Source organism: Acinonyx jubatus, chromosome B4 (genome assembly GCF_027475565.1).
Source record: "Acinonyx jubatus isolate Ajub_Pintada_27869175 chromosome B4, VMU_Ajub_asm_v1.0, whole genome shotgun sequence".
Taxonomy (NCBI): domain Eukaryota; kingdom Metazoa; phylum Chordata; class Mammalia; order Carnivora; family Felidae; genus Acinonyx; species Acinonyx jubatus.
Window position 1 is genome coordinate 106,208,780 of NC_069387.1, and position 72,089 is coordinate 106,280,868.

At 35.5% G+C, this 72,089-nt stretch overlaps 1 protein-coding gene across 1 annotated transcript; it reads right to left on the reverse strand.

Moving 5' to 3' along the window:
• Positions 1-28,309: 28,309 nt before the first annotated feature.
• Positions 28,310-56,748, reverse strand: RASSF9 (Ras association domain family member 9). The gene is made up of 2 exons (XM_015073933.3): positions 56,284-56,748; positions 28,310-29,935 (listed from the first exon to the last, which is right to left on the reverse strand). The coding sequence occupies exons 1-2, from the start codon at positions 56,328-56,330 to the stop codon at positions 28,675-28,677; spliced, it is 1,308 nt and encodes a 435-aa protein (XP_014929419.1). The 5' UTR covers positions 56,331-56,748; the 3' UTR covers positions 28,310-28,674.
• Positions 56,749-72,089: the final 15,341 nt, after the last annotated feature.

Below are 72,089 nucleotides of genomic sequence, written 5' to 3' on the forward strand. Positions count from 1 at the left end.
TACTTGACTCTTTAGAAGTTAGCCTATTGGTGTTTATTTTGTTTCTATTGTCTTCTTCATAGAACTTCCATTCCAGAGTGCAAAAATGCTAAATGTCTGATAATATTTTCCATTTACCTATGAACCTTTCCAACAGCTTACAGTAAAATGCATGTAACTTTTACCTTCTTGTCTAAATCTGATATTCTTGTTTGGCATAAAGTCATTCTAAAACCCCAAAGGCCAAGTATAGATTTTAAAATGAAGAGAAAAATCTAGCTTTACAAAAAAGGAAACCAACTTTCTAAAGGGAAATTTTAAAAGACTGTGAAAAAAATAATAGTCATAAATTATGAGGCTGAGGATAAACTAATCGTAGCAAAATGTGGCAGGAGAAAACGTCTCAGGTTCCTGACATGATCTCTTAAAATAGTAGCAGTCTATGTAACTTACCTTATCAAACACGTTGAATACAATGCTACACATGGAAACTAAAAAATAATCGGTGTGAAATATTGGTTTGGAATCTGATAAACTTATTTTTCAAAATCTCCTCAAAATGTTCTTGTATTTAAAAGATACTCTTTTGGGGCGCCTGGGTGGCTCAGTCGGTTAGGTGTCTGACTTCGGCTCAAGTCATGATCTCATGGTTTGTGGGTTCGAGCCCCACGTTGGGCTCTGTGCTGACAACTCAGAGCCTGCAGCCTGCTTCAGATTCTATGTCTCCCTCTCTCTCTGCCCCTCCCCTGCTTGTGCTCTGACTCTTTCTCTCTCTCAAAAATAAATAAACATTAAAAAAATAATAAAAGCTACCCTCTTTAGTTTTTCTGATACAACTTGAAATGAACACAACTGCAGAGAGGGCAGCTGAAGGAACTCAAAGAAATTGATGAGATAAATACTTCCAACATGGTGGCATGGACCCACCCAAACCTTTATTTGGGAAAAGACTTATGCCAGCACAAAGGCTAAATGGTGTGTCAAACACAGGTTCAGGGGGAAAAAAAAAATATATATATATATAAATATAAATATTTATATTTTTATATATAATATAAATATTGATTTATTTGAAAAATAAATAGGCTAACTTCTAAAGAGTCAAGTAAACAAAATTGGGTTATCTTGACACATCCATTCGACATACATATGTTGACACTAAGTAATGTTTATTACTTTCCACTAAATTCGATCCTTTGCTATGATTGTCTCTATTGTTTTGGTGTTGCAATAGTGCCTGTATCGCGATTTTGTTTGTCAGACCTATACACAGTAGCTAAAACAAATAGAATTTTTTTTTTCAAGTAACAAGAGTCAGGAAGTAGGGAGTTGAGGTCGTGCAACTGCTTAAGGAAATCATCAAAGACAAGACTCACACTGGCTTCCTGATCTGCCATCCTTAGTGTGTAATTTTGGACATTGCTCCTCTTCTGGAAACATTTTATGCCGAAAAAAGAGCAAAAGATAAGGCAGTTCATTCTTTCCTACCAAGGGACCTTTACTTATAACTTTGTCTAGAACACAGCAACCCCCAGTGAAACTATTTTTAGCTGTGTGCTTTCACCAAATAAAAGCAGGGATCTCTTAATAAGAATATAACATAGCCACCATCATATTGCTTCTTGACAAAAATTAGTTACAACAGGGGCACCTGGGTGGCTCCATTGGTTAGGTGTCCAGCTTTGGCTCTACTGATGATCTCGTGGTTCATGGGTTTGAGCCCAGTGTTGGGCTGTGTTCTGACAGCCAGGAGCCTGGAGCCTGCCTCAGATTCTGTGCTTCCCTCTCTCTCTCTCGGCCCCTTCCCCAGTTATCCACTCTCTCTCTTTCTCTCTCTCTCTCTCTCAAAAATAAATAAATAAACATTTAAAAAAATAGGTTAGAACACATTATAATGTTGTAAGGGTTTTCAAAATTCAGAATGCTCAAGATTTATCTAGAAAGTTTATTGAAGATGTAGCAGTCAAGTTCTCAAAAAGAGAGACTCTTATTCAGTAAGATAGAGCAGGGTCCAGAATTTTACATTTTAAATTATCATCACAATCCATTCTGATACAGATCGTTCATGGATTATTCTTTGAGAAATACAGATAAACTGTAGTAAAGTTCTTTGCAGATCGTGTCTATTATCATTAGCAGAGTTCAAAGATCATTGATGGTTTACTTTATTTGAACTTTATGTTTCTACTTCCCATAATTGTATTCTTTTACTCCCTCCCAATATGTTCTGTCTTGTCTCTTTCTCTTTTTTTACATTTGAGACTATCTGATTCTTGCCTTTGCAATCCTTGCCATTTCTAAAAAATAACAATAATGATTAAGTGAACTTAATAATTATTTTTCTAAGTCACAATCAGTCTAGAAACTATTACATACTTTTGGGAATACACTTGGGATCTATTACTTAAGGTAATTTTTCAGACTTTGAATATAAATTCAAAAATGGTAATGTTTTGAGTATTTTTTAAGTTTGATATTATATAAGCATCAAGTCCTCAGAATTCCTGGTGAAACAAGTGTCCTTTACTGTCTATCTCCTGTCTTAGGTTTTGGTACTGATTTCAGAAAATATCTTTCTTGGCCTTTCATTGAATAAATGCGGTCCACATTAAAGGAAGCAAAGGGGTTTAGAAGTTGTAAATTACTAAGCAGTTCCTCCCTCCTTGCTTACATTCAGTGATATGCTATAGAAGGCTCTTGTCAGGTAGTGAAGCCAATTGTTAGTGTCTATTTCTAGTTCCATGTTCAGTGACATCAAGCTGGTTGTTCGAAATTGGCCTTGGTAGGTATGTTTTATACCAGAGAAATCAGCAAATGCTACAAATTAGGCTTATGTTTTGCTTTGCTTTTACTAGAACATTACTGTCAATAAAATTACTCATCTTTCCTCACCTTCAACCCCTTAGGAGTTTGAGTCTTGCTTCACACAGCTAAGAAGGCAAGCAAAAGGGAGGAAGGGAGGAAGAGAAAAGGGGAAGGAAGGGAAGGGAATAAAGGAGAAGGGAAAGATAAGGAAAGAAGAGGAGGAAAAGAAGGGGAGGAAAGGAAAGGAAGGTGAGAGGAAGGTGGGAACGAAAGGGTAAGACTTTAGTGAAATCGGCAAAAATGTGGACCTGTCTTGTTTTCAATTTCATTCAAAATTTAAAAACAAACAACCAGAAAGGCAAACAAATTGGAGTATGAAGATCTCAAATACAATCTTTCTTACTAAAATAAATATTTTAAATATTATTTTCAGTGGAATAACAAGTTTCTACAAAAAGTTCTTGGTTACATTAAAATTGTTTTACTCATCCTTCTCCAAATAAAGAATCTAGGCATTTTTGAAGGATGGGACGAGCCATAGGAAAGGCTGGCAGCAAATTTCTCTAGAACAAAGTGAGTCATATAAATGATTTACTATGTTCTGTAAGATACAGATCATAGGTTGCTGAGATCATCACAGTGGAAAATATTGATTTGTTTATAAGAAAGTAGAAAGTCAGAACTGAGTCAACCCTCAAAGAACACTAGAGCATGATGCCCTATAAAATCCTACAAAGACAAGCTGCATTGTTATGCAGCCTCCACACAATCTGGTTTTGCAAGATGCCCTTGACTGATGCATAGAGTCAGTCATCCTCAAATCAACACTGTATATTAATAGTGAAGAAATAATTTTGTAATTACTTTTGTTTGTGTCGGTTCCATGGAATCCTCAAGGCAAATTGCATAGTGCAATTTGATGAACTACTAAAGTAGGATGAACTACTAAATTAGCACCTCAAAGATAACAGTCCATAAGCTATTGATAAGTGGCATGCAATACATGCACTGTGGTTAAAATTTTGTATTCTGTAAGTCAATCTAAATAAATATGGCACACACTACGTAACAGACTTGAAAAAAAGGATTTCAACAAGGATATGAATTTGGGGAAGACAGATATACCAAAGAGACATTGTAAAAAATAGAGTCACCATTCCTTCCAAAATAATACTATGGTATTGATTATTAAAGTGTATTCTCCTTAGGATGTCCAAATGGATTAATTGCAATATTAGTCAATAATTTAAAAATAACAGAAGGATTGAAGTAGATATTTCATAAAAAGATAAGGCAGTCATAAGAATCTATTAGCTGTGCATACATACACATTAAATGATCTTATTTAATTCTAGTTTTTTTTATGTAAATCTGTCTCAGTGTATGTCTGGTTCCATCTACTTTCATCTGAACCCACACCTATACCTCTGTCAGCTTTGTACTTGTCCTTGGTTAGTGTGAAAGCAGCCCTTTTTTAAAAATTTCTCTACTTCAGGTTAGGTTTCTGACAAGTGAATATTTGATACAAATGAGATTAGGTGTGGACCTAAGACTCACATATTATCTCTAGAACTCTTTCTACCTACTCACCCTGTTTCTCTCTGTTTTGGTCATATTCTCTTGCTCCATTTGGTAGGGAAAATGGACACTGCCAGCACTTAGTTAGCATATTTCCTGCACTGGGAATTCAAAAGCAAAGGAGTAATATTTAGCCATCCTAGCAAAGAAAGAATGTCCCAGCCTACTTTAAATCATATGCCCATCTTTGAAAACAATCACTGTGAACAGGACAAGAGTTAGTCTACAGGCCTAAATGAGGGCCTAATCAGGCTCCTCTTACATCTAGGAGTGGTTTGGATGATATGATTGACAGCCTCACATTATCATGAGAAATGGAAATTTAAATATTCCCCAAAGAGGGATGTGTAGGGGGCAGACCAAATCAGGAAATGTTCACTATTGCATGTAGCAAAATAGGCAGATTTGATTTCTGGTAATTTTTGGCTTCCCCACAAAAGTAAGGAGAATTTTAAAAGTTTTCTCCTATTCACTCAGGAATAGCTGAGCGTATATAACATTTCCAGCTTGCAAAGTGTTCAAAGATATCATCATATTTGTTTCAGGCAGTTTAAGGTTTTTGTCACTTATAGTGGAGAGACAGAATTCACAAGGGTGTAGTGGACATAATTTTTCACATTTAATTCAATTAAGTGTAATTATAATTATTCCAAATGAAATATCTGGGATTTAGAGATGTTTGCCCAGTACGCAAGGTGAATAAGAATTCTCTTTCAGAATTTGAGATCAAAATTTATGTTTTTCTTTTCTTTGTTTTTAAATCTTGATGTAAATCTTTTAAATCTTTGAAGCAGGTCCAATTGTGATTTCACTGCCCTGTTTATTAATTTATATTTATTTTAATTCCTATATTATCATTAGCCTGTCTTTTGAGAGCAATCGTGCCCCAAGGCAGGTAAGAATCCGAGTGTTGTATTTATTTCAAGGAATAGTTATAAACTACCTTTTTAGGAATTAGAGACAGTGACTCCATTTGCACTATAAGACTTCCTTGTTCTTTTTCTTTTTTAAGTCTATTTATTTTGAGAAAGAGAAAGAGAGGGAGGGAGAGGCAAAGAGAGAGGGTGAGAGTGAATCCAAGTAAGCTCCGTGCTGTCAGCGCAGAGCCTGGCATGGGGATGGATCTCACAAAACCTGAGATCATGACCTGAGTCAAAATCAAAAGTCCAAGGCTTACCCGACTGAGCCACCCAGGCATCCAGCCCTGTAATTTACTTGTTCTTGATTAATTTTCTAATTTGATTCAAAAGAAATAGAAAGTCACAACACTGTTAGGTGAACATATTGCTCAATTTTCTGTTCATTTTTTGGAAGAAAATCAGAATGCCATTAGCCCAAGACTTTATTCAACAAAGCTAGGAATAAGAATGCTCAGTAGGAGCTTAGAGTCCTGAAGAAGGAAAGAGGAATTTTACAGAACTTTAGTAAGAGGGGTTATACAAAATTGAGCTAATCTGGGGAATAGTTGATCAAAATCAGTTCTGGAATAGGGCAAAACTTTTCTGCAGATTAGCAGTTATTTGTTGGTCAGTTAAAATTTATCAAGTATGATGACGAGGCAGATTAGGGGCTAAGGCCATGCATAAATAGGTTGAGGGGAAACAGCTTTGGCAACAAGGACAAATGCCACTGTGGAAACGTATCAGTCTTTCAAGGTCCCTTACAATTCTTTTCTAGTTTATGGAAGTATGGACTTCTCTCCACATACTTGTGTTTGGGTAACATTGTCTAGATTGCATATGAATAAAATTCTATTAATGCAGATCCTTATTTATTAACAAGAAGCTCTAGCTTTTAGGATTCTTTTTAAAAAAAAAATAAGTTATTGCACTTAATCTGATCAAAGTCTAAAACCTAACCAAACCAAAGCAAAGAATTAAAAACCTTTTTTTTAATTCTTTGTCATTTAAAAATAATTAAATATGCACTTGATAACTTTGATCTGTGTTCTAATGTAACCTACAACTGGATAATAAATGAGTGTGTAGAGCTTGCTTAATATATGAATGTAATATAATATATAATGTAATTTGATAGTTAAAAGGATGAATTAATATCATAATTTGTTGCTAATTCATCTGAAACCTATGTTGCCTTTCAAATACATTATTTGGAAACTAGTATCAATAATTCCATTCAGTGGACATGGTATAATAGGGATCCAGAAAATATATGATAGTTGAATAACGTTCGCTTTGGAAATTCATTTTCTAATAATATATCGCTGCAGTCCTGTCCATAGTACAATATGCTCAACTGATTTATAGTGTGCTTTCTTGTATAATAGGATCAGGGTAATACACAGATGATATTTCATTGCATGAGCCTAATTTGAAACTACGGATTGCTTTATTTAACAATTTAATGAAAATATGCCCAATCTGTTAGATATTTAAGTGTATTAACATGGTGACAAAACAGGTTTAACCAATATTTAAAGGTTCTCAGTCATCACCACAAAACAACATGGAAGGAATAGCAAAGAAACTAAGAGATATCCATCTATGCAGTGTATACATTAGACCAACTTATCTTTGGGTCAGACTGGTTTTGAAAGCAGAGTGTTTGTATGAATAATAAGTACAGTCACCACAACAGAGAACCTCTCTGTTATGAGAATAACAAAAAATTAAAATATGTCAGTTATCTCATTTTTCCCACATTGGACTGAGAAGCATAAATATTTTACCTTGTTAATATTTCATTGCCAACGCATACTTTAAACACCTTTTTTAGACAGACATTAATATAATACTTAGTACCATTGCACCTACAATGCATAGAAAGCCATTTCTGTAATTCCAGTAATTAAGGTTTACTCAAACACAACTGTCTGCCATTGGATTAAATTTAAAAATCTACAGTAAAATTATCTGAAGTAGTAAGCTTTGGACCAAATAGTCAATTCCTCCTATGAGTGAATTTAAATGTTTCTTCTTTTCTGGCTGAGAGCCTCCCAGGAATAAATGCAGCAGATGAGTAACATTAATTGTAATATGTGTCAAAGCCACAGGATACCCTAGCACACAGCCTTTCCTGTCCTGCAGAAACCCAGTGGCATTAACCTCTTGCCTGTCCATAGGTAGAATTCCACAGTGGTTATCCATACAGATTCTAGAAATAGCTACCTGGATTCAAACACCGACTCTGACACTCCCTGCCTTGAAGACTTTAGACAAATCTCTTGAAGTATCTACCTTAGTGTACTTACCTTCCAAAAGACAGAAATGAGAGGGGAAAAAAACCTACCTCATAGCATTACTGAAATGGTTAAATGGTGGCATATATGCAAAACTGTCTAAAACAGTACCTGGTTCATATTATGAACGGTGTTGTGTTCATATTGCTTATCCCTATCCTAGGTGCCCAGAGCATCTTTCTTTGAAGGGAGTCTTTTAAATAAAGTTTAAGGCATCAGCCTAAATCAGAGACAAAAAATGTGGGTGACTAATGACTAACTTGACAATCTCAAAGAAGTAGACTTAGCAAGTGTAGTGATTCCCATCAAAACCCAACCTTCCAGGAGCTCGCAAGGAGACAACAATTAAGGACCAGACTTTTATTTTCTTGCTCTTTTTCCTCTATCCCAACTATTTTTAGAGTATTCTACGGGTCCACTTTCAATGTCTAGTATCAGACCTTAGTCTGCTCCAAGCAAACACAGCTGACTCTTGACCAATGTGGGGATTAGGTGTTCTGACCCCCCTTGCAGTTGAAAATCCACATACAACTTTTCACTCCCTCTGAAGCTAAACTACTAGTAGCCTATGGTTGGCCAGAAGCTTTAGTGATAACATAAACAGCCAACTAACACATATTTTATTTGTTATATGTATTATATACTGTATTCTTACAATAAAGTAAACTAAACAAAACGGTATTAAGAAAATCATAAGAGAAAATACATTTACAGCACTGTGCTATGTTTTTTTTTTAAATCATGTGTAAGTGCCCTATGAAGTCCAAACCTGTGTTGTTTAAGGGTCAACTGTACTCAGAAAGTATTTAAATCTTGAAAGTAATTTTAGTTATCACTCTACAGATAAAATAACTCAATTTAAAATGATTAATGGGTTTTGAGTCATATAATTAATCATAATAGTTAATCCCATATTAGAATCAACTAGTCTTCTGATACCATTTCATACCCTCTTCCCTGTTCTAAGGTTTTGAGTAGTAAAACTCAGAGATTGAAATATTTCCATTTGGAATCCTACTATATCAAACCAGTCAAGGATACATTCAGTAAAAAATAGTGAAATGTGTGAGCTATAGAATATGAAAGAAATTACTACTAGAAACTACCATACTTTCCAAGTTGAAAGCAGAGGGTAAGACTTCTAACCTAAATGCCTAAGAATAATTCATATTCTGAAGTAATCAGAACATGTTTTACTAAGTAAATTATGTTTGCTCCTTTGATGTTCTCTCAGTGTCAATGGTACCATCCTCTCAATGTGAATGGCAATCTGGGGCTTTATTCTAGATTTTACCTTCTCTCTTGTCCCTATAACTTTGCAAGAAGCCCAATGATTATACTTCAGACTCCCTCTCCATCTCCTCCTTACTCCCTTCCTTCCAAAATCTCTGCATTACCTCAAGCTGTCACCAGCTTTGTGTGGATTGTCTCCTGGCCTCCCTTCTCAATCATCTTGTGTCAAAGTCAGGGAATTCCAAATAGAATGAAATATAAAGGTCTTATATATGTGACCCAATACACATATCCACCCGTATTTCTTTCTTTTTTTAAAGTGTATGTGTTTATTTTGAGAGAGAAAGAGAGAGAGCATATGTGCACGAGAAGGGGAGGAGCAGAGAGAAAGGGACAGAAAGAGAAACCCAAGCAGGCTCCACACTGTCAGCATGGAGCCCACTGTGGGACTCAAACTCACGAACCATGAGATCATGACCTGAGCCAAAACCAAGAGCTGGACACAACTGACTGAGCCACCCAGGCCGCCCTCTTTTTTTTTTTTTTTTCATTTTATTTATTTGAGAGAAAGAGTGTGTAGGGGAGAGGAGTAGAGGGAGAGAGAGAGAGAATCTTAGTCTCCACATTCAGTATGGAGCTCAGCACGGGGCTGGATCCCATGACCCTGGGATCATGACCTGAGCCAAAACTGAGTCAGATGCTCAACCAACTGAGCCACCCAGGTGTCCCTCCACCCCTATTTCTTACTATTTGTCACCAGCACCCTGCCTTCTTCACTGTAGCCCTTTACAACTTCTTGTTGTACTCTGGCAGTGCTAACATTCTCTCATGTTTCCATACCCTTTTCTTTCTCTTCCTCTTCATTCCTTAAGATTCAAATATTTTCTCCTCTGAAATTGCATATTCTGCGTTAGCCACTGGGATAATTATTGTTTTATTCTTGTTTTCTGCTCAGATCCCTTTCTTTACTTCTCACAAGAAAGAGAAAGACGGATGGCCCCAAGTTGGCCAGTCACAATACCCCACTTGACCAGCAATGGTTATTGGTCTAGAATGAATTTAGCTTGTCCAATCAGAGTCCCTTTCTGCTGACATTTTTCTTTTGTATTAACAAGGAAACTATTTTTTCTGGCACATATGACAGGAACCATGTGAACCTAGGTCAGACAGTGCCCATATTCTTCATCACATGAAAAAGCCTGTCCGTAGGGTATAGAATGATGTCAAGTAGAAAGAAAACACAGATAGAAAGATAGTATTGGCAGAGTTGAATTCCTCTCTAAACCCTGAGGTGCCCAGAGATATCAGGGTTGCTATAGAACTTCCATTGTGAGAGCTTCTCCTTTAACTTCCCAACATAGTTACTTTTTTTTTTTCTACAAGCAAGTGAGTTGCATTTCTGTCCTTGCAACCAGAGTCCTAATAACACTGCCCACCTTGGACCACATGCTATCAGAGCACTTTTGTTTTCTGTTTTATTGTATTTGCTTATTTTATTCCCCAAAAAAGACTGAAAACTGTGGGGGAGGAGGAAGGGAGACAATGGTGCCTCATATCTGATTCTACAAAATATTAACACAATAAGTAATACATAATAATTGAATAAATATTTCAACAGATGACTTAGAAAAGCTTTTAAAAGAAAGCAATTTAAACATTACATATAATTATAAATTTTGAAATAATAAATTTCTGTAAATATTTAACTTTTTCCTCATAATAAAATTATGAATTATAGTATTTGCAGTGCATAAAGCCCAGTGTAATCATTTTGGAAATGGAGTATATAGGTCCCAAATGATGAAATTTTACCAAGATCACATGGTACCTGACCATCTTCTCAACCTTACACTGGCAAGAGGACCAAAAAAAAAAAAAAAAAAAGAAAGAAAAGGACTATCCAAGTAAAAGTAATTCAAGAAATTGCATAAAATTACTTCATCATCTTTATTAATGTCATTGCTTCCATTTATTCATAGATTCTATTATTTATATTTATTGTTTCTGCTTTTAACAATGCTTCTGCTTTTAGCAATGATCCCAGGAATTAAAATTCTAACCACTATAAAAAATAGATATCTTTCCTTTTATACACTTACGTTTGTCCCACATAAAGTAAATCAAGTGATGAAGAGAGTGAGTCCTTCAATATGACACTCCAGGATACATAAATGATTCTTTAGTTTTTGACATTTACCCTAGTTATATACTATGAGCACCATCCATTGAAACGTTTTAAAGATTTTTTTCCTTTATTAGAAATAAACAGTGAACATTGATGTGAATCAGCCTTGCAATATTTTCTATGAGCAGTTCACAGAGTACTTAGTGAAAAATGAAATCGTTCAAAAATACGTGTAAATACTTTATAAAGAATTCTAAATCATATGAAGAGTACGTGAAATTTAAAAAGGTAACATTCAGGGGTTTTTTGAGTAAAAATATTTTTTATTAAAAAACATCTAGTTTAAGCTGTTTTTATGAAAATTCCATCAGCAAAATTAAGTATTAATTTCATCTACTGTATTTAGCATCTGCAAAAAACAATAGCAACAACAAAAAAATCCCCTCTTTATTTAACTCATATACCACGTATAATTTTTCAATAAAAAGTTCACGATAACATCAAAGCATATCCTGTTTGATTAGTCCTTATTTCCTCCATTTCTATCACCTACAGTTAACCATCATTTCTCAGCTGAATTATTTCTTAACTAGTCACTGTGTTTTACTGTCTGATATACCCCACCTCCAGCTTTCTGTTATACATACAGTATCATAGGGATCCTATAAAAAGTAGCTTAGATTTCGTTCCTCCTATGTCTTCTTGGCTTAAAGAAACTGTAGCCTGTATGATGACCTATCATGTCTGCACAATCTAGCAGTTACCTCTCAGATTCCCATGATGCTCTTCACCATCTTCCAACTACCCACTCTTCCTGACTGTTCTGTGAACACATCCGGCATGCCCATAATTCAGGGGATGTACTCTCTCTTCTCTCCAAAATGCTCTGTGACCTGTAATATATCCACCTTGCTTATTTACTTCCGTCAAATCCTTACGCAAATGTCGCATGTTCAAAGACCTTGACTGACCACCATATATATTAGCCACACTCTTGTAACATGCTCTACTAGCTCATGGCAAGTATCACCAGCTAATATGTTGAAACTTTATGTGTTGATTTTCTATCTCCATTTGCTACAATATAAGCTGCATGAGGGCAGGGACATTGTTTTGTTCACTGCCATATCCCCAGAAACAAATGAGGGCTCAAAACTATCTACTGAATGAAATAATAAATAAATGAAATAATAAATGAATGGAATAGTAACATCTATACTCTATACTGAAACATTTAAGAATATCTGTAAGTGTTTCTATCTATTGCCATTACTTCAGTCATTCTCATTTCAAAGTTTGCTGTTTTTATTCTAAATAATTTCGACGAATTGTACCATTGGAGTCAGATGTGTGACTTTAAAGTAAATATGACACATATTTGTATTTTTTCCATTACCAAGTAATAGAAAGTGTATCCTTTCCAAGTTGAACTATCAGCCGAGACCACTTTATTTATAGCCTTGTGAGAGCTTCTGAGGGAGGGGATCTAGCTCACCAGGTTGATGACCCACAGAAACGGTGAAGTAATAAACTTGTATTGTTTTTAGGCTGTTAAGTTTTGAGACAATTTGTTCTCCTGCAATCAATAATTAATCAGATGAAGTAAATTTTGCATGAATTTATTTGTGCACAGAACTTGAAAGATACATTTTTTCCTAGTGTTTCCTAAACACTATTTATTTATTTATTTACTTATTTATTTATTAAGTTTTTCAGTGCAGGAATTTATCATTAACAAAAGACAGTTTCTTCCAAAATAAATTTTTCTTAACCTCATAGCCATCATCACTCAGATCTAAGAATAATCAAAGCTTTTTGAAAACATTTTTCTTTTTTTCAGTAGAGGAGATGTTAGATAAATCATTCCATCACATATTACATGTAAAGGTTACATATTCCTTTGAGTTATTTTCTGTGGTCAGTTGGTTTTCCACATAATCTATTTCATTGTTTCTAAAAGAAATTGCTTATCTGTGGAACTTTCCATTTCCTATTTCTTCTAGAGCATTTTTGATTGTTTATTTTGTTTTTGGGTTTGCCATATCATTGGGATGAGGCTTTGCCTACAGAATCTCTCATCTAAGTTTATGTTCACTTTTTTTTTCTTTCTGACTCACCATTGTTTTCCTTTGATTTACCGGAATTTTTTTTTTCTCAGAGTGATATATTAACTTTTTTATTTTACTTGATGTAATTAAGGCCTTATATTCCAAACAACAAAAACAACAACATCAACAAAAACAAGCCACTAGACCACTAAGACTTTACATAATGTGATACTTCCATGAAGTCACCTTAGCATATTCACATTAAAACACAATAGTAGGTCATTTGTAAAAACATGAAACTCAAGAGGAGCTTTTCTATGGAGAAAAAGAACAGACTGGAATTGAAGCTAATAGAATTTAGAAGTCACAAAATAAGCATCATTGACCCAGAATTTCTGTATCTAAACCTCCATGAAAGAAGTGGGTGGTCAATATCTTGACTAAAAAGAGCTCATAGGATCAAGTAAAATATACTCAGTTTTCAACAGATGAGGTTTGAAAATGGAGTCTTCAGATTTTAAGATAGTCTCATGCTAGAAAGAAAGCAAGTATTGTGCCTCTTCTTCCTACTGGTGAGTTACATTTCTATATAATTAAAGTTTTGCTGTAACCTGGAGGAATACCCTTCATCTCATTAAATTCTTGAAAGAAAACTACCATATTTCTTTCCTCCCATGATTTAGTGATATGTCTCCATGTATAACTATACCCTGGAGCGTAATTATGTGTCTTCAATATAATGCAAGTCAAACCATTAATTATTTGTCCTTGGAAGTCCTTACTTTCAGGTATAAGAAAATAGGAGAGAAAAAACAACAGAATGAATTTTCAATCCTGAACAACAAAATAACAAGTTATTTTCTACACAGGAACTAACCCCCAATTTAGCAGATATGTTCTATTTAAATGATTAACATCCTGATTTCATGCATGTTCAAGTATTAGTTTGAGCCAAGTGAGACTACAAAGTTCTTAAGTAAAAAATGGTTTAATAGCAGTAATTTTATATTGCTGAACCTAGCAGAATACTTTATTTCCAATTATTCTTTTAAGAAACATTAGCCTACATTTGGGTTATCATTCACTTGAAAGGAATATTTGTTTCCCACATTGTTTTTAAAACACCTTGAACACGTTTGCGTAAGAAGAGATTTCATCTTTTCCAAGCTTAATTATAATCACATTTTTCAGCATATGTCTAGACTTGAGGCAACATAATATTATATATAACGCCAACTAGACTGCCTCTTGACCGAGGGGTGCGCCTGCAGCTGACACAGGCCCATATTTGTGTTCAGCTGTCTATGATTTTCTATAAGAACATGATTCAGCCTTTTACCAGGACTGAGCTTCTCTTGTGATCAGTGGAACATTTGACCAACTTGATTTTTTATTTCATTTTTTTTTATTACAGATATAGCATATTCTCACTGTGGAGAACTGGAATATATAATTGGATCAAATGAAAAAATTAAAACAAGTTTTTACCTAGAACACCTCTGTTACTATTCTGATGTATGTTCTTCTAGTTTTTCCCCTATATTTACATAAATCAATATAGGTGAATGAATTATTTATTTGTGTGTGTGTGTGTGTGTGTGTGTGTGTATGTGTGTAGTTGCATAGAAAAAAATGGATGGTTGATGGACATACCTTATGTTAACATGCTCTTTTATGAATTCTTAGTACTGTAGTATCTATCTTTTGCTCCTCTGCATCTATGAACATTTTGGGGCAAACACTAACCTATTAACAATTGCCCCCTTATTTTAGAAATATGAACATCTGTATATCCCTTTGAATCTAGTATGCAAATGCGTTCTTCAACTCATGTAAAATCAAATGTAATGAAAACAAAGCTTTATCTACTGAGTTCAAGGCAAAATAAAATTAGCTGACTACTTAATAAAGTAAAATTAGAAAAAATTAAAGATTCTGGGCTAAATTACTTCTCAATGACTATGAGAAAATAATTGCTAAAACTACATTTTAATTTGGATTAGATAAGTCACTGTTACCTAAAATGTTTCATAAAATGCTATGTCAGTGGGTCTTTTTAGGTGTAACAGAAAAGAAAAGAGTTTAGTAACTAGGTAAGTTTGGACATAGGTATCTTAAGTAAAGGAGTTTATTTGTCATGGTTGTTTCTTAGTGTGTATTTCTTTTGTTCTTAATACAGACTCTCTAGCTCGTTTTCTTGTTTTTTTAAGTTTATTTAGTTTTGAGAGAGAGAATGAGAATAAGCGGGGGAGGAGCAGAGAGAGAGGGAGAGAGACAGAATCCCAAGCAGGCTCCACACTGTCAGCGTGGAACCCAATGCAGGGCTCAAACTAACGCACCACAAGATCATGTCCTGAGCTGAAATTGAGAGTTGGACGCTCTCCCAACTGAGCCACCCAGACACCCCAGACTCTCTAGATCCTTTAATATGCAAATGCATACTGCAAATGTCCAGTAATGGAAAGTAGGATGCAATAATTCCCCCAAACTTTTGGCCAAGGAACTTCTCCACTCCCTATATTTAGAAAATCTGACTAGTACTTCAGCGAAAAATTCTTGACATTCTTTTTGTATGCTTGGCACATTCTTTTTTGTAGCTTCTATTTAGTGGTCTAAGTTGGACTGTTAGCCTTATGCAAATTTTCTAACATGGTAACCTCATATGACTAAACTCTTAAATTCAGTAACCTTTACTCGTTAGTCCCCAAGGTATTTCAACATCAATTTCTACTGCTTAATCTTCAACTCTGAGATTTTCTTTTATCACCTCTTCTGTCCCACCTCTCTCACTTCTCTCCTTGATTTGAACAAATTTCCAATCACTAGGCATCACAGTCCATATTTCAATGTACTTCTTTCTTCTTTCTTCCACCTTGGGTCTGTTTATCAATATAATCAATTGGAACTCTTTTAAAAAAATGTGTATTTATTTTGAGAGAAAGAGCATACGGTATGTGGGGGGGGGGGCAGGGAGACAAAGAGGGAGAGAGAGACAATCCCAAGCAGGCTCCATGCTGTTAGCACAAAGCCAGACAAGGAGCTGGATCTCATGGACTGTGAGATATTGACCTGAGCCAAATCAAGATTGGCTTAGCCAACTGAGCCATCCAAGTGGCCCTGGAACTCTTTTAAAAGTCATTGTAATGAACAGCCTAGATTTAAGGCCACTGCTTTGTGTATTTTCTCCTAGTTACAGCAACAAGTTTTTCAATTCTAACAATGCCTTAAAATCAGCAAGTCAGAATATTGTATCTTTTTTTTTTTAATATTTATATTTGAGAGAGAGAGTGTGTGCATGTGAGCAGAGGAGAGACAGAGAGAGAGGAGGGACAGGATCTGAAGCAGGCTCTGCATGCTGTCAGTGCAGAGCCTAATGAGGGGTTCAAACTCACCAACTCCAAGATCATGACCTGAGCAGAAGTGACTGAGAACACTGAAATGACTGAGAATCTTTTTATCTTTTACCTGTTCTTGATTGTGCTGGATCTCAATTGATCTACAATTTTGTATAGCTTTTGTTTCCTTCCTCAACCATGACTCAAGTTTTCAAACACTTTCTTACACATAATATTGCTGAACATCTCTCATATCTTTTCCTGTATATTCCCAACTGCAGCCACCCTTAAGCGCCTCATCGCCTCCTGCCTATGCTTTTGCAATAGCATCTATGCAGTATACCCTTCACAGCAATAATCTCAAAAATTTTTGGTCATGTTATTGCCAATTTATTGCCTATTCAAATCAAATACAAACAAATGAGATACTTTTTAAAATCGCTTTTCCCAACTACGTTTCCTTTAGCCAGACTAGACTCCACCGATCTCTTGCTTAGTCATGAATCTTCTTATTCCTTTGCTTATGCCTTTTCTCTCTAGTTATAACTTTCCAAGTCTTTCAGGATCCAGAATGAGATTTTTGACTCATGCATTTAGTTTCAAATCTGACATTTTTTTTGTTGTTGTTATCCGTAAGGTTGAGATGATATCTCTCAGGGCTGTGAAACTGAAATGAGACAATGATTGTAAAGTCTCTCGCTAAATCTAGATCCTCAAAATGTTAGCTTCCTTTCCTAACTGATTTTCCTTCCCATATGGGCCTTCTTTAAATTTCTGTTATGTTTCCATTAAAATCATCATTTGATTCCTCAGTAAGCTCTTAGGAGGCTGCACCCCTGCCTTGAGTACTTCTTTTGTATCCACCATAGTACTTAACATGTATTACATTCATTGTTAGGATCATCAAATATTTGTTGAATGGATTTTGCTAAAGAAATTATGAAATCTTCTACTGAAGTACAAATCAAAATCTTGCAAGTTTAAATTGTGAAGAATCTCATGGGAACTCTTAATATGTACATTAAAAAAAGCCACCTAACTTTTAGTATTTAAAAAGAAAACACAAAAGGAAGGAAGAAGGAAGGAAGGAAGGAAGGAAGGAAGGAAGGAAGGAAGGAAGGAAGGAAAGAAGGAAAGAGAGAGGGAGGGAAGGAAGGATTAAAATCTTATTTTTGAAAAGCAAAATATGTATACAGTTTAAGACAAGGTACTGACATGAGAAGGTCAAAACTCTGGTTTTATTCTCTGCCTACAACATTAACCACATGGTAATATTGGGAGGAAAATACTCTGGTGTGCCCTAGTTTTAATATCTCTAAAATGTAGGTAAATTCTCTTTTAACTGTCTTTCATGTGAGTTATGGTGATAGGACAATATCAAATACAGAGAAATTTTAAGGCTTTTGTAAAATTTCAAACAACTACTATACTTAAAATGAGATCATCATTGTATAGACCATAAATATTGTACAGATGTGTTTCTTCCCAGATTTCTAATATTTGCTTGATTCTTATGATTTCTTATTAGTCATAGTTTTATGTTTACATATCATTCATGACACATGATATGATCTGCTTTCCTCCCCTGCCTCCCTTGCTGAATGTGCTACCTCAAGTTGAGGCTCAGCCAAGTTCGGCTTCTTCACCCACCCCTAGGGTTGTATGCATTAAGTTTCAGACTGTGTCTTTATTATGATTAGAGTACAGTAAACTCTCAATTATCTGTGATAATGGGTTACTTGGAGAGCCTAAATAAACAAATTGCTTTGGGGATCTGTCACTTTGAGTAAACTCTCCGATCCCTTGGGAGTGGCAGAAAGGGTAGGGTAGGAGAGGCAGGCCACCTGAGTCCTCACAGGGATCAGAAGCTGCAGAGGGTAGCTTCACAGGTAACTTCTGCAATGTCCCTGGGTCATTCCCTTCTCATGGATGAAAAACCTGACAAAAGTCAGAGCCTCCAGCAGCAAACATTTGTTCAGTGGATGAATAAATGAGATTTACTTCGTGAGGCTTCATGAACGTGAAATAAATAAATACATTTCACAGAAGAAAGATGGTAGTAATTCATACTCTTCACTAAGGAGACATTTATCAGAGACATTTATCATTTATCATTTATCAGAGACAATTGTCTCTGAATTTGAGACATTTATCTCAGGCGGTCTATCAAATATAGTGACTGCAATAGGGCAACAAACAACAATGAAGCATTTTAAAACCAATGCTAGGGGGGCCTGGGTGGCTCAGTCAGTTAAGCGTGGACTTTGGCTCAGGTCATGATTTCACCATTCCCAGGTTTGAGCCCCCCACCCCAAAAGAAAATGACACTAAAGTAAATATTCTTAGAAAATCAGAATTGGAACACCAAGAGCTACATTAATGCAAAGACTGTGAGGAAATCCCTTTCCTAGAGACAATATGTGGTAGAAAAGAAAAGGACACTTTTCAGAGTTCAGAGTTCAGAGGCCCGAATCTCAGTCACAATTCCATTATTAACTATTTATAAACCTTCAGTTGTCTGGGACTCTGTTTACTCTTTTATAAGATAAGACATTTGGAGCATACAATCTCTTAAGTTTGTTTCAGACCCCAACTGTACTAAGACCATGATTAAAGAAAGATGGGATTTTTGAGAAATACATGGATGCCAAAAGGCAGTGGTATTTGGAAACATTGCATATGAGGATTTAGTAGAGTGGGGAATCTAGGAGATCTTGAGGGTTCCAATTTGGATAGCAGATACCCGGGTAACAGTTTTAGAGACATTAGATCACTGTAACCTCCCTCAAAAAGCAGGCAAAACGAGGAGAAAGCAGCAACCAAGGTGATTCACATGTTTGACAATTAAGCACTGATTGCCTGGGAGAGCTATAACCATTTTTTTTTCTGTCTCTGACTTGTGTGTTCTTGTTCCACCATTCTAGAAAATTCCCCTGGCATAAGGCATAAAACTCATTACTCACTTAGTATGGAGAAAGCATACACTCTTCAAGCCTCATTTAATCTGTATTTACAAGGAATGATGAATACTAAGCAGGGGCTTGAATTATGATTGTGAGATAGTGGGGTAAAGCATAAAGTAGTGACCACCCATGATATCAGGTAATGGTGATATTATGTGCAACAAGGTGCAGACAAAGGCTTACACAGCCAGTTTCAGCTGAGCTTCATGGTGACAAAGGCCCACCTGAAATGCTGTAAAAGTCTACATGGAATGGCACGTGATGGCATGAAGGCTTTAATCTTATCACACACTCCGATTCCATTATCTACAAAAACTGCTTGTTTATTTGTATGTATATGACAAGTGTGAAATATTTTAAGTTCAAAATAAGTAGATAATTTTATCTCTTAATAGCTATTTGGTAATTTTTCATTCTCACTCATTGTAATTAATATTTGGTTTATATGTAATAGTCATGTGATTTTTCCCCTATGGTATTTTTTATCCCTTTTATCTCCATTACATCTAAAAAATTTTAAGATTTATTTATTTATTTATTTATTTATTTATTTATTTATTTTAAGAGAGAGAAAGAAAGAGAGCGGGGGGGAATCAGAGAGAGAGGAAGACAGAGAGAATTCCAAGCAGGCTCTGTACTGTCACTGCAGAGCCCCATTTGGGGCATCACCTCACAAACTGTGAGATCATGACCTGAGCTGAGATCAAGAACTGGATACTTAATCAACTGAGACACCCAGGTGCCCCACCTCCAACATATTAACTGCTAAAACAATATTTTTAAAACTTTGACATCCAGAAGAAGGTCAGATTTGGTCTCTCTCCAATTATATCACACCCACTGTGTAATTCCTTCCAGGCCAAAGTTCACTCACAAATTGTCTTTTCTCTAGCTCAACTAAAGCAAAGTAAATTTAGAGGAAGATGCTTCTTTTGGAAATTGGGATCTTGATAATGTCATTCTTGGTGTTATCTGTTATAAAATATTTGTTATAAAATAAAATGTACTATACTTACAATAATGCATATTTGCTCAATGTTTTTTAAAAATTTTTTAATGTTTTATTATTTGTCTTTGAGAGAAAGAGAGAAAGTGAGAGAGAGAGAACAGGGGAGGTACAGAAAGAGAGAGAGACAGAATCCAAAGCAGGATCCAGGCTCTGAGCTGTCAGCACAGAGCCTGATGCGGGGCTCGAACTCACAAGCTGTGCCTGAGCCGAAGTCAGACGCTTAACTGACTGAGTCACCCAGGCACCCCAGAAGTGTATCATTTTTAATACACAAGCCATCTTCTTGGCATTTTGGAGGAAAAGAGTATAAGTCACATCAAAAATAGTTACCATACTCATATGACAATAGTAGTCCCACAATAGCCTAATTTCTTCTATCATTTTCACCTCCGATTAAGAACTATCTAGAAATGAAACAATAACCCTCTGTCCTTGGGCACCCACAGTCTCTAGAGCTGACTTTTAATAGTTTCCAATTTCAGATTGCCTTTGGCTTGGGACCCTAGAAACTTTTACATCTTTTTCAAAGCCAATGACCTCTCTTGGTCATCTTGAGATGCTTGCTCTTCACATCCTTTTATTTTAGCTTGATGAAATCTTTAGTCACCAGCTCTACTAGAATCCATAAACCACACTCAAATGGCGTTGCTTTAGAATCATTTGGGTAGCTGTTTGAAAACACAAAAGATGGGGCCACATTCCTGACTTCCTTGATCACATTCTCCAGGGTGAAATTCAGGAATCTGTATGTTAAATAGCACTCTTTGTGATTCTGTTGTGGAGACAGGTTTGGGAACTACCACAGAGAGACTCATGGCTCAGGGTGGCCTCACACGTAAATATCCAGCCTTTGTGATCTGTCCTCTTTTTAGCTGACAACTGTACATTTTACTGGAAGATGGACTCAGGAGTGGGTAGTGTTGTTGGATGCTGATATAGCCTACTTGTTCATTTTTGGGCCCTTCGTCCTTAAGGTAATTTAGTTTTTGGTCAATGATCTATACTTGAAAAGCAGAAAAATCATTAGCAATGGCTATACCAAATATCTGCACATAACCAGGGGAGAGTGACTCATGAAAATTTCACATACATAAAAGGTAATGTTGAGAAGCGTTTTAAAATCTTAGTTTCAATTCTAAAAAGGTATAAAACTTTTTCCACTCTCTTGTCTGAAGTATGACAAACGCTACTTAGAGTGGGGGAAAAACCTTTAAAAATAGGACTTGGAATGGAAAAACCTTACTTTGAATATGTACCTGTATGAATGCCAGTGTATTTGTGCTGAATGATAGACACTATAATATGTACTTTCCAAGATACTTAAATTATAATAAGGAAAGAATGGATTTGCAGGAAGGGAAAGAGATATGTTCATTTTGAATCTAGTTTGTAAGCATATTTTTCTCAAGAATAGAAGTTTCACTGTTATTTCATTACTTACAATAATAATAGTTAACATTTATAGAACAACTCTTATGTTCCAAAATCTGTGCTAGCCCTCTTGGCAAATACTACGTGCTAATCTCTGTTAGACACTTGGGCAATATAAAAATAAAACAGGTTATTTTCCTCTCCACTTCTATTTCCAGCATAGGGTTTCTGTTGTGGAAACACAAATGGTGTTCTCTTTTTCCTGGCCGTATATTGTTTAGCTAACATAAATGTGACTTTTTTTGTCTATCAAGGTCTGTGCTAATAATGCTATAGTCCCACCCTAAATAATTTGGAAATACATGAGATAAGAGTGAAAATGTTGGCAGAGACAGAGTTTTGAGTTTTAACTCCCTCTTTTGTCAGTGGGCTATTTCAATTTAACCATGTGTAAGCTTTACCAGAGATAAAGAGAATAAGGCCAAGAACAATAAGCAAGTATCTAGTATCTGTTACGTATGTACCAAACCATTGAATGCATTACCTTATATAATCCAAGCTGAGAAAAACTGTAAGGGTTATCTAATCTGATTTTTTAACTTTTTCTTGTCTTAAAAAACATATATAGTTGGGAATCTGACATTCTGGGATTCAAATGGTTTGCTTACAGCATTTAGGCTTCTAGTTCCCAGTTAGGTGATCTTCTCATTACACATCACTCTCTAGCTGTTTGATGTTGTAAAAGGCTCTAAAGAGCCTTAGCAAAGATAGAAGAGGGATATCATACACAGGAAATATTTTTAATGTGTTTAAATTATAAAAGCTCTATGTAGGTTTTAAATTTTAATTCCAGTATACTTAACATACAGTGTTATATTAGTGTATAGTGTATTAGTATATAACATACAGTGTTATACAGTACAGTGATTCAACACCTTCTATACATTACTCAGTGCTCATCATGATCCCCTCTACCTGCTTCACCCATTCCCCCAACCCTGTCCCCTCCCCACCTCCCTTCTGGTAACCATCAGTTCACTTAACCTCTATAGTTAAGAGTCTAAATGTTCTATATTTTAAAATATATTTATAAATTTTTTTTAACATTTATTTATTTTTGAGAAGAGAAAGAGAGAGGTGGGGGAGGGGCAGAGAGAGGGAGACAGAGGATCTGAAGCAGGCTCCGCGATGTGAATGCAGACCCCTATGTGGGGCTTGAGCTCGCAAACTGAGATCATGACCTGGGCAGAAATCAAGAGTTGGCTGTTAACTGACTGAGCCACCCAGATGTCCCTAAAATATACTTATAGTGAAAAGAAATATACTAAGCCCAAATTATCACTTTAATTAAAAACTCTCAGCAAAAATTATGCATTTCCATTTTCATATGTGTTTGCTTTTTGGTATGCATGGGTTTTTTAAAACATAGTTGAAGGGCATCTGGGTGGTTCAGTTTGTTAAGCATCTGACTCTTGGTTTTGGTTTAGGTCATAATCTCAAGGTTTGTGAGTTTGAGGCCTGCATCGAGCTCTGTGCTGACAGTGTGGAGCCTGCTTGGGATTCTCTGTCCCTCTCCCACTCGCATATGCTCTCTCTCTCAAAATAAATAAATAAACTTAAAAAAAAAAGGTGCTCTGTATACATTTTAATTACTTTCTTTTAAACTGGATTTCATTATGGTATAGTCTCATCAACATCAATATTTACAAATTTCTCACCCAAATAATACCTCAGAACTTAACTAAATTCATGATCGTGCTTTTAATTTCCTGTTATACATAAAGCTAGATGAATACCTAAATGCATTTGTTTTCAAAAATTCTGAAAGATTTTCTTTCATTTATGATGAATGATAGGAATACTGATTGAAAACTATAATAAGTGTGGATTGTTGATAGATGCCAATATTTCCAAATTACTTTCTAATGATTTATAGCTATCATCATAAGTAAATTTAGGTGACTATTTCATTTATTTTATGTTCCAAGTGGAAAATTCCTCAGTAACCTGAATGGTGGAACTGGTGCCTGGTATCATCTTGAATCCTAATGATGTCAAGAAGCATAAGAACTAAATACCAGGAACCCTGATAGAAATCAGAGTCACTATGGGTAAATTTAGTAACTGTTGGTTCTTTAATCCTCTACCTTTTTGTTTTTCTTTCTGGCCATTGTCTGGAATCTCAAATAGTAACTTCTGTAAGCAACATTCTCTTATCTTGGAAGAATAACTAGTGTTTGAACCTATTGTCAAGCATCCCTATAGATAAGGATTAAACAATACTGAAGGGAAATATGCTTCCCTCCACTGACATTTTTTTTTGAACTTTGATTTCGTTGTAGCAGAAACTACAGAATAGTCACAATGAGACAGTGGTTTCAAAAACTGGTAACTTGATTAGTGCTTTCTCAAGCATCAGTACCTATGGAAGCATAATAACAAAGTTTTAAAATTCTTGAAATCAACTTGGGCTGGCTGAATTCCTGGCAAATGGAGATGGTGTCAATTATTACAAAAACAATCCTAAATTGGACCCCACCCTCATGTCTACCTCCTTTTTTTAGTGGAATGTTCTATGCATTTGTAGTCAATATGGTTCTTCTTTTATTTTTAAAAGATAAAGGCTGTTTTCTTTTAATAATAATCAAACTCCAATATTACTACCTTGTTTGTAACTAAGGACAATATCACCCTCTCCCAGAGGGGTTAATAAGGGTATTTTTGTTTGTCCCAATGTAGGGTTGGAGGCGCACTACTGACATCCAGCAGAAGGACACAGGGGTGCTAAATGTTCTGCAATTAATGAGTTGCATGCCAAAAACTCTGCTGCCAAAATGCCAAGAGAGCTAATGTTGAGGAACATTAACAGGTTAAGCATTTTTGAGAGAGTACACAAGCAGGGGAGAGGCAGAGGGAGAGAGAGAGATAATCTTTTTTTATTTTAATTTTTTATTTATTTTTGAGAGAGAGGGAGAGAGACAGAGCATAAGCAGGGGAAAGGCAGAGACAGAGGGACACACAGAATCCAAAGCAGGCTCCAGGCTCTGAGCTGTCAACACAGAGCCTGACGTGGGGCTTGAACCCATGAACCATAAGATCATGACCTGAGCGGTAGTCATACACCAATGGAACCACCAGGTGCCCAAGAGAGGGAGAATCTTAAGCAGGCTCCATGCTTGGCACAGAACCTGATGCGAAGTAAATAATAGCAGGGAAGATTTACAATCAAATATTATTACATTAAAGTGGATTTCATTCTAGAAAGCAAGATATCAGGCCATAAAACCAGCCATCCAATATATAAATGAGGACACTTTTCATGACAAATTGAAACAGAGATGTATGAAACCTAATAAAAAGTTTTATTAGGTCTCATTTGCTAAGTATTCTTATGAAATAATACCTGATCTTAACTTGTGTAAGTTAGGTCAGTAATTATAACTCCAAATAATAGAAACTTTATTTTTAATATGTCATATAACATACTCAGAAAAAACAAACAATATCACATAAAAGGGTATAACTATTTGTTTTATTATTCTGGATTAGTTACATTTGAAGAAATTATATATACTTTATATTTGTCACATCAGATTTTTAAACCAATCAGGTAGTATAAAAAGAAATAGCCTAATATTTTAAAAAATCTATATCTGGATTAAAAGGTATTCCTTTTGTCACTATAAAAATACATTCTAAACAAAATGATAATTCTACTTTGAAAAACTATAAAATGCAGCCACAGAAATATATTTTGTCATGCACAGTAGATATTTAAATAATATAAAAATAAAATTTTAATGCATTATAATAGCTTCTACACACTGAATGGCCATTTATTTTTTATTTTTTGAATTAGAAAGAGAAAATAAAATAGATATTTCATCTAGGATATTTCAGGGTTTTTTGGTCTACTACTATATTCAGTTCTACAGAATATATTTTTGCCCTACACTCATACAATGCAGAGGAAAATACCATAATTTAACAATTTAGGGTCTTTTAAAAAGACAATAATTGCATTCCCTTAAATCAGTAACTGTGAATTAAAAATAAAGTTTAAAAAAACCTGCCAATTTATTTTTTTTCATAATAACACAAAGACTTAGTGTCTCCCCTAAAGAATCTATAAGTCGGATTACTATTAATGCTTTAAGTCTGCTAAGATGCATATTTATATATAAAATGCATGACCATTATTTACCATGTTTTAGAAACAATTTTTAAAATGGTTGCAGCCTTCAAAATTTAGCATTTCAATGCAAAAATTCAGTATGGGCAAGGAGGTAAAGAGGTTGATTGGAGGGAGTATGGTTAACAAGATAGAAGATAAGGTAATAAAATGATAAAAAATACATTGGTAGGGGGAAGTCCATAAATAAATATAAGCTAAGCCGTAGTATATGTGCTCCTCTATGAAAAGTAGATCTAAAATAGTTTTGGGCTTAGATCTCACAACTGATTGAACAGAATAAATGTTTCATAGAAGAAATAACATGTTAAAAAGACAAAGTGGGTACGTCTCAATGACAGACGGACAGATGACAGATTGAGGGGAAAAGTGGCATTCCGAGGGGAAGGATGAACAAGGTACAGTCTATGAAAATCAAAGTTCCATGAAAGAAGAATAGTCAGCTTTGGTTTGCTACTTCTTAGCTGCATACACCAATTTCATAGTTAACCTGTCAGGTTACTCAATAATTTATAAACACTTTGTTTTAAAGATTCTCTACATGATTAAAACATTAACATTTCTATCAAGTTCTGTACTTATAATTCAGATTCTCAATTTAATAAAGAATAGTTCCGTCTCCAGAGATGAGGGCATTATAGTTTAGTATATTTATTTGTATTATTATTCTAAATTAGAGGTGCACCATGGTGAATCAGAAGCACAGACACATTTGTATAACAAAAGAACAACTAGAAATTCTAAAGTGAATTTAAGTCAATGCTTCTGCTTTCTGACAAGAGTTTTTTTAACATAAATTATTGTAGAAATATAGAAGTGTAATTCTTAGAATGTATCACTGTGCTTAACTATATATAAAAGCAGAATTCAAAGATTCTAAAATCTAGTCTAATACTATTTCTTATCAGAACTTCTTTTGAATTCAGACAATTAATTATATTATATAGCAGATAAGTAATGTTCTTTTTATTATTTTCTCACTGAACAGTAACCCAAAGAAGTGGCTTTCACTTTTGGAGAACAATATTGCAATTGGTTTATCATTGAGGATGATCTTCTGAATTTAATCCCCAGTAGTGAACAATGAATATATCAGTAATTTGCCTCATTGCTGAATGATTTAATGGGATTTTTGGAAATTTCTCTTTCTCAGATGACTATTCAATGACCTGCTTTTTTTTTCCTATTAAACCCATATTAGCCTTATTACTTACTCTATTATTACTATATTTTCCCTGGAATGGAAATTCGTACTTTCTTTACCAGCCAACTTCAACTAAGGCCTTTAGCATTATCTTGGTGCAAGAAATGATAACACAGATGCTCCCCAAAAGTGAAATACTAAAGTATTCTATGTATCTTCCCAAAGATTGGTGAAAAGCCTGGAGGATGGAGTAATAAAAAAGTAGGCTAAGAAACTGAGTTAAACATTCACTACAGTAAGCTTGGGAATAAAAGGGAAGAAATAAGAAATACTGGATCTTCACCAATATCCATATATTCAAACTAAGTAAGATAATGTTCTTACTTACATGTGCACTGACATATAGGAAAAGTGTCAGGTAAAGAAAAAATAAACTGCAATAGTATTTATTTAACAGTACAATAAAACAGTAAACTAATTGTTTCAATATGATTACATCATGTGTTTACTAGCAAGAAGCAAAGAAGGGAGAGAGAGAAAAAAAAAAAATCTTCCCACCTAAAAACCAGGTGAAACCAAACCTAGTCTCGTACTATAATGAGTGTCACTGAAGGAAGGATCTAAACAAGCCATTCAATTTGTTGGACATTTACCAGCAACCTTGGGGGAGGAGTGGGGTTAGAACTAGTACTTTTTTTGTTTGTTTGCACCTTAGAGGAAGTTCTACAAACATAATCTGAATTCTAGTGTACTAGAATAAAAGATTTTTGTCCATGTGAGCTCCTCTCTGTAGGTTCAGAGACAAAATGCTAATACTTATGGCATATAGACCTCTATTTTACCCACACAAAGGACCCCAAGTTGCCTCTCTTCGACTTTTGCAGACAGGGCATAAAGGAACAGAACTGTGACCCTGTGATTTTCTCGGTAACCCACATCATACCTCACTCATAAAACAAACCTGCACAGGTTATTTGTTTGATCAGATTTGCTTTGTCAGAGAAAGGCCGTGCATATTTCAATTTTATTAATTTTAGGCTTCTTTAGAAAAGCTGCTATTGTAATGCAGCACTTGGCCCTCTCTCATCCAATCCATCCATCCACTGCGAGAATTTGCACATGTCCCAAAGGCAGCCCTTCCCACCTCCTGTCGTCTAGGTCTAAACAAGTAGAGAGGTTCAGAAAGTGAACAGAGATGATGTACATTCTAAGCATCAATGAGAAAAACCAAGACTTGAATTAATACACTTACTATACAATAGCTTTCATGTACTATACAGATTTAAAAATTCCAGTGATAGCGCTTTGAAAAAATATAGTACAGCACATTTTAACTGTCCATGTGTACAGTTTCAATATACTGACTGCACTATTAAGAATTAGTTTTGTTTGTATAAATCATTTCCTGCAGAAGCTATAAAATATTATAATTCCCATCAAATCATTTCTGTTATACACCTGCACGCTATTTGTGTTGCATTCCTAATAAACAGCTCATCGTCTAAACTTGTAATCATGAGGTCACTTTGGAAATCTTAAGTCAAAAATAAACTTACAAATTTCTCTAGCTTTTATTAACTTCCGAATACTTAACATGAATTACATCATTTTTCGGAACGTGATGTTTAAAATAAGGTTTCCTATTAAACAACCGTGAACAACGTTGCAGTAGCTCAGAAAGAAGCCATTCAAATTACGTTGACAGAAGCAGCACGTCTCCTACAGCTGTTTCTGAGTCCTGACTATGGTTAGAGCTGATACCAGTGTCTGAGTCTGTGTCATTTGTATACAAGTTAAGTGCTCTCGGAGTAAGGGAAGGACCGTCCCCACCGCTGTCGGGGACCTCAGATTCCTTCCCTCTGTTTTCCTTCAGTTGGCATCCATCTTTGTTGTTAAGATGAAGTGAACTGAACTCCTTGGCCAAGAATTCATACTCTTTTGCTTTCATCTGAAGCAATGAGTCAGTGTATTTAATCTCCTTCTGGATGCCACTCAAGTGAGAGTGGATTTTCAAACCGGCTTTCATGCTTTTCTCCAAATCACACTTAACATTTTCTAAATTAGAGCTTTCAAGTTCACTCGCAGCTGCCCCTTCTGCATCTTCATTTATCTCTGTGCAAACACTTTTTACCTCTTTCTCTATTTCAGCGGAAAGCTTATCAATGAGCATTCTGTAATATGCTAATTGCTCCTCCAGGTGTACAATTCCATCGCTTTCGGTCAGGTCGTCCGGAATCTGGTTTTCATCCGAATGCAAGTCCAGTTTTTGCTTGACTTCGCTGAAACTGGGCATTAAATATGCGTCCTGGACATAATTTTCTCCATCATTTTCTACCCTATCGAGATGGAACTTCGCTTCACACTTTTCAATTTCCAGATCCAGCTCTTTCATTCTCTTGACTTGCTGATGAATAGTATGGTCCTGGGAAATAATCAGATGAACTAATGTCTCCATACTATCTCGATCATGGGACACAGTGTCCTGCTTAATTTTAGCCAGTTTCCGGAAAGTTTTTCTGACTATTCTCTTTTGCTTATCTGGTGGTAACGTCTTCATGTAATTTGCTGGACTGAGTTCCCACACTTTTTCTGTGTTTTGCACTAATTTGGCTTCTGCTGTTCGCCACAGTGGAACTGGAAGGAAAGCATCTGCTTTAACCAAAACAAATTGCATATTGGGCTGCTCCTCTCCCCAAGCTTTCCAAAGCTTCAGGATTCTAGTGAGTGGAGGAAGAGCCCGTTCTGAGCCTCTCCACTTTTCTATGATGCAGTAATCACTGGGCTTCCCCAGCAGAAATCGTTTCTCTCCAAATGTAGTCTCATGTTCCTCAAGCAAAGCCTGGATGACATCAGCAGAGGTGGTGCGTTTAGTTAGCCCACAGACAATTTTCTCTTCTTGGCAAACCCAAACCACAATTTCCTTCTCTTCTGAATCCATGTCTTTAGTGGGAGATCTGAAAGAAAAACAAAGTACATTATATTTCTGTCATCACCTGTGTAAACTCAGAAAGATGGTTTAACTTTAATACCCTTTCTAGATTTTATCCTTAATGAGAGACGCATTTGAGGCTGAGACTACATAAGAATCAGAAGTTTTACTGCAAGAAAAAAAATCAAGGAAAATATCGTAACTTCCTTTTATTTCTTAGTGGGCTCTGGAAAGAGCAGTTGTCGTCAAAGACAACTGAAGCCATTTTATCTATAGAAGCCAGAGGTGCTATAACTACAATTAGAACTGCTAGAGTTAAAACAATAATCAAAGTATAAATGAATAGGGAAGATAAAATAAGATAGGTTTTGTTGGAGCCTTGGGACTAAAGACCATGGAAACATAGCATAGGAAGGAATGGTGGGATGATGCTGAGAATCACAGAGTTAAAAACAGTCCATTATTGAAGCACGTGAGTGGCTCATTCAGTTAAGCATCTGACTTTTGATATCGACTCAGGTCATGATCCCGTAGCTCATGGGTTTGAGCCCCAGGTTGGGGTCTGCTCTGACAATGCAGAGCCTACTCTCTCCCTCTCTCTCTTCCCCTCCCCTACTCTCTCTCTCTCTCTCTCAAAAATAAACATTTTTTAAAAAGCCCATTATTGAAAACAGTCATTTTTTCATTCAACAAATGCTTATTATATGCCAACCGTGTGCCAGACATGTCTGAAAATACTAAAGCAGTACACAAAGGTGAGAACGGGTATAAATATGTGATCAGTATAATAACAGGTAGTGGTAAATACTAGAAAAAAAATCAAACAGGATGAAGATATAGGGAATCATTTGGAAGAAAGAGAAGTCAATTTTATCCAGAGTATTTGGGAGATACTTCTCTAAGAAGATGACACTCGAACAGGGGCATACATTTTGAGAAGGCAATCAGAGACCTAAGGGAAGGATTCTAGAGTGAACAGAAGTGCAAATGTCACAAGGTACATTCTAGGGACAGAAAGAACAGGAAGGTAGTTGGAGGCTGAGGGTAGTAGAGTCAGGGGTTGTTGCTGGAGGGAAGGAAAGGTCAAGTGATAGGTGATGGGATCTAGCAGAAAGGCATACCCATTATGAGGAATTTGGGTTTTGTTCCAGTTTTAATGAGAAGCCATGGGAAAATTTTAAGTGTAGGAGGGATATGATCAAATTTATGCTTTAAGTATATCTGGATTGTTTTTGGAATGGACTGTAAAGAAAAAAAGGAGCAAAAGCAGAGGCAGGAAGACTTAGTTGAAAGCCTAGTGCTGACATATAAGAAAGAGAGAAGAATTGCCTGGACTAGGGTTTTAGCTGCAGAGGTATTAGGATGTGGTCAGAGTTGGGACATACATACAAGTAAAGACTTGCTAATAATTTCCTTTGTAGCAAAGAGGGATGGGGAAAAATCAGTTTTCTGAAGGAAAAAAAAAACACACACACACACAGTAAAAGAAGCAAGAAAGTTCCGTGGTTTGTAGGCTACACCTAGTAGAGAATTTCTGCGATGATATTTGCATCATGAGTGTAAATCAAATTGACCGTGTCTTTCATTATATCTATTTAAAAGAACGTTAAGAATGTTAAAGTGAGTTATCATCCAATATGATTTATGGAGACAAGACTTTTGAATAGAATTGGCTTGTTGTGAGTTATGTTACTTTATTTATGTAGCACCCTCAAAGCATATGACTCATGAGGCATGTATGGAAGAAATTTTCCCTGACTTCTAGAATCTTTTAACATTTAGAATTTACAGTATTTATGTTTTAATACCAATAGTAACTAATCCTACATTATTATCTTTATTGACTCTCCTGAGGTCATAAGATGAAGGAACAAATCACTGACACCAAATGACAAAGAGTCCCCAGTACAATTTAAATATCCAACTGTATCTAAATTATATAAACAAATATTCAAAAAATCATACTGGGCTATGATTGTTCTCTTATAAAGTATTTCACATTTAATGACCCAGCATTGAATAATGTGATATTTGATATCTACAATTCATTTAATAATTTGAAGCAGTCAAAAAGTAAGTAGAATTTAGGATAACAGAATTGCTTTCATATTTCAATTAGTATAAAAACAGCACACAAATGCATTCTAAGCAAAAACAAATAATTACTCAAAGTAACTTGATACTAACTACTATCTGGGTCATGGGTCTACAGCACAAATTGCCTCTACATTAATCATTACCTTCATCTGTTTTGATCGTGTAAATATAATACCCAAAATTAACAAACTTTGTTTTTTTTTACTTTATGAAGCTAGAAGTTCACTTACTAAAATGCATGATTTGAAAAGAAGTAAGGCACACTCCATGCAGTTACTGTATGTTAAATTATAACTATTTCAATATGTATATTTTGTAAGTAATGGTAAAAATAACAAAATAGAGTAATTGTAATTATCTACCTTGTCAGATGACGTAAATAGCTATTTCATTAAAACTAAGACCGTAGGGCATCTTTATTTTATTTTGTAGTGTTCATGGTTAAACTCTAAAAACAATCTTACTAAAAATAAGTAGCACTAATTATAACCATCAGTCAGAAAACATTTAGTAAATAAAACTGTTCTAAACTCTTTGCATTTATCGAGTTATTTAATCCTTACAAATCTGTAGGTAGGTAATAATATTGTCACCATTTTACAGATAAAGAAACTGAAGCACAGGGGTTTTTAATGACTTATTTAGTCAGTTAGTGGTGCATTGAGAATTTAAACCCAAGCAAGAAAACAAGCTCTAGAGTATAGGTCTAACCTTGATATTATAAAAACAAGTTTATTGGTTTGATGGTTTTCTTTCTAAGATTTTTTTTTAAGTAATCTCTACACCCAACATGGGGATCAAATTTACAACCCTAAGATAAAGAGTCACATGCTCTACTGACTAAGCCAGCCAGGCACGTCTCGTTTGGTGATTTAGATGTGGATTAAATTGGAAAAAAAATCATAAAATAAACTATTTTTTAAAGAACTTTATTATATAAATTTTCCAGAATGGAATGGAACAACGGAACTCTAATTTGCCGTTAGAACACTCAGTTGATCAAGGGAGGGCTTTTCCCAATGGCCAGCTATGGAGAAAAGTGTGTAAGACTATGTTACCTTCTGCACTTTTTCCTTATAAGCATGTCCCTACTCTGATGCAGTACTAAAGGATTTCTGACAGGTCTGGGCATCTCTGTTGGCTGACAAAACTCATATATATAAGTCCTTACTGTTGTCTTTGAATAGTCCCCATGTCCTGTTCTAGTTTTTGGATGGGAAACATAAGTTCTGGGTCTCTAAGAAAGGATGACACATGGCCTATAAACTCTTCAGCCCTACACTACAGCTGTGAAGAAGACTGGGAAGCAGAGGTCAGGAAATCCTTAGGTATCCTACCAAGAATAAGAATGATGATGTACATGACAATTCCCCAATACATCCACATCCACATCCACATCCACATCCACATCCACATCTACTCCAGTTGGGATCTTTTTTTTCTTTTGGAAGGATGGAATGTTTCTCTATTGTGGCCTCCCCTAGATATCTGCTAATTTTCAGCTCATGTGGATAACGTAACCCTTATGGTCATTTTGCACAATCAAAAAAGATCACATTATTTCCACATTATTAATTCCATATTATTAATTCCGCATTATTTCCACATAAGAGAAAATTAGTGCCTTTGTGATAACCTCACATTCTGACTGGTTCCAAACCTTGCTTTTTTGTCGTTTAATATTTACTTCTTTATTTGAGAGAGAGAGCAAGCAGGGTAGGGGCAGAGAGAGAGGAAGAGAGAGAATCTCAAGCATGCTCTGTGTTGTCAGCACAGAGCTCAATGTGGGGCTCACTCTTATGACCATGAGCTCATGACCTGAGCTGAGATTAAGAGTCAGACACTTAACCAATTGGGCCACCCAGATAGTTATCTCTAAATATTTAGAGCCAGTTATCTCTAAATATTTTGAGGAATTTTTACAACCATTATTCAAACTTGATAATATTAAAAATTCTGCCTCTTGATTGAACACGTTTAAAAGTAATGATCAGTGAATTTCAGTAATAAACCTTCCATACCTAGTAGAAGATTCATCATGTTTAAATTCTACTTTTTAGCAGGCTTAAAGTATTTAAAAGTACTGTATTTATTTTATAGTACAGCTCCAATTGAATTTCTATCCATTTATTTGACAAATATTAGCTGACACCTCCTCTGTGGTTAACACAATCATGGAAATGCAGATGACAAAAAGACATGTATAATTTCAAAGGCAGTATTCCTGGCTTATTGCGGGAAACAATGCTAGGGTTGGGAAGAGAATACTTGTCAGTTGTAGTTTTAAGATTATTATTTCATCAGTGGTTTCTAAATGCTAGCCTGATGGCACCCAGCATCAGGCCAATATAATTTGCCAAAATGTTTATAAAATAGATATTAATCAAAATTACACCAATTTAGGAGTCTTAAATAATCACTACCTTGTAGAAATAATTGTTTTCATTTGATCACACACTCAACAGACATAGTCATGTGATATAAAGAATTTAATACTAGGACTAGAACTCTTAAAATATTCCCTTCCCAACTTTTGTGATTTCACCACCTAGTATAAGTAATGACATCTGCAAATACATATGCAACAAAAGGTTAAAAATACAAACTTAGACTAGAAAAACTGGTTTGTTAGCAATATAATGTCACAAACAGTTCTCACCTAGTGATTCAAATCTAGTAGTTGAGACATAATCTCCAATTTTAATGCAAAAGAAATACACAAGTAGCATGCCTAAGAGTGTTGTTTATTTGGTTTTACTTTGTTTCGTTTAAAAAAAAAATTTAACATTTATTTATTACTGAGAGACAGAGCATGAGCATGAGCATGGGAGGGGCAGAGAGAGGCGGAGACACAGAATCCAAAGCAGGCTCCAGGCTCTGAGCTGTCAACACAGAGCCCGACGCAGGGCTCGAACCCACAAACCACGAGATCATGACCTGAGCTGAAGTCGGACACTCAACTGACTGAGCCACCCAGGTGCCCCTGTATTGCTTTTATATATGTTTATTGGGGAAATAAGGGATAAAAATTTTACTGGACCTGAAACTTTACAGAGAACATACTATAACCACACAAAAAGTGAAAGGTAATAGAGCTTTAATTTATAAATGCCTTATCTCAATAATTCATTTCTATTCTCTATTTTTATCGCAGTGCTTTAGTTTCACTTATAGACACATTGTCAATCTGATTAACAATATTTTTTTTCTTTTTCTTCTCAGCTCTCTATACTTTGCCCTTGCTCACTCAAAATTACTTAAGAGCACAAATTATTTTTTTTCCTGTATATTGGAATTGTGTTTGTTAATATTTGGTATTTTTAAACCAACAAAGTTACTTTTACTTTAGGCATTTCTTGACTTGCAGCACCCTTGATTTTTAAGAACTCCTGTGTACTGTAGACAGTAATATCATCCCAATCCTACAGATGAGGGAACTGAGACAAAGAGAAGTTAAGTTACTTGCCAAAACTCACAAAACTAGAAGGTAGAAGTGTTCTTTCCAACTCTGGCTTTTGATATCAATTTACGACTAATCCCTGAAAATAAATTATAATAGCCATTATGAATACCTACTCACAAATATTTCCCTATTTATGAACTGCTTACATTCTTAAAATTATTTTTAAATTAATTGCTTAAAGCTCAATGCATTTTTCATATAACATTAATTTTCCACCTAGTATAATCAAACTCCTGGCTTTATTATAAATATACATTTATAAATATAAATTTGCCTTCCTTCAAATCTGTAATTATTTCATTGACTTTCTAGGATAAAAGCAAGTATTGAGAGAGTCTTATGTATCTAAGTGTATAATATAAAAGGAGTAGTGACAAAGGGATTAATGGCAGATGGTAAGGTTAACATGGATGGAGGCTGCAGGAATGATTCTCTCTAGATAGTCTAGGAGGGAGTAACCAACAGGTGGACATCCAGATAAGAGGTTATATAAAAATACCATAACTGCAAGTGTATATTATTCATGTAGTTCAAATGGTTATAAACTGGGGTTTGCTTGGGTTATCGGATTTAAAATTTATAACTTTTAGATTACATTGTAAAGTAAAAACATTTACTCAAAAATTGTACATGTATAAGAATAAAATAACTACTATGCTCACATTTAATTGACACCAATCTAAATTCTCCGTTATTCTGATAAATGTTCACTCATACAAACTGTAAGAAGATATGAAATTCTATAAACCAGAATTTAGTCAGATCATGGCTTCAAAGTACAGTACTCAGTGGGGCATCTGGCTGGCCCAGTCAGAAGAGCATGTGACTCTTGACTCTTGATCTTGGGGTCATGAGTTCGAACCCCATGTTGGATGTAGAGATTACTGAAAAATATGTAAATAAACTTCAAAGTATGGTACTAAACATTCCTTATATCTTATTTTCAATGAAATTTCCTGAATAAATAATATAACCAGGAAGATGTAAATCAGTTATCATATTTTCACATGTATCAAGGTTATTTACGTTATGGTATCCACTTTAAGGAAGCAAAACCAATGAATAAAAAAAAAATTTAAATGCCTTACATAAAGTAGTGAACCTCAAATTTTGCTTCTAATTAAAAACAGAAAGATCAATAAAAATTAAGGAATTGTACAATGAAATATATTTGAAAAATTGAATAAGATTATATTGTGTTTTGACTTGAACTCATTAGTCTATTTCAAGAATGATTAATGAGAAATAGAGGAAAATGCTATTAATATCTAAATATCTAAGGTCTGTGACTCCCATCAATACAGAACTGTTTCATACAATCATCTTTTACTATGTTGTACTCACTGGAAACTGAATTAAAACTAAATTGAAATATTCAACAGATTTTACTACATATTCTAAATATATATTACACTATGTCTATAACTATGTAGTATACATGACATTTCTTACTCGCATACTGCTTTTAATTACGTATTTTAATACTTTATTAAATATGATAATATTGCATATACCCCAAGATTCTCATGAAAATATTGTTTTCTCACTTATCACACCTCTGGTTAATTTATTTTAAACCAGTTAGAAAATTAGTTATTTATACAGAAGAAAATAACATTTACAGCATTTTATCACATGCTTCAAATTTTTTCCCTCTGAAACATTAATAACATTTATTTGTGAAGATGTGCAAAAAAGTGTAGTGGGAACAAATGGACCTGAAATTTTCAATTTATGATTTCATCTTAGCTATCACTAAGTCATTGTGAATTCCGAGAAATCATTTTTTTTCTAATCCTCTGTACCCTTCACTGTAATACTGTAATATCTGACTCACATTTTTCACAAGGTTGCTACAAATATCAAATAAGAGAATGAGTAAAAGAGCTTAGAGAATTGTGAAAAATGTACTGGGTAAATACAGGTTATTAAACTAATAACAAAATTACTGTTATTATTTAATGCAGAGAGGGGCATAGTGTTTTTAGTATGCTTATTCAGCAATCTTACTGACCTTGCTATAGTAGTTAACAATATTATTTTACAAATACTTTCCAACCTGTCTAACAATATTTTTCCACCTGGTTCCAGTTGTCAATTTTTTTTTTTTTGCATGTGTACTTCCAATATAACTAACTGTTTGGCTAATAAGAAACACTTAAAAACATCATTAATATAATCTGTAGCTTACAGATGATCCAAGAATGCTTTTAATCTTTCTCTCATTTTATAACTCTCTGATTTTGATTAAAATTGTGCTAATGAGTTGCACTACACTAAAATATATATATTATTCTGCAAGAATTTCATTATTCAGTGTGTGCCTTTTTTGGGATATCACCAAAAAATTAAGATTTCTATGCTAAGTAAAATTCTTCAACAGCATGTATTAACTTCACTTACAAGTACTTTTCCATATTCACGCTGAAATAATAATTAAAATTAAATACTGGAATTCTGAATTCACTCTACTGTCAAACCGGAAATTAAAAATATTTCTCCATTGATAATTAATATTAACATCACAAAAACAATTATACAGAATTAAGATGAGTTGGCTTGTAATTACAAATGCAATATTCACACACTCAAGTATTTCTTCAATAATTTTATTGAGTAATTATGCACAAAGCATCAGAAAATAAATTGTCTAAATCAGGAAGTTTTAAGATAAAGAATTTACTAAGATACTACAATGCCAACTTGAAGATCTCAGAAAATATATATTTACTGACAAAAAATTCAGTATAAAAGCAGAGAAAAATGAAGATAAATGGATAAACTTTGGCCATTTTTTTTAAGTTTATTTATTTTGAGAGAGAGAGAGAGAGAGAGAGAGAGAGATGGGGAGGAGCAGAGAAACATGAAGAGAAATAGTTCCAAGGAGACACTGTGCTGTCAGCACAAAGCCCGATGCAGGGCTCGAGGTAACCAACTGTGAGATCATGACCTGAACTGAAACCTAGAGTCAGACACTTAAACTCAGCCACCCAGGTGCCCCAAACTTTGGCCATCTTTATTCAGCTATCCAGAGGAAAAGGGCACTGAAGTTGAGGCACAGGAGAATAAATCAAAGAGTAATATTTATTCCTAGTACATAGTAGACATTAAACTTTAATTGAAATTTGACATCTAAAACTAATTAGGACTTGGGGCACCTGGGTGGCTCAGTTAGTGAACCTGTGCACTCTCTCTCTCTCAAAAATAAACATTTTTTAAAAATCAAAATAAACAAACAAAGAAATGAATAAATAGATACATAGATAGATATCTGGTCATTTGTGCCGATTGCTGAATACAAAGCAAACATTATGAATATTCCCTTCAAATTATCTCTTAAACCTCAAAACACATTTCTATCCTCAGAAGATAGAGGAGTTAATTTATTTTGATATCACTGTTCAGTTCCATGCCATATCAAGGAACACAACTGGAACTGATACAGTATGAATACATATGTCATTCATTTTTGTGTCCTCTATTCTGATAAATGAAATACAAATAGCAATACAGAAAGAAAAAAAAAGTTCCTGCAAGGAGATTCTGATCCAGGAGAAAGAAGATTTTAATGCCTCATAATAGATTTTTTTTATAGGTACGACGGGTGAGTATGAAGTTATAAAAACCATTCTTAGGCAGTTCTTTTGCAAAACACCGTACCCAAATAAATTATAACTCTCACAGGGTATGAAGTCCCGTCCTTTTAACTCTTCAACATGTAGCTCACTGTATGTGGCACTCATATTAAAAACACGTCAGTAAATAACACATAGAGATAGAATAACCCAACAATGAAAGTTTCAGAAATGATGAATAGAAAAGAGAGCTACAAAACAATAATAAGAAAAGAATTTCAGTATATTTATCTCAGGCTCAAGTCTGATAATACCTTGTAGAAATTCACACTTCTTTGAATTAAAGCATATAATTCATTAAAGAATAAAAATGGATGATGATAAAAAGCAAGTTCACCAAATTAAGTTCCATACCAAAGGTTATAAACTAATATTTGAGTTTACAAGCTTAATTCCATACCAATGATAAAATTTAAAATGCTGAGGATGCCATAAATAATCAATTTGGTTGCTGAATGTTTAAATTATAAGTCACAGGCTATTTTCAAAATAAGATATCATACTTTCAAATTTAATAGCATCTTTTCCCGATAATCAAAATTATCACAGTACAACTATAACTAGTTTAGCTAATAAGTTACTTAGTTTTATCATTATTATGTTATAGAAAATTTTTATTTTGTATATGATTGGGCAGCTTTGTAATAAGAGTAAAGGAATGACCCAAACACAAACAGAAATCTAGAAACAAAATTGGGTAAAGATAAAGGCTTAAATGTATTTTTAAAAAGGGATGCTTGGGTGACTTTTGGCTCAGGTGATGGCTCCATGCTGGGTGTGGAACCTGTTTAAGATTTACTCCCCCTCTCCCCCTCTCCCCCTCCCCCTCCTCTTCTCCCCCTCTCGCTCTCCCCCTCCTCCTCCCTCTTCATCTCCCCCTCCCTCTCCCTCTCCTTCTCCTTCTCCCTCCCTCCTTCTTCCTGTCCCCTGCATCCCTTCTTGCACAGGCTCCTGAGTACAAAATCTCTCTCAAAAGAAAAAAAGGTATTAAAAATAAAAAAAGTTCTATATAAATTAACTGAATCCATACCAAGTTAGCTATCCTCCAAATAAGCTGTCCATTCTGAATTATGGTGTATGAGTTTTTATAACTTGCTTCAACATTCATTTGTCAATGAAACAGTAGTTTTAGCTAATGTGAATAAATGGGGAGGATAAAATGCAAGATAAGATGATCCTTATGTTCAGGAATTTGTCATATAGCTCAGAAGCAGCAAAGATATGCTTACAAAGAGATATTTTGAAAATTCAAGATCATCTTAAACAATACTGAAAATCATGAGATACACTCTGAACAAATATGCTATGGAATTCCAAAACCTAAAAAAAAAATAACAAAACTTAAGTCCTATTTAATAAATAATAATAAAAACAGTAATTGACCTCAATGTTTTCAATATATTCTCCACTTCTATAACTCTTTGTAGAAAGTCCGAGTAAATAAAAGAGGTTCAAGAGATTTAATTTGAGCAATATGTTGATTTAGATCTTGTCCATAGGGGTGCATGACTGGCTCAGTTGGTGGAGCTTGCAACTGTTGATCTTGGGGTCATGAGTTCAAGCCCTATTTTGGGGGTAGAGTTTACTTAAAAATAAATAAATAAAAATATTTAAGATTTCATCTGTAAAGTAGACCTCACACTTTTTTTTTTTTAAGTCTGTACCCAGTGTGGAGCCCAACAGGGGACTTGAAATCACAACACTGAGATCAAGAACTGAGCTGTGATTAAGAGTCAGATGTTCAACCCACTGAGCTACCTAGGTGCACCAAGAAGATCCTTTCAAATAGTGATTTCACATGATTATGTGTGGACTTGGTAATTGAAGGACAGGTACTTAGAAAATAGTAGAGTGACTGGGGAGAGGTGTGTGTGTGTGAGAGGATACATTGGATAATAGCTCACTTTGTTGAATGCTTAGTACATGTCAGGCATTGTTGTAAGGGCTTTATATATATTAACTCAGTTAATTTTAATAACAACCCTACCATATGGGTGGTATTGTTAAATCTATTTTACAGATTAGGAAACTGAGGCACAGGAGGTTAGGGATACACGCAAACACACACACACACACACACACACACACACACACACACAGAAAAAAATCACTAGGTTTATGTTCTAATGCTAGTTTAATTTTCTAGGAAGTAAGCCAAGCATGCGCAGTAAGAAAAGCCCTCTACATAAAATAATTGCAGGGTAGCTATAATACATAATTCCCATAAACAGACAAAAGGGAAAGGAATGTGTAAAGAATGTGTATTGGAGACAATGGGGGTTAAGTAAACCAGGTTCATGGTTCGGATTCCGGAAATTGATTTAATCAAACTATAAATATTTAACATGTAGTATTTACCAGAAGAAATGTTGAGCAAATATCTAATCTCATTGGAAATTCTTATGCTTATTTCCCATTGTTACCTGTGCCTGGCAAATAACTTAAGTTTCCTTGCTGATTTGTACTTTTCAGAGAAATATTTTATAACAAGAAAGCATATTCATTAAAGGAACATTGCTTAGCCTGGATATTTAGTTTAATGATAGTTGTGGTTCTGTCAACTTTTAACATGAGTTTTCCTGTGGGCAGCTAAGTCCATAATTGGTTTTGCCTACTTGGTGGAAGATATTTCCTGATGATCGTGACTCTTTTAGCTCGCATCTGCCGGCAGCCACCTACTCTTCCCTCTCTAAACGTATTCTGAAATGTGTTGGCATGGGGCACTAGAGACATGTAGGAATTTGAATTACCCAATAGGATAGCTGAAAACACAAGATGAGACCCTTTATCCCTGATTTCCACTTTCTGAACATATTCTATAATAAAAGGTAATAGCACACAGCTTCCAAATAGAAGCTTCATCTGAAATAATCAGCCCTTCACATTAGTTGCAAATAAATTACCTAAAGGGCAATAACAAGTTTACAATGTGTAGAAATATGAACATACCAGGGCCGGTGATGCCATTTTGTTTTAAAAAAGGAGATACTTGAAAATATCGCTGATAAGAGAATTGTTCATCCATGTCAAAAGCATCCTGAATCCGTTTACCTTCCCCAAAGCTTAAATTTTAAATATGCTCCGAATTTCGCTGCCTCCACCTCCTCTAGAACTTTGCTTCAGAATTTATCCCTTCTTAATTTTTTTTTTTAATCTTCTACCTTTTCCTCTGGCCCTTCTGACTATCCTGTCATGTTGTAACCACCCTCATTTTGGCCACATATTCCCACCACCTATCTTTTGTTCACAAACTCAAATAGGAATCCACAGTCACTTTCTCTAGTTCTTCACTTTTCAGTAATAGCAACCCACCATAAAGTGACTTCCGCCCCACCCACCCCCAACAGACACATTTCTTCTTAGGCTTATTGGAGATCTCCTGTCAAACCCAGCAGTCATTTCCGGAACTGATCTGACTTGACCTCTTTGTAACATTATGCACCGTGACCTTTCCTTCCCAGGTGAAACCCGCAGAAGAACCACCCCCAGTTCACCCACAGAATCAAGACATATAAATAAATAAATAAATAAATAAATAAATAAATAAATATTTAAAAATAACAAAAATAAAAATAAAAAATAATCCAGCAGTGGAAAAAAAGGAGAGACGGAAACAAACCGCAAGAGACTGTTGATGATAAGAACAAACTCTGGGTTGACAGAGGGAGGTGGCAGGGGAGGGTGGGCTAGATGGGTGATGGGTATTAGAAAGGCACTAGTGACGAGCACTGGATATTGCATGTTAGTGATGAATCACTGAGTTCTACTCCTGAAACCAATATTGCATGATATGTTAACCAAAATTTAAATTAAAAAATATCTCCAAAGAAAAAAAGAATCAAGACAAATAACAAGTTGTTTTCAGCCACTAATTTTTAGGATGTTTTATTATGCAATAGGTAATAGCTGATACAAATAAAATCCCCCAAGTTCCTGTGACTCATTTTTTGTCTCACTGTACACATTTTGTGGGTAGGTCTAATATTGTCCACAACCTTATCAGTCAATTGTATGCTAATAATCCCAAATCTAAATATTTTGCCCTTGAGCTGTGGATCCATATTCTCAACCTCCATTTTTCATGCTTACTTCATATTTATAGTGTATAATCCATAGGAAACTCAAATTTTACTGATCAAAACTAATTCATCATCCTCTCCACTCATATTACAAACTATTCACCTCCTGATTCCCCACCCTACTGACTGTAATCACCATCCCACCACCTTTTCTCTCAAGCTTAAAAACTTGGATCTTTCTAGATTCTTTTCTTTTTTTTTAATTTTCTTTTTTTATTTTTAAAAATTTACATCCAAATTAGTTAGCATATAGTGCAACAATGATTTCAGGAGGAGATTCCTTAGTGCCCCTTACCCATTTAGCCCATCCCTGCTACACAACCCTCAGTTTGTTCTCCATATTTATGAGTCTCTTCTGTTTTGTCCCCCTCCCTGTTTTTATATTATTTTTGTTTCCCTTCCCTTAGATTCTTTTCTCTATCTCATCCCCCTTTAACAACCAGTCACTAAGTCTGTCTTATTCATTCTCCCAAATGTCTCACATATGCACATTTATGTCAATCACCACTGCTATGATTCAGACAACTCTCAGTTTCACAACGGATTACTATAGTAAGTTATTACATATTGTCTTATTACAAACTTTTGCCCACTTCACATTTGTGCTTCACAATATTGCCAGGCTGCCCTTTTTAAACTGTAAGTCTACCAGTATACCTTCCTTCATTAAAATCTTTAAATGGTTTCTAAGTCCTTCTTCAATTACTCTCTCTTCCTTTTTCTCCCTGTCTCTCCTGTCTCTGCCCTTCCCCCTCTCTCTCCTGCTTTCTCTCTCTCCTGCCTACTCCTAGGATTCCTTCCGTGATCAGATTCCCCCATATCATAGGCAAGCACTCTTTGATATGCATATTAATATGCACATAACTAGCTACCCCTAACTTCTCCCTGATCTCTCATAGTTCCAAGGGATGCCATATGTATCACCCTATGGATTTCTAGACTGGACTACATCTGCCATGGTTTTGTTTTCATTCTGAGATTTTCTATAACCTATTTCCTTGCCTGAAGCTAACTCTTACTCTTCTTAAATGTCACTTTCAATAGGAAAATTCCCTTACCTTCTCTGAATAACCCCATTCCTGCCACCCCAGATGGAAATGGGTGCTCCTTCTTGATGCGTTCAGTAATAGCATTTTCTACCTTTCTTTTTTCTAGTTTGCCAGGTAGGTCCTGGACTGAATCATTCATCTTTGAAGCCTAAGTGCCTAACACAGTCGATGTTAAATGTTCTTTCTTTTGTTTTGGTTTGGTTTTATTTATTTATTTATTTATTTATTTATTTATTTATTATTTTGCAGCAGGGAGGTAGAAGTGTGTTTGGGGGAAGTAAACAAAAAGAAATTTTCAGTCAACTAGGGCCGGGTAGTTACAGTTGTCCCACCACCTATTTTTGTAAATAAAGTTTTGTTGGTATATAGTCATGCCCATTTAATTATATATTGTCCGTGGTTGTTTTCATGCTACACTGACGGAGTTGAGTAGTTGGGATGGTGACATTATGGCCCCCAAAACCTAAAACATTGGTTATGTGGCCTTTACACAAAATGTTTGCCAACTCCTGACCTAGATGATTTACCTGCACCCAAAATCTAGATTTTATTTATCTAAATACTAAGACATTATTTAAACTCCCATATCTACATAATTCTACATATGACTCTCTAGGGGATATAAAGGTCAAAATAACCAAATCTTTAAACAGAAGAAATCTGTAATCCCTTAGAAGTGATGGCCATGCTTGGAAGTAATTTCAACTAAGGTGATAATTAAAGGATCACTAAAAGGATGGGCACTAAATGCTTCCTGGAGATTGAGTAGGTTTGACATAGGATTAGTCAGCTTGAAGGCCCTGACTGGGAAACCAATGTTTTGCCTTTCGAGCCCTGTTCCAGGTGCAGTATGCTCCATATTAATCAGTCCCATATAGATGTCAAGAGGCAGCAGAGTAGGCTGGATGAAAGGCTGCTTTCACAGTCCCAACTCAGGTGTGTTGTGTCCAAACACCAGGTGTTTGGAGGTGGAATATTTGGAAACACACAAATTACACCTTGAATTTTTCACTCTTCATCCTGATGTTCTTCCCTTCCTAAAATTACGTCTGCCATTTTTTTCTGTTCTTTATGATCATACCACTATGTTCCCAGTTACTCAAGCCCAAATTTATAGTTATCATTGATTCTTTGTTTTTCATCCTGATATTGTCTACTGCCCTATCCACTCAGTGTTGAATTCGTATAAATTCTGCCTCCAGGGGTGCCTGGGTGGCTTATTCGGTTAAGCATCCAGCTCTTGGTCTCAGCTTAGGTCCTGATCTAGCGGTTCGTGGGATTGAGCCCCACGTCGGGCTCTGCATTGACAACGTGGAGCCTGCTTGAGATTCTCTCTCTCCCCCTCACTCTCTGCCCCTCCCCTGCTCACTCTCTGTCTTCAAAATAAATAAACTAATAAAAATAGTTAAAAAATTCTGCCTCCGTAGTGACTCTTTTAAGAATAATCACTATCTGACATGTCTTGTTCATTTATTGTTTGTTTATTGCCTGCCTGGCCCCCACTACACCATCAGTTCAAGAGCTGAGATCTTGATGATCTTTCTCACTATTTCATCCCTAACATCTAAAATAACATGTGGCACATATTATAAGGTAAATAAATATTTATCATTGAATATACTTTAAAACGCCTGCCCTGTACTTTAATAATTTATGTATGTCTGTGTACCTGCTAACCAGCAAATTCCTTAAAAGCATGATCCATATCTGATTCCTCTTTGTTCTTTCATCATGCCCCCCAAAACATGTGGTTAATTTAATATTTATGAATTTTTAAAAATCATCAAATAACCATCATCTTGAGTCATCACAAAGGAAATATATGTAAGTAGTTGCCAAATCTGACAAAGCAGGATAGTTGATGAATGTTTTGTTTTTAGAAGCTAAGGCAGATAAGTAAGTAGTCTGGTAGTATGCTCAGACTTTGTAAGGTATCATATAACACACACTGTCATTTCACTTAATCCTGGAAACTATAATCACGTTAAGTTCTCCTAACTAAAGGTAGAACCAGTAAAGATGATGAAAATTTTGGGGCACCTGGGTGGCTCAGTTGGTTAAGCGGCCGACTTCGGCTCAGGTCATGATCTCTCGGTCCGTGAGTTTGAGCCCCGCGTCGGGCTCTGTGCTGACAGCTCAGAGCCTGGAGCCTGTTTCAGATTCTGTGTCTCTCTCTGTCTGACTCTCCCCTATTCATGCTCTGTCTCTCCCTGTCTCAAAAATAAATAAAACGTTAAAAAAATTAAAAAAAAGATGATCAACATTTTTTTAAAAAAGTAACTTAGTCTAAATCTCATGCCTATTATTAATAGCTCTGGGAAGAAATTCTTTGACTTTCACTACAAGAATAGCCCAGGCAGCCAAGAAACCAAGGCTAATACATTGTGGCCCACTGCTAAAAAGTGCCTAACTTCCCACACTATTAAAAAGGATGGAATCTCAAACATCCACTATAGCCTCATAAGTACTTTTCCTAATTGTATACAACTATTTTCTTCATATGAGATTGTGGTTATTGTATGTCTACCCATGGATTTTCAATATCATCTTTCATGGCTTCTAGGCAAATGTAAGATCCTTACGTGCAGATCTGAGGGTGGGTATCCTCGGGCTCTACTATGAAAGACCATGGTCTCCCCAAACTAATGCTCTGCTATTGGATCTTAAGTACCCTCAGTTACCCATAGCTGCAGGGAATTTTTGGACAGAAAAAAATCAGAGTAAATGAAGAGTAGAGTAACTAGAAGTATTTGAGGTGGCTGTAAAAAATCCTAGTCATTGGTTGAGAACAAACATGTACTGTGCAGTATATCAGGAAGGCTTGGCTACAAAACTCCTGTCAACTGTATACCATAATTAGTGAGCATAAAAACTTGCTAAAGTTGGACCACTATCGCATTAACAAAAATTTAAAATATTTACAAAGCAGAATAACTCAGTTTTATGAACTGATAAACTGACCAATGTAATATAATTATTAGATTGTAAATCTAATACTGCTATATAGACACATCCTTAAATTTTTTCTGTGCACTTCCTCAATTGTAAATGCTTTCTTTTTACCAACCCCACCAAGATTATGGATTCTTGCCAAACTGACCATATTTCTGTCTGCTTCTCGATCCTTATCTCTTGATTATCCTATCTTAGTCAGTCTTACCATTGTGTGATTCAGCCCCCTCCTACATCTTTTTACACATCTTACTGTGTTCCCTACTCTTGTCCAAGCCTGTCACCTAACTGTGGGAGTTTAATAAATGCTATCTAATTATGATGATGCTCCTTTTATTATTATTTTTTTTCCTCCATGCACTCCTCTTTTACTTCTACTTAGAGGCAATCAAAAACATTTACTGAGCACCTAATGTACCAAGGAACAGCCTTCTTCCACTGCAAGCAAGTATACTCTCATCTTCTTAATTGCATCATAAAGATTGTGATTTTACCTACCCTGTCAAGGACAGTTTCCCATGGAAGGGTGATTTAAAAGAAAGTTCATGCTTGAGATATTTAACTACAGTACTGTTCTCTCAATTAGTTTAATCTCTTAGGAATTAGGTTGTGTGTTTGCATGTCTGGTACAATACCAAATGCAGAGTTTACCAATCCTAAAGGGCTAAAATAAAAAGATAGCTACTCTTAACATTCATATATTTGTTTTATTAAACTAAAACTTGTGCATATCAAATAGCAAACACTCAATAATTCTTAGAGAGTATAATTTATAAAGTAATCCTATTTTTTTATAAGTGGAAATAAACACTTTTGAGCTTTACCATAAGGCAACATTTTGTGGTAGAGGTTATGTGGCAGTGCATCATGTTTTAGGTAAAATAAAATTATACACGCACAAAAAAATCCTTCTTTTAATGCTGTTATTAAAAGTTATCTTTAAAAGGTAAAAGCAAGGCAAGAGAATTAAATTCTACTCTGCAGAGGACATTTTAAAATCATAGAAGTTTAGAAATTAAAGGGATTTAAAAATCTAACTCAATCTTTCATTTTATTAGACAAAGATAAGATAGAAATATTTAAATTATGTATCCTTTCTTTTTATGAAAACTTCTCAAAGACACATAAGGAAACATCCCTTAAACTATGGTATGTTACACCTTGCAAAATCATTAATGGTATCACAATTTGGCTCTAAAGAAGTGTGAGGATTGAACGTAAAAGCTGTTCAAATTCAAATATTACATCAAGCTCTAAAAATAGTTTTCTTTCCTTTTTTTTTTTTTTTTTTAAGCAGGTTTCATGCCCAGCACGGGGCCCAAACTCAGGACCCTGAGATCAAGAGTCAGACTAAACATCTGACTGAGTCATCAACTGAGCTACCCAGGTGCCCCGGCAAAGATAGTTTTGTACAACTTTGGTAAACTCATTTCTAATCATATTCAGTAATGTATAATATACTTATTTGTATCTAAGGAGGAAAAGACATCAGTGGTAATACAGAAGTTCTGAGTTGAGATTTCAAGGCCCAAAATATCATACCATGTGTAAATATTAAAAACTTAAGAGATATAGTTCATAGCATTTCAATCCTACAGGCCTGAACAGGAGTGAATATTTACTGAGATTTCATTACTATCTTAGTACTGTGCTGTCTTTTAAATATAATCAGATTTAGTCTCACACTAGGTGGTTTAGAATTGACACTATTTTATTTATTTATTTATTTATTTATTTATTTATTTTTTTTAATTTTCATTTTATTTTTCAATTGTTTTCAATTCAGATTGATTACTTTTTCACTTTTCAGATCTAGCTTTTCTTTTTTTTTTTTTAATATGAAATTTATTGTCAAATTGGTTTCCATACAACACCCATTGCTCATCCCAACAGGTGTCCTCTTCAGCGCCCATCACCCACCCTTTCCTCCCTCCTACTCCCCATCAACACTCAGTTTATTCTCAGCTTTTAAGAGTCTCTTATGGTTTGGCTCCCTCCCCTAACTTTTTTTTTTCCTTCCCCTCCCCCATGGTCTTCTGTTAAGTTTCTCAGGATCCACATAAGAGTGAAAACATATGGTATCTGTCTTTCTCTGCCTGACTTATTTCACTTAGCATCACACTTTCCAGTTCCATCCACGTTGCTACAAAAGGCCATATTTCATTCTTTCTCATTGCCATGTAGTATTCCATTGTGTATATAAACCACAATTTCTTTATCCATTCATCAGTTGATGGACATTTAGGCTCTTTCCATAATTTGGCTATTGTTGAGAGTGCTGCTATAAACATTGGGGTACAAGTGCCCCTCCGCATCAGCACTCCTGTATCCCTTGGGTAAATTCCTAGCAGTGCTATTGCTGGGTCATAGGGTAGGTCTATTTTTAATTTTTTGAGGAACCTCCACACTGTTTTCCAGAGTGGCTATACCAGTTTGCATTCCCACCAACAGTGCAAGAGGGTTCCCATTTCTCCACATCCTCTCCAGCATCTATAGTCTCCTGATTTGTTCATTTTGGCCACTCTGACTGGCGTGAGGTGATATCTCAGTGTGGTTTTCATTTGTATTTCCCTGATGAGGAGCGACGTTGAACATCTTTTCATGTGCCTGTTGGCCATCTGGATGTCTTCTTTAGAGAAGTGTCTATTCATGTTTTCTGCCCATTTCTTCACTGGATTATTTGTTTCTCAGGTGTGGAGTTTGGTGAGTTCTTTATAGTTTTTGGATACTAGCCCTTTGTCTGATATGTCATTTGCAAAAATCTTCTCCCATTCCGTCAGTTGCCTTTTAGTTTTGTTGATTGTTTTCTTTGCAGTGCAGAAGCTTTTTATCTTCATGAGGTCCCAATAGTTCATTTTGGCTTTTAATTCCCTTGCCTTTAGAGATGTGTCAAGTAAGAAAATGCTGCGGCTGAGGTCAGAGAGGTTTTTTTCCTACTTTCTCCTCTAGGGTTTCGATGGTTTCCTGTCTCATATTCAGGTCCTTTGTCCATTTTGCGTTTATTTTTATGAATGGTGTAAGAAAATGGTCTAGTTTCATTCTTATGCACGTTGCTGTCCAGTTCTCCCAGTACCATTTGTTAAAGATACTGTCTTTTTTCCAATGGATATTCTTTCCTGCTTTGTCAAAGATTAGCTGGCCATACTTTTGTGGGTCCAATTCTGGAGTCTCTATTCTATTCCATTTGTCTATGAATTAACACTATTTTAGAGATGAGAAAACTAAGTCCTAAATGGGCCATACAGAATAATGGTTAGGTGCATGGATTCGAATCCTGTTTCTGCCACTTATTATTTGTTGCACTGCTCTGTGTCTTAATTGCCTCAAATGGAAAATAGGAAAAATAATAGTACCTTCTTCACAGCATTATTTTAAGTATTATGTAAACCACTCAGAACAGTGGCACATAGTGTTATAAGAAGAGCTAGCAAAGGTGGATTTACCCTGAAGCCAGCTAATGAAGTTTAAACATAAGTGCTGCCTCATTTGCATAGCTGTTTTCCCCAGAATGATCTTAGTAATAGTTTTACTCATAATTGTGTATTCTATTAAAGAGCAATCCTCCTCCAATTGTCAAACTTGGATTTTCCTTGCATGCTATCATTATTGTTGTTCTTGCATTAAAAAGATTAAATATTTGCCCTAGGGCACACAATTAGTAATGGCAAATGGGAGATATAACCCAATGCCTACTGTAATCCTTCCTTCCCTCCTTCCTTTCTTCCCTTTTTTCCTCCCTCCCTTCCTTCCTTCCCTCCTTCCTTCCTTCTTCCCTCCCTTACCTCCTTCCTCCCTTCTTCCCTCCCTTCCCTCCTTCCTCCCTTCTTCCCTCCCTTCCCTCCTTTCTTCCTTCTTCCCTTCCCTCCCTTCCCTCCTTCCTTCCTTCTTTCCTTCCCTTCCTCCCTCCCTTCTTTCTTTCTTTCTTTTGAGAAAGCACAAGCAGGAGGAAGGGCAGAGATTCAGGGAGAGAAAATCCCAAGCAGGTTCTAGGAGCCTGATTAGGGCTTGATCTCATGATACCCAGAAATCATGACCTGAGTCCAAATCAAGAGTCAGATATTTAACCAACTGGGCCACTCAGGTGCCCCTGCTGGAATTCTTATTTTTCTGCCTAGTTCTAGAATTTTCCGTTTGTCTCATGAACTACAATTTTCTCATACAAAGAGAATAAATCCTCATATCATGTAAGAAAACAAATAGTTCCCAATCATATTTTCCTGTTATCTCAAAAAGAGGAGGCAATGTTCCACACTTTGCAGTGATATCTATAATAGCCATTCACCATCATCTGCCAAACCTCACCCATATACATACATGGTTGCACTCAAGGAACATGAAGGGAAATAAGAGCTTTTCTTGAGAAGAATGAGTTACCCTGCCACTTGGTTTGTTTTCTATCAGAAGCCTGGTAAAGTCTATTTGTCAAATAGGGCCATTCACCATTTGAAAGAGAGGAGCTGAGCCTAGGAGCAGGTATAATGAGAGGGCAACCTTGAATTTAAGGATTCATTCTTTAAGTTATCTATGCGTCCACTCAGTGAAAATGTACTGATGTACTCTGATCCAAGTACTGTATGGGGACCAGCTGTATTTGAAGAGTATATGTTGAATTCATTTATTCAATCAACAGATATTTGAGAACCTATTCACTGATTATCTAGGTCCCTGTTCTTACTGAGTATACTCAACAAGAATGTTTTATAGATCTCTTAAGTCACTTTATTCATAAAAACGAGGGCATTCTAGCCTGCAGATATAAACCATTGAGGATAATTTCCCTTGTTTGTCAGCATATTTTATCCTCATTGATCATTCTTATTCTTAAAATATGTTGCTTATCACTGCTGAACATGTACCCAAGATTCTATTCTATCTACACGAAGTAATTACTTTGCCCTTGGGTGACCATTCACATTAATAATTTTTCTTAAATGATAATAAACAAATATGCAAATGTTGTCTAGAAGGTGTATTATTATAACAGGTTACACAGGAATGACAATCACAACCTATTTTTTTAAAAAAGGAAATGTTATATGTGTTGTGTGTCTTTTGCCAAAAACGTGTCTTTAAAAACTCCTAAGAAAACATACATTAAAGAATATTAGAGCACAGAAGCATGTTGAACAGTACAGATAACATATTGCCTTGTTTCAGAAACCCAATATACTAGAGACAAAGAAATTCCCTATCAAGGACTGGTATCCGCATACACCCGGAAGAGGTAAATATATGCCCCTCGTCAACTTTATTCTATTTTCAGAACTAAAATGAAAACAAGAGAGACACACTTTTGTGAATTTTTAGAACTATTATCAGATCTCCTGGAACTGCATGCCAATCAAATAACAGCAAAACTTTCTGTAATGTGGTCCAGCTAATAAAGATGTTCTTTAAATCAAAATGTTAACCAGCTATAATTTTAAACATTTTTCTCAAAAAGTCCATTTAAGAACATTTCACCTTGACATGTTTCATGAACTGATACAGTACATAATACAAGATCTTATGTAGAGGATTTTTAAGTTGGCTGATAGTTGTTTGAGCAACGATTCAAGATTTAACCTAGAGCTCAATTTCACTGCCTTCCCTGCTCTCGGTATATTTTTGCCAGGGATAAAGCATTCCAGTCATTGTTCCTAATGGGCTGTCTGTTGCCAACTAAGAACTACTTAAGTTACCAGGTATCATCAGGGGAAATCTCTTTCAGAAACTCCTGGGAACTAAGAAGATGCACATGCTCAAATAGCTGGCATTTCTTAATCCAATTTCAGGAACATTTTAAGTGTTTATTTGAGGTTAGACAAAATAGTACATGATAGCTTTCCATTCTGCTGAATTCACAAATAACCACACTTCTAATTTCAGAGAAAACATCCATCTTGCCAGCAACTTTTATCCTAACCGCAAAACTTATTTCTTCCTTCTGATGAAACATTTGTGGCATTGTTACTACAATTAGAAAATTTAAAAGGTTAATTCTGATTATGAACATCAAGATTTTCGGCTGGCTCCATTTCTGTGTGCCAAAATATAATCATTTGTGATCATACATTATTCTCAAATTCCCAAGAGACTGTTGCCTCATTTTTTAAAAAATTTAAATGCTTCTTAAAATTTAGAAAAGATTATCTGGTGGGGTAGGATTAACTTGGTGTCCAAATCTATAAAATTATTTGTGTATTTATTTGGGTTTTAGATTTTACCCTTTATGAAGTATTCACTTTTATACAATACCTGCTGACCTCAGATGATGAGCACAGAATAAAATAGTAACAAGGTTTTTATAAGGTAATTTATAAAATTATATAAATAACTGTATTACAGATCCATAATATGCCAGGCACTGTCCTACGCACAACACACAATGGTGATTACACAGATACGGCACTGCCCTTTCTAAGCTTTACAGTTTATATTTTCTATAAGATTTTCTGCCTCATGCTTTGAAAAGACAGAAAGAGAACAGATCCGGAAAAGTTCGATACAAAACTTTGCCAAAATTTCATGATCTCAAATTCCTGATATTTCTTCTAGTAATCTGTATTTTTTCCCTGCTGACAAAGATGCATTTATGGTCAAATTGTAGAAATTTTACTTGTAGAAATTTACTTGTAGAAATTATGTATCAGGAGATACACAAACACTGGAATTCTTCCTCTGCATTCTACAAGGAATTCTATACTATATATTTGAGGAATGGCTTATCAGATGAATGTTTTATCACCAATCACATTTGCTACCAAAGGATGAGTCACCTGTCATATAAGGAAAGATATTTAGTTCCTATATGTCCAAGTAAGATTATTTAAGCCATTATGGAATGCAGTAAACAAAATGATAGACTTAATCATGTAACTAAGTTTCACCTGTAGTTTCACCTTTGAAAAGGTTAAAAAAAAACAGAACAAAAAAACACATAAAAATATCTCATCTATAGCAATACTGGACACTGAAAAAATACACATATTTATTCTATCTCAAAACACCACATGGTTTATGTGCTGCTTAGTTTGAGATATCCATATTTTATCTTTCTGACCACTGCTGTGGCTTAAATTTCTCTTAAGGCTTGGAAAAATACAAATTCGTAACAGGAAACACTCAATTATTAGAGCAACTTACACATATCCTATTACCGCTTTCATCAAAACACATTCACAATAAAGCATCACCACTGGGAACACCATTCCATTTCCTCAGAGAAACCTGAAATACTATTAAACTCCTCATTTTTTATTCTCTCCATTTTTCTCACAATTTTGTATAGAAAATATCATATTAAAAACTGTTTGTTATACACACCTGAATGAAAAGCTAGTTTAATGGTAGAGAGTACAGTGGCAAAATTGAGATAGCGAAAGTGGACGCACTTCCCTGGGCAAACTCTCAGGGGTGCACACAAGGTGATATTGAACTGTTATTTGGCTTACCATTGACAGAATTCTAGAATTAATAGTAATCAAAATCAAAAACAAAAGCACACACATGCAACAACCCTGAACTACACAGGTAGTTAGTATTCAGAAAGCATGCCAAAAACACAACTTGTTTTATAAAACCACGAACTTTTCCCCAAGTGATTTTTTATATATTTTGATCGCATTTAAACAAACATACTTCACAAACAGTGCTACTAAATAATCGCTTAAAAAGCAGGAAGACTTTCTGTTGGCAAGAGAAGCCTTCTGGTATATTTTTTAATGCATTGACAGTAGGAAAATACAAACTTATTTTTAATAGCCATTACTAATATATATTTTTAAATAATCAGACATATTTCTTTGTTGTAACCTATAGTTTCACTAATTACCAGAAATGCCATATTTGTGACACATTACCAAATCATTAGCAAATAAAACTGGTTTAGAAAGTTTTGTAGTACTAATTATTGTTGCTTTAGTTTCTTCAGAAAACTTAATCAACTAAATCATGGATACATTTGGAATAAAAACAGGTAGATATTTAAGCTCAAAGTATGGAGCTTTACTTTAAAACTGTATCACTATATATTATCATGCAGACACCTTAAAATAATTGTATCATTTCCTACCATGTAATTGTATGCTTTTAAGTTTACCCTAAGTAAATTATGACAAGTACAAACACGCATGATGGAAAGAAGAGTTATTGAAAAGCCTTTATTCCAAAATAAATACATTTTAAAAGAGTAAAGCCCATGTCTAAAATGATCCTCAAATTGTTTTGGCATAAAAATGTAACATTTGAAGTGTTAATAAAATACTTAATAGGGCTGAAACACACATACTAACTCAATGAAAATCTGTGTGTGTGTGTGTGTGTGTGTGTGTGTGTGTGTGAGAGAGAGAGAGAGAGAGAGAGAGAGAGAGACAGAGACAGAGAGACAGAGAAAAACAAAGACAGAAATACATTTTTTTACACATTTACACTATGGGCATTGCAGGCTTGAAATAGCAAAAAAATCAAACCAAAGTAAAATTCTAATAATGCAGACAAAGGAGGACAGCTGACTGAATCCTCCTTTGGTGCTTACAACCGCCTAAAGTTCCCAAAGATACTTGAAAGAATCAGTTCACAAAAAGTTTCTCTACAAAGTATTTTCACTTTGGGAACTTTCCAGGTTTCAGGAATGCCCCACTTAGAGGGGAGCCAAAGCATTGTTTCCGGATTGTATCTACAGCTATGTTTTTCCTTCTAATTAGTGGCCCATAAATTCTAGTTCTATCTTCATCAAAAATTTAACTCTTCCTATAATATGCTAAAACTCTGAACCAAAATGAAACGTGCCTTCCCACTACTCTCAAATATGCCCCGCAACACAAAGAGAGATTTTGATGATGCTAGTTGTGGAACCAGGACTGGTCAAAGGGGGAACAAAAAGAATATATATGTTTTTTTGGTTTTTGGTTTTTGTTTTTTGTTTTTTGTTTTTTTTCAGTGATCCTTGAGGCCACTGAGATCCCCGTTACTGGAATAATAACCTCACCAGTTGAGTATAAATACAAAACCTTATTCCCTAGAGCTTTCCCCCCTAACAGTTTTCATCATAATCTAATTGCAACAAAACATAACACTGTCACACAGAAGCCCCCGAGGACACACACGCTGAACTTTACCTGTTTTTATGCCGAGTCTTCAGCAAATTTCTTCCAAAGGGAGCCATGGTCCCCCAGGCAAGCGAATAGCAAGGACCCTATCTCAGAGTTATCTGGGGTGGGGGGTGGAGATATCTGGATTTCGAATTGGAAGGAGGAGGGCTGGAAGCTTCCTCTTCACCTCCTCAGACGGTCCTGGCTTTCAGCTCATTAGCAGCAGGCTCAGAGAGTTGCTGGTAGTTGTGCAATTGCTGCCTGACTTTGAACTGCTGGATTGTTGTGGCTGCTGCTCCTTTGGAGACCTGCCCAGCTTCAGCCTCGAAGAAGGCGTTTGGAAGCAGGAAAAGAAAGAGAGAGGAGAGAGAGAGAGAGAGAGAGAGAGAGGGAGGAAGGGAGGGGGGCTCTATTGTGTTCTGTAGTTATTTGCAGACTTGTTAAACTTTAAGAACTGCCAACCCCACGGGCATGGTAATACCCATGGAATGGGAATTTCACTCCCTTGGGAAACCCCCCTCCCCCTCTTTCCACACCCAACCACACAAGGTGAACTGAACACATATAAAAGGATTAAAAGTAAATACCCCCACCTCCCAACCAGCTCCAGTCTGTGAGAAGTAATCTGATCGTAGCAAGCAAGAGTGGGGGCCAAGAACTTTCTGTCTACCGATTCGAAACAAAATTCCCCTGCCCAGAGGAGGGGTGAGGGAGGGGGTTCAGGGCTCTAAAATGCGTGGAGGAGGAGCGAAGCCGGAGACTGGATCAAGGTGGACTCAGAGGAGCCCCCGAGTTCAAGATTCTAAGAGTTTCCCCCAACCCCACGCATCCACACTTTTCAAGTTCATTTTCCGAAAGTTGAAGGACCTAAAAGACCAAAGCGCTCCAGGGCTGATCACAGCACGGGCAGTCAGAACCAGACGGGATTTGAGGTGTTTACACCGACCCCTGCCGCGTCTTTAACATTACTGAGATTTGGGGGCTGTGTGAGTTTGAAGGAAGAGCCAGCCAACTGTGTGCTCCTGCCTCTCAAGTAGTGAACTTGGAGGATTTCGTGGAACTTGAAGCGCGCAGTGAAGGTCTAGGGGTGAGAGGAGGCATCGCCTGTTCCCACGCGAAATCGAACCCACGACCCGCGCAACCTGGAAGAGCTGGGCGGCTAGACGCGGGTGCGGGAGGCCAAGGTGCAGTGACCACCGAACTCCCTTGCTCCCGCCACGCCGCCGTGGGAAAGCGCGGTCCAGGGGCCAGGGCCCGCATAATTTCCCCAAGGACATCGACGCTAGGATTTCGGGCCCCCCACCAACCCTTTCCTGCTGACCCTGGTCCGGCCCCATCACTTCCCCTCCTCCCACCAACGCCAGCTTGGCTTCCCAGGCTAGGGGAGGGAGCCAGGGAAAGGAAGTCTAAGGACTGTGGGTTCCCTCTGGCTCACACTTCAAGCTAGCGGATCTCTGGACCTTGGCAAAGAAGCAGGCATACACTTTCTTTGAATCCTCCTCACCCCCAACAACAGCAACCAAAAGTGATCTTAAATGTTTCTATAAGTTTTATATGCATTGATTTAGACAAGATTTCACAGAGCTCAAAAAAATCATTTCCCCCCCAATAGTTACTATCATAATTGCTCTCCAGTTCTCCATATTTTATATATTATATTTCTACATGTATATAAACACATATGCATTTTATATGACGTTATTTTATTTTAAATTTGTTACGTATTTTTTCTAATTGAACATAAATATTATATATAAATTCCAATTGTTATAAATTAGAAAACATTACAACAGCTAATCCCTCAATTCAATGACTTTCTCTTCTATTACTGGAAGAATGGATAATTTTAAGAAAATATACTCATCTTTTATTTTATTTTTTAAAGTTTATTCATTTTTGAGAGAGAGAGACAGAGCATGAGCAGGGGAGGGGCAGAAAGAGACACACACACACACACACACACACACACAGAATCCAAAGCAGGCTCCAGGCTCTGAGCTATCAGCACAGAGGCCCAACTCACGAACCATGAGATCATGACCGGAGCTGACGTTGGAGGCTTAACTGACTGACCCACCCAGGCACCCCAAAAATATACTCATCTTTTAAATGGATCTATGGTAGTGTTACCAGAGAAAGCCTTTAAACTACTAAAAGCAGAAATGATATGTTTTGTTTTATACATATATGTTACATACACACACACACACACACACTTTATAGACAACATAAATAATCTTGAGTATAGGTTAGTTTCAGTTTTTTATTTTATTTTACAAACACATCACAAAAACAATGATTTTAACTATTATGGATGATTGTCCAGTTGTTCTAAATTGTTCAAAATATAATCCCCTAAAGCTATACTGTTTACTTATTAATATAATGATTAATATAGTTACTGATTAATATAATGATTGCAGTCAATTTACAAAGAATTTTGCATTTACAAATATCTCTGTGTTTCCTGTAGTTTCGGTTCTCCACCCTTATTAACATTACTTGTATATACAGTTTTCATTTTTCATTAAGAGAGTTTTAATGGAACAAGAGGAAACAACAGTACATCTTTATTAGCATAATCTTATGTTGAGTTTCAAGTTAGCACAGATGAATCTCATTTAGGATGTTATTATTCCTCACATAAAATATTCTATTAATACTATTATGACAAACCCTTTGATGGGTAAGAATTAAACACAAAGCGTTAATGTCCTTTAGATATTAGAAGCTGAAAGGAATAGAAAACATGGGCACTAATACTTAGATCGAAAAATAAGCAAGTAACAAATTAGAAAAAATAATAAAATCATGTTCTAAAATATGAACTTTAGGGGCACTTGGGTGGCTCAGTCAGTTGAGTGTCCTGCTTCAGCTCAGGTCATGATCTCATGATCTCGTGGTTCACGGTTCATGGGTTCAAACCCACACATTCACACATGGGCTAGATGCTGTCAGCCTGTCAGTGCCCAGCCTGCTTTGGATCCTCTGTCTCTCTCTCTCTGCCCCTCCCCCACTTGTGCTCTCCCCAAAATAAATACATATTAAAAAATAAAGTAAAATAAAATAAAATATCAACTTTATAAGTAATCAGATATTATATGGATAGATTGAAATGAAGTCTTATTTTGCACCCACCAAATTGCATGATTTTTAAAATGATGAGGCCCAACTCTGTCAGTATGATGGTCAGAGTGGACTACTCCTCATGAGTAGTGCAGATAGCCCAATCCCTTGTAGAAATGAATTTGGCTATATGTATCAATAACCTTCAAAATATTCGAAGTCCTTTATCCAAGTTAAATATCATATGAATTTTTCCCAAGGAAATAATCATTTTCATAAAAAACCTTATGCTTATTCACATTCATTTGACAACCAAATGATATATTATTTACAAAATGTTGACACATAGTATTAGACAAAGTACTATTTTTTGTACATGGTAGAGAATAGTGTGAAAAATTATCTCAACTTGGAAATAAGGCAAACTAATGAAAGTGTATCCTTTCAGTGATATAGTGGAGCATTGTCTAAGAGTTCCTCCCAAAGATTCTGCAATTCTCTGGAATAACACATTTTTTTAAACTCACTATTTACTATTGATTGGGCCCAGACTCTGTGAGATTAGGTGTTAAATTGCTTTGTTTTGTTTTCAAAGGTATATTGCAAATGAATTTCGTTCAGGTTATGGTTTTATTGCCCTATAGGATATCAACCAATTTAATTTTTTTTTAATGTTTATTTTTGAAAGAGAGACAAAGACAGAGCACTATCGGGGGGAGGGGCAAAGAGAGAGGGAGACAGAATCTGAAGCAGGCTCTAGGCTGTGAGCTGTCAGCACAGAGCCTGACATGGGGCTCGAACTTGTGAACTGAGAGATCACAACCTGAGGCAAAGTCAGTTGCTCAACCAACTGAGCCACTCAGGTGCCTTGGACATCAACCAAATTTATACCCAACCTATTTTAATTTCAGCATATTTTTATTTTTATTCTTTAAATTTATTTATTTATTGTTGAGAGCAAGAGACCATGTGTGGAGGAGATGGGAAGAGGGAGAAAGAGAGAATCCCAAGTAGGCTCCATGCCCAGCAAGGACCCTTAAGGCAGGGCTTGATCCCATGACCCTGGGATCATGACTTAAGTAAGCTGAAACCAAGAGTCAAATGCTCAATTGACTGAGCCACCCAGGCACCCCATACATTTCAGGTTTTTTTGAAAATTATACTTTTAATAACTCTAAGCTTGCATCAGTTTTTTTTTCTGAACCAATATTAGTTTTCATAGAAGAAAGATGGTTACTTACCTCTGCAATCCCTACTTTTCTTAAAAGGTGTAATGTGTAAAAATGAGTTTTGATGGTAGAGAATAGAATAGTTAGAATGTCCTTGCACTCATCTATGAATATGAAGCTCAGGCAAAATAATGAGCTATTACCTTACATATTTAGATTAACATATGAAAAATCAACAATGGAAGATGGTACATTATATGTAACGAAAGAATGAATACTCTCCAATCAAAGGAAGATTATGTACTCTGTGGCTGAGTTGATATCAATAGCTAAACAGTATGAGAATATGTATTCTGATGGAAAACCTGTTTTGAAAGAGCAAAGAAAGAAAGAAACGAAGAAACAGAAAATAAGTATGTCAACTCTTCGTCTAATAAACCCAGCCTCTCTTTGTATTAGAAAGTTTTTTTAATTGAATTTTTCCCCAGTTGTATAGAGATACAATTGGCATGCATCACTGTTTAAGTTTAAGGCATACAGCGGGACAGTTGGACTTATAGATATTGTGAAATAATTACCACAATAAGTCTAGTTACCATCCATCAACTCAATAAGAAGAGAAAGCAAAAAAGAAAAATAAATATTTTTCCTTGTGATGAGAAGTTTGAGGAGTTACTCCCATAACAACTTTCATGTATATTATGCGGCAATGTTAACTAAGAGATCATCATGCTCTACTTTATATCCCTGGTACCTATTTATCTTGTAACTGGAAGTTTGTACCTCTTGACCACCTTTTTCCAATTCCCCCTTCCTCCACTGCCCCCCACCTCATTTCTCATAACCACATTCAAGGCTTTCTGTTATTATGTGAACTTGTCTGCCTTTTAGCTCTAGCACATATGATTTCATTTAAAGAGTAGTAGAGTAGTAGATATAGGGATTTAAAGGTCATAAGTTTGAAGTTACGTCGACAGGGATCAATCTCATAGCTCTGCCACTTTCTGGTAAGGATCATGGATAAATTAATTAACTTAAACCTCAATTTTCTGATCTCCAAAATGAAAAACAAAATGATAATAATGCATTCCCATTTTCCATTAGATGCAAATTTAAAAGAATTTTTTTTCGAAAATACTGTTTTGTGCCAATGTGTTGTATTCTTATTACCAGAAATTTACTCTTCACATTTTAATGATTACTTTGGCTTACTGGTGTAGTTATCATACACATCGGTGCTGGTAAGAGCCAGTTTTCCCCAGGGCCTGTATAAAAAAACAAAAACACAGTAAAGCTGAGATGCTAGATCTTGGCTTATACACAGATACTTAACTCTGAGCTCATTTGTCACCACTTACATGGTAATCTGTGAGGAAATAACACACTACATGGCTTGCTATAATCAATCAGTTTATCCGATTTACTCAAAAGCCCATTCTCAGTTAACGGAAAAATAGATATGGAGCCTGTTTTGTTTTTGTTTTTGTTTTTGTTTTTGTTTTTGACAACTGAAGACTCAGAAATAACTAAAACTGACCAGAAGAGTAAAATCAGACCTGGAATGAGAATCTCTGGACTATCAAGACATGGCAAAGGGCACTCTACTCATTAGAGCATTGTTTATAGTGGAAGGTAGAAAACCACCCCCAAAAGTTAGTAGAGAATAAGTAGCTAAACTGAACTCCAGAGCCATTATTACTAATATAATTGTGATGGCTCCAATGAGTATCCATCTTCTGAATTTCCCTCCTGTCTTAGTTGTTCCTGATAATAGAAATCATGTTTAAAAATTGGAATGGATGTGACTTTTCTCACAGAATGTTTTGATTAATGGAGTTGGTGTTATGGGTTGTGAAATAACCTATCTAAAACATTAGAAATAAGTATCTTGTGTAGTTTAGGAAAAGCCCAGAAGCAGAGATTCCATTTCATCCCTTGAGTTCTATATTCCTTTGCTTCTCCAGAAAAGTTTAGAATGGCACTTCTAAGCTTTTGTAGGACTTATATAATAATGTGTCTAATTAGTCATCCAGCTTCAATAGGCAGCTCCAAGCTTTTAATTAATTAAACAGTATTTGAATAGCTGACTAGTTGGGTGTTGTCCAGATACCTGTGTCCTAAATAAAAGGCCAAATTTCTTCACTTACTAGCCTTGGCTTTTATTAACTCTAATGAGATAAAGTGACAAATCTGTATAAGGGTGGTTGCTACTGGAAATTGCTCAACTTCAAAGTGTTCAAAGTGTTGTGAAACACAGATACTTTAATAAAATTAGATAGGTGCATGTCAACGTATGAACACCCTCAAATATACACTCACTTACTACACAAAATAATAGAATCATTATATCCTGTTGTAGTGCTTTGCACAAATCACTTTTATGCCTGACATCTCATAATTATAATCTGCTCAGTAAAAAGAACATATTATTTCAATTTTATAAATAAGAAACCAAGGTTTGAGCCATGGGATAAACTGATTTCACTATTGCTCCAAACAAAGAACAGTTAAACTGGAATCAAAGATGATTTTAGGGTAGGTAAGAAACAGATCAACTCTGTTTCAAATCTCTCATTATATAAATGAAGAATTTGAACCTCAGAAAAAATGCTCTTGCTCATGAACATGTGTTAGCATAGAGTAGAACCAAGAATAGAACTTGTGGACTATGTTAGTAACTCAGATACAGGTTTTCAGTTAACATATAAAACAGAACAAGATAAAAATCTAGGGATTTTTGTAAGCAGACCTTACAATTCATCCATGCCAGGACTCATTTTTCTACTAAGGAAAAGATTTTTGAGTTCAGAAGAGAATAAATGAATATCCAAACTTCACACTTCACACAGTAGTAGGCTTGAAAGACAATTCTCAGGATTCTTTTTAAATTATATAACTGTATATACTCAGTCTCTTTGCAAGTATTTAAATAACATGGGTGTGAATTTCACAGGGCTAAATATCCTCTATTTCCAGTTCTACAAAGAAAGGAAATAGTTGTATTCCATTGATAAGAATTTTCATGAATTCATGAAACATTAGTACAATTAAAAAAAACCAGTAAGTCTTATAAAGATATATGATGTGCAAACAAACTAGATATTTGTTCTTTAAATTTTAATGTGTCAAAGACTAATGATTTTAAAATTCATAACTCTCCTTTAACAAATATGGGATAGATAGGGAAAGAAAAGCTATTACCATATGTTTCCAGTTGAGATATTAAATTAAAACATTAGTTAAGATATTAAACCACTAGTTTAAGATATTAAACTACTTTAAGTATTAAGGCCAAGCAAAGGTTGATTCAGAGAATTGGTTACGAAGGTGTTGTAAAGAATGGAGAAACAGAAGCAGAATACCAAGAAGCTGCTGGCATATTTGTGCTGGAACCCATGAGCCAGCAATGACTTCTTAAGCGCTAGAGAAACTTCTTTGACCTTCCACTCCTGTTAGAAAGTCTGCTCTTTTCAAAAGCCCTGAAGTAGGTACTGCAACAGAGAAGGGCCAATATTTGCATGGTTCTTGGCTCCTCCTGCTTTTAAAACCTCTGCTAATATTTCTCAATGTTAGAATTTAAGGGTAAGATGTCACTTAATCCTTTAGTTTGGCAAAGTGTCTCTGAAATACAGTTTGTGGACTTCCAACCCTGTTGGCACAGGAGGAAACACAGAAGGATATGGAGCTGAGAATAATTAAATCATGCACAATTTGACATTTGGTAGTTTTGCAATATATTGCTATCTAGAAGATTACAATGACAAAAGACACACCTTGTATGTATGAACTAAGTGAGGATAAAACAATTCAGGACCGTGGTACATACTTCCAAAGGAGAGAGGCTGAATAAAGGCAAAGCTATTGGATATGTCTGATTATATGATTGATGTCAATTTAAAAATATAACAATGGGTGCTCAGAACTTGATAGTAGAAAACTTCCAGTTAATATTCCTTTCCCTCAGGAAAGGAATAAATGTACTAAGAGAATGAACTACTGCCATATGAGGTCATTCCTACTGACTTAGATCATGAGTCCTGGAATCAGACATATCTGAATTTGAATTTGGCCTCTGTTATTTAGTGGCTCTGTGATATTGGGGCATTGAGTTATTTCAACTCTCTGAACCTTATTTTCCTAACTAACCTCAAATGGATAGAATCCACACCTAATATTATTGTTGTGAAAATTGCAATAGGTTGCATACATAGTACACTTAATACTTGACCAAGTACATAGTACTTGACCAATAAAGGTTAGCTCGATCTCCCGCAGTTCCTGCCACCCTGAGTTTGTATGATTCAGTTTAAGATTATTATGTTAGAATGGATTGTCCCTACACAGAATTAGGATCACTAATTTTCTTTTCTTACCTCTTCAACTATTCACACATGAAAATGCTAGAATTATTACTTGTAAGGAATTAAAGTTGGTGATCAGTCTTCAGGTCTGACTAGGTTATAGATAGCATCAGTAAATATTAAAGACGAGTAAGCATTTTTACAGGGGAAATAATTTAAATATTCTTCAATATAGAGCACTTAAATATGTTATGAAGAATAATCATTTGTTGGTTTAAGCCCATGGGGTTTACTTCAAATATTATTAATTCCAAAACAAAATCTTATATCTGGTTTTCCCCTTTGATATGCATCATGTGAGAGATTAAAATTAATTTGTGGTAATTTGAAGTGAATATTGTGTAATAACAGATGCTAATGAGTTTTTAAAATTTTTTTCAACATTTTTTATTTATTTTTGGGACAGAGAGAGACAGAGCATGAACGGGGGAGGGGCAGAGAGAGAGGGAGACACAGAATCGGAAACAGGCTCCAGGCTCTGAGCCATTAGCCCAGAGCCCGACGCGGGGCTCGAACTCACGGACCGCGAGATCGTGACCAGGCTGAAGTCGGACGCTTAACTGATTTTTTAAATGTTTATTTATTTTGAGAGAGAGAGCACACACACTAGTGGGAGAGGGGCAGAGAGAGAGGGAGAGAGAGAGAGAGTGCACACTAGTGGGAGAGGGGCAGAGAGAGAGGGAGAGAGAGAATCCCAGCAGGCTTCATACTGTCAGCTCTGAGCAAGCCCGATGTGGGGGTCCATCTCAGAAACCCTGAGATCACGACCTGAGCTGAAATCAAGGGCCAACACTCAACCGACTGAGCCACCCAGGCACCCTTAGATGTTAATGGTTTTTAACAAAGGTTAAAAATAGTTAAATTATTACTGTTGAAAAGATCCAAACATAATCTTAAATTTACCACTCATTACTTCTTACCATGGATTGTTCATGTTTTAAAAAACACATTGACTTGAAGCTAACTAATTATTTGATATAATAAATATTTATTGGATGACTAGAGTATTGGAAGCAACTGATATAAAACCTACTATTCAAAGATGGGAAGGCGCAGTTCCGGCTTTTAAAAAGCTTGACTAGAACAGGAAAAACAATTACAATATAAAGGATCATTGCTTGAATTGAGCTATTCAGAAAGTACAGTGGTGACATGGGAGGGAAGCAATTAAATCTATTAAGGATAGTTGAGAGAAATTTTAGTAAGTCTGAGAAGGAAGTATTAGTATTGCTATTTTATAGATTTGACAACAATAATGGTTTAAAATTATAATACAATTACTCGCCTCGCCTTCGGATTTTTTTTCTTAATTGATACTTAATAAAATATGTATTAATTAGATTTAGGAATGTTTTATTTTTAAACTTATTAAAGGTTGTGTGAGTGCAAGTTTAATTCACTATACCAGCAGCCACCTTTCCTCTGATATGGAGAGCATATTAGCTTCATATGTGTCAAAACACTAATACCAATTGTACCGTGTCCCCCCAAAATTAATATGTTGAAGCTCTGATCCCCAATGTGACTTAATCAAACATAGGGCATTAAGGAATTATCTAAATGAGGTTAAATGAAGTCATAAGGGTGGGGCCTTAATCCCATAGGGCTAGTATCCTTATAAGAAGAGAAAGGGACACAGAGCTCTCTCTCACTGCAAGCACACACAGGAAAGGGTTATATGGACACAGAGAGAAGGTGGGAGTTTACAAGCCAGGATGAGAGTCCTCACCAGAACTGAATTTTCTGTAACATTGATTATGGACTTCTAGCCTCCAGAACCTTGAGAAAATGAATTTCTGTTGCTTGAACCACCCAGTCTGTGATATTTTGTTATGACAGTTCAACCGGACTAATATAACAATAATATGAAGCATATGAACTTAGACTAAGTTTCCTTTAGGAAGAACATCACAGTATCTTTTCCCCTTTGGAAAAAGAAAGAAAAGCTACTTCCTGTAATGTCAAATAGTACTCTGGGAGAAGAGGTGGATGAGTTGGCATCTGGATCTGGGAGCCTCCTGGGCTGTTCAGGGTTCTCGGTTCACACCTTCTTTTTGAGACTCAATGTTATAGACTTTCTCAATGAATAAAAGTGCCATTCTGGCCTGAAAGGGTACCAGAGTTGCTAAGAGTGATTCAAATCCGACTGTCAGGAAGTTTGCAGGTTGTATCCTCCTTACTACTCTGTACAGCCTTGTACGGGAAGACTCCTTCTGGAAAAGTTAGACACAGCGGCCATAGCTTTTCGAATTCTAGCTAAGTTTTTTAGTGTAGGTTAGGAAGAAATGTATGATTCTCAAAGTTGCCTTTTCTACATTTTCAGGGATCTGAGCTTGTTTGCAGTGGGCACAGATCTGACTTTGTGGATCCAGTCTTTGAGGCCAAAACTTTGTGAGAGCAAGAGCAACACGGGCAGGTAAAAAGAGCTGCAAGTAAGCTATTCACGTTTTCAAAATTCCCTTCTCAGTATTCTATAAGCAGGTCTGCTTTGTTTTTATAGATGAAGAGGAGGGAAATGAAGGAAAAGGAGCTGATATTAGATTTCATGATGAATATAGGCATTTACTCAAATGATTAATAGGAGATATATTGAGATGTCGTTCCACTGCTACCCCAGTCTAGTGACTTAGATCTTATAGATTTTCATGTAAGTGTAGGAGAATGTTTAAATAAATGTCACTCCAATTACAGATAACTCCATGAATATTAAAAATAAAAAGTTAGATATATATACAATTTGAAGAAATGATAGCAGTAATCACTTTCCTTCCAGTTACCTTATATATCAAGGATTGCTAAGGACAATGCCTGAGGTTGTTAAGCACGTGATACTAATGAATATAGTGGCCTGGATAGCTCTAGTAGATCATCACTATGCAGAATATGGGTCCATTATTTCTATATTTTTTATTTTTTTCAAGAGAATTCATGAAAATCTCGATTTTTAAAAAAGTTTTTATTTAAATTCCAGTTAGTTAACATACATGTAATATTCATTTTGGCGTATAATATGGTGATTCAACACTTCCATACAACACCCGGTGCTCATCACAAGCGCACTCCTTAACCCCCATCACCCATTTAACCCACCCCCCCTACTCACCTCCCCTCTGGTAACCATCAGTTTGTTCTCTACAGTTAAGAGTCTGTTTCTTGGTTTGGTTCTCTCTCTCCTTCCCCCCCCCCCACCCCTTTTGCTCATTTGTTTTCTTTCTTAAATTCCACATATAAGTAAATGAATATTGTATTTGTCTTTCTCTGACTGACTTATTTCACTTAGCATAATACGATCTAGCTCCATCCATGTCTTTGCAAATGGAAAAATTTCATTTTATGGCCTATATATATATATATATATATATATATCAGTGAATGGGCACTAGGGCTGTTTCCATAATTTGGTTATTGTAGATAATACTGCTATAAATATCAGGATGCATGTGTCCCTTTGAGTTACTATTTTTGTATTCTTTGTGTAAATACCTAGTAGTATAATTGCTGGATCATAGGTCATTCTATTTTTAACTTTTTGAAGAACCTCCATACTCTTTTCCATGGTGGCTGTACCAGTTTGCATTCCCATCTACAGTTTAAGAGGGTTCTTTTTTCTACACATCCTCACCAATACCTATGGTTTCTTGCACTATTGATTTCAGCCATTCTGACAAGTGGTAGGTGATAGCTCATTGTAGTTTTGGTTTGCATTTCCCTTAGGACCAGTAATGTTGAGCATTGTTTCATGTGTCTATTGCCATCTGTATTCTACTTTGGAAAAAATGTCTATTTATGTCTTCTGCCCATTTCTGAAGTGGAATATTTGTTTTTTGGATATTGAGTTTTGTAGGTTCTTTATATATTTTGGATACGAACCCTTGATCAGATATGTCTTTTGCAAATACCTTCTCCCATTCTCTAGGTTGCCTTTTAGTTTTGTTGATTGTTTTCTTCACTGTACAGAAATGTTTTATTTTGAGAAGTCTCAATAGTTTATTTTTGCTTTCGTTCCCCTTTCTTCAGGAGACATATCTGGAAAGAAGTTGTTACAGCCAATGACAAAGAGGTTACTGCCTATGTTCTCCTCTAAAATTTTTAATGGTTTCATGTTTCATATTTAGGTCCTTATTACTTTTGGAATTCATTTTTGTGTGTGGTGTAAGAAAGTGGTCCAGTTTCATTGTTTTGTGTGTTGCTGTCCAGTTTTCCCCACACCATCTGTTGTATTTCTGTATACCAATGAAGCAGCAGAAAGAGAAAGTAAGTAATCAATCTCTTTTACAATTGCACCAAAAACAATAGGATGCCTAGGAATAAACTTAATTAAAGAGGTGAAAGACCTGTACTCTGAAAACTATAAAACACTGATGAAAGAAATTGAAGATAACACAAAGAAATGGAAAAACATTCCATGCTCACGGACTGGAAGAACAAATATTGGTAAAATGTCGATACTACCCAAAGCAATCTACACATTTAATGCAATCCTTATTAAAGTACCACCAGCATTTTTCACAGAGCTAGAACAAACAATCCTAAAATTTGTATGGAAACACAAAAGACCTCAAATAGCCGAAACAACCTTGGAAAAGCAAGGCAAAGCTGGAGGCATCATAATTCTGGACTTCAAGTTATATTACAAAGTTGTAGTGATCAAAAGAATATGGTACTAGCACAAGAATAGATGCTTAGATCAATAGAATAGAAAATCCAGAAATGAAACCACAACTATACGGTCAATTAATCTTCAACAAATCAGGAAAGAATATCCAATGAAATTTTTAAAAATAAGACATCTTACGGGTGCCTGGATGGCTCAGTCAGTTAAGCATCCAGCTCCCGTTCTGGTCATGATCTTATGGTTCATAGGTTTGAGCCCTGTGTCAGTCTCTGTGCTGACAGCTCAGAGCCTGGAGCCTGTTTTGGATTCTGTATCTCCCTCTCTCTCTGCCTCTTCCCAGCTCGTGCTCTGTCCCTCTGTCTCACTCTCAAAAATAAACATTAATTTTTTTTCAATATGCCATCTTACCATATTAAATGCATGGCCAAAATTATTACTTTAAATATTCTAAAGCCAAATACAATATTACTGAATGCAGAGACCAACCGGAGTGTTCCAGGTTGAGATCTTACTATAAATTAATAATATTCGATTAAGGAGAGCTATTCAAGGCCACCTGACAAACTTCACTGAAAGAAAATTAAATTCATTATTATATATAAAGAAATAATGACTTAATCAAAGAGACATTAGCCAGCTACTGAAATGTAGAAAAGTAGAAAGAAATGACTTGCCCAAGCAATGTCAATACAAGTACCGCCCATCCCCAAAATCAATATATCAGATCTTGCTATAGTAGACTCTGTATAACCATATAGCTGAGAGATTGAGAGTTTGGGTTTCTGAGCCAGACTCCATATATTTGCACCCTGCTACCATTTACTAGTTATTAAAGCTCTCTGTGCCTCAGTGTCTCTGTGTGAAAAACGAGGATTATTGTGATATGTACATCAAAATGCTGTGAGAAAGTAATGACTTCATAAATATTGGCTATTATTCCTTTAAGGATGAAATATTAGATTACCAGAGCCTGGTGCCAGAAACCATTCTTATCATTGAATGGTCTTTGTGCTGATTTCATTCTCACAGAACAGTTCCTGATTATAATAGACGTGGTGTGCAGTGAAAGAATCCTTGGCTTGAGCGTGTGAGAGCAAACACTATGGTAGTTAGAGACCTTAGAATAATTTAAGAATTGCTATTCTAATTAAAGTACTTTATTATCTGGTGAGTTCAGTTATTATGAATTAGTTGCCTAGAATTTTATTATATCTGGAACTAAGACATGATCCAGTTCTCTGGACCCTAAACCATGGCAAACTCACCAAGATAGATGCCAACCAAACCGAACTATTGGCATCTAGGGCAGTTAGAATGTTCTTTTTTTTAATCAGTAGATTTTTATTTCAGATTTTCTCTTTGCAAACAGTGTAAAAGAACCATCACTCTTTTATTCACTGTTTAATCTCCAATCTTTAGCTCAGTGCTTGACAAAAAGTAAATTTTCAATAAATATAAATTGAATGTATTAACAAAAACTGAATGATTACTTGAAAAACAGATTCTTTATATCAGTTTGTTTGCTATTTACATTTATCTAGTTTTGGTCAACATGTTACTTAGAGAGGTATTTCATTGATGGTCCCATTTAACTGAGTTCCAAATATTAAGTATTTTGCTGTATTTTGTAATTGGAGCAGGCACTGAAGAGTGGAAGATGAGAACAGGAGAAAGGAAAAGGAACTAGCTTTTTGAGGTGATATCTTTCACTGGGTTGTAGCCTCGCTGGACAAACAGTGGTCCCATTTTGGAACTGCTGAGGCTTCTTGTACTCTGTGGCACACGTTAGCAGAAATGAGAGAGTTGCATAGAGAAAGAGTTTCAGAAATCTGCATATTTCAGACATTTGGCTAAACACAAAACAATGGTACAAGGCTTGACTCCACAGGCCCACCACAGAATAATTGTTGGAAGGATGAGAAAAGAACAGAGATTCTAGAATTAGCCAGGTGTTGGGAGAAATTTGATTTCCAAATCACTAGAGGCCACACTTTAAGAATAAGAACGGTGCCTGAAAGCAGTGGTGTCTCAAGTCTGGTCCTCAGAACAGCAGTGTCAGCATCATATGAAAACATGTTAGAAATGCTAATTCTCTTGACTCCAGCCCTATCTACTCAATCAGAAACTCTGCAAATGGGATCTAGCACTCTATATCAAATTAAAGTTCACAAGAAAACTAGAAAATATTTTTAAATGAATGGTAGTGAGAATACAAATTATCAAAATTAGTGGAAAATAACTAAAACCATGATTTGATGGAAATTTATAGATTTAAGTGTTTATATTATAAAAGAAAAAAGTCTTGAACTCAATATTCTAAGCCTAACATTAAAGAAAAAAAGAAAAAGAAACAGAAAAGGAATAATCCAAGCCAAAAGTAAATAAAAGAAAATAATAATAAGACTGAAAATCAGTAAAATAAAGAACAAATAATGGAAAAAATAACATAGCCAAAAGTTGGTCATTGAAAAGATAAATAACACTAAAAATTTTCTACCAAAATTGATCAAAAAAAAAAAGAAATAAAAACACAAACAATGTCAGCAATGAAGAAGAGAATGTTGCTATACATCCTCCAGTCAATAGGAGATAATAAATAAATACGAGCAGATATCTAATGAA

Bases quoted from the DNA above. Each gene is read 5' to 3' on its own strand.
- RASSF9 (XM_015073933.3), bottom strand. From the start codon at position 56,330: ATGGCTCCCTTTGGAAGAAATTTGCTGAAGACTCGGCATAAAAACAG. The intron at 29,936-56,283 runs GTAAAGTTCAGC...TTTTTCTTTCAG, and splicing joins AAGACTCGGCATAAAAACAG to ATCTCCCACTAAAGACATGG.